Raw genomic sequence first — 72,089 nt, 5'->3', positions numbered from 1 at the left:
AATAGAGGGGGTTGGGGGGTGGGGGTAAGAAAGCGATGCTGCCACCTGCTGGCAGTTTTGTGTATCAGCTTTGTTATTGCTGCTGCTCCCATTATTGGCTGCCAACAGAGCCCACCTTTGGCTTTTCAACATAGACTAAAGACTAGCAGCTCTCCAGGAATCCCCCAGGCTTTCAGTGCTAGATCAAGATTGTGGGTACATTTAGCTTCATGGACTTAGTAGTCTCTCCCCAGCACTGCTCAACTACCTAGCCATTATCATGAAAACTAATCTAACACATTCCCTTTGCAATATATATTCATTCTCTCAGTTCTGCTCCTCTAGAGAATTCTAAGACATTGACCATCTCACAAAAATGGTATCATATTTTATACACATGTCTGCCCTACACACATAAAGAGAAAATATTAGCGAGGAGTGAATGTCATCTTGACAGTAATGGCGGCACAACGGCTAAAGAAAAGCTGCTCTTTCCACAATCCCTGTTTCAAAAGACATTCCATGATGTTGAGATTCCCAGAGGTTTCTAGATTTTACTCCAACATCTTGTTATAATAAATTTCTCTGGGATACTGAAAAAGACATCATGTATCCAACTTCTGTTTCAGTCTGGGAACATCTGGACATTGTCTTACTGTGAGACCTGCAGAAGATTCTCTTGGCTGGTAAGCAGGAAGAAGCCAATCCAGAGACTTGGAAACAGAAAATAGGATGAAGTAGATTGTGGAAAAAGTACACCAGTTGTGTCCTCCATGGTTTGATGGCTTCTGAATGAAGGGGATAGTAAGCCTCAGAACTGCTCACTAATCAACCTTATTACCCCTGGATCCAGGGACAGTAATGAATCATAGCCAATAATAAAATAATAGTTTCTGCTGTGTCCCTTGTGTGTCAATAGGTGGCAGAGAGGAGAGAATCTATGTCTACCCTCAGTTCTGAGCTTTGTACATCTGAATGATTAGTAGCCTAACATTATGAGCCTGAGATGACCACCAGTCCCTTGCCAGGCAGGCCTGGATGGGTTCTCAGGAAGAGACTAGAAGAATCCCACGTAGGACTGCAAGTCCTAGGAAGGAGTGAACCTGCAATAGAAGAACCTTGCAAGGGGCAACTAGGGTGGAGTGGGGTGGGGGTAGTGAGGAGTGTGCCCAAGAAGACCACAAGACTGGTGTCATGGAGCCTGGACATGGAGCTAGCCTGAAATGACCATCAGTCTGATGCCCTTCAGGGCTGGGAGAGGTAAACCATGACTGAGATGACGCCTGCCTGGTGCCGTAATGTATGAGTGAGGCATAACATTCCCCAGGCCATTCCTGAGATGCTCAGACACTCAGAGACCCTTGGCAGCACCAAAAGGAGCTAGTAAGTGGAGGAGAAACTGAAAAGAAAGAGGAACAGAAGGATGTGGGCACAATGAAGAGACTCAAGGGTAGTGAGGAACAGCCTAATATGAGTAGCTAGTGATGTCACCTGGGATCATGAAGGGGTCCTGGCCTGATCTGCTGCCATGGACCATATCTGGGTCCATGGTCCTACAGCAGCAGAAGTCTGTTACCAGCAAAGGCCAAGCAGATATCCCTGGTCTGGGCTGCTGCCTGGGGACATGTTGATGTCTGAGGGCTCATCTGGACATCATGGGACAGCTGGTTCTGGTGGGCTAAGAGCAGGAGAGCTGACCTTGCACCTAGCCAGCTCAAGTACGCAGGAGAGAGTAGGGCACACAAATGAGGAGTTGCAGGTGAGTGTTCCTCAAGGATAGGAGCATAGGAGAGCCGGCCTTACTACACCTGTCTCCCTTGAGTGGCATGAATAGGAAAAGATAACCCCTCCCACCTCTCCCCTCACCGCCTATGGCAGGTAGGAGACCTGGCCCTGGGATCATGAGAGCAGGAAAACTAGACTTACCCCTCACGAGCTATAGCACTTAGGAGGGTGGGACCTGCATCTTATCTGAGCAGCCTAGTAGAGCTGGCCCTGGATGTGGGGTTGCTAGTGAGTGAGCCCCAAGGGTGTAAACATGTCTTTGCAACAAGCCATCTCCCACCCTTTCCTTTGCCATCTATGGCAGGCGAGAGAGCTGGCCTAGGGTTATGAGAGTGGGAGAATTGGTACTGTCCCTCACTGGCAATTGTGGGTGAACTTCCCCTAGGGCCTGAGAGCTAAGAGCTTGTGGTCTGACAAGCTCAAAAACCTCTCAGGCCCAGATCCAGGACTTTGAATTGACCAGCTTCAACATTTACTTCATCAATGAAAAGCTGAAGTGTCTGAAGGGAGTGGTCATACAGATCCAAAGCTACAAGATCTCCATGACACAGGGCCACAAGATATCTGAGGGGAGTCCTGGTGAGGATCCAGTATTGATAGTGTAGCAGAAGTCAGAGGCCTTGAACCAGACCAAGAATCATTGCAATGAATATTTGCTAGTAAAGAAGTATAGACAGAAGGGTATACTGTGGGACACACTGTGACACACAGTAGCTTCCATAATGATATTTTTTTCTCTGTTAGGTGGAGGGGTACGTATGAAAGGAGGGGAAGTTAAGTGGGATTGTGGTGTTAAGAACCAATAAAAGGTTAAAAAAATAGCAGTGTCATAACTCATTGGGTATTCATACATATATTTTTTGTTCCCTTTTTTTCATTGGGGACATTTCCTGGTAACTCTCTAACTACCAAAGAAATACTTAGTCAGTTGTTTTCTACTAGTGATCTAGATTTTTGAGCTTCTCAGAAATCATCAAGTATTATGCAAGTTCATTGATCAAAGCGTTTGAAAATGTAGAATACTGTTTATTTACCTGTAGATCCTAGTTTTGAACCCCATGCATGATTCCTCTGGCATGGAGTAGTTACAGAGCTGAGAAAAGCTGCTCTTACTGACATTCTACTTAACTCCACAAGAGCAGTGGCTTCGGGGAGTATGATGTCTAGCTCCAGTCACCTTCCTTGTCCCATCTCTGCCACAAGCAGTGTTCACGACTCATGAGTTTGGGAAGAACAAAATTTTTGCTTAGTTCTGATCCTCATACCATTGTGGGCCCACGCGGGGTGTGCAGAACTCCATCGACTCGAAAGTCAGGATCTGGAGGCAATGCTGTCATCAGCAGGAGCAAACCAGCTTGGAAGAACACCTCTGCCAGTTTGAATAATAACTTGGTCCACTCTCTTCATTGGCACCTAATAGACATGTAAGTATATTGCACGCTGAAGATCAACATCAGAAATCAACTTTTCTGATATCCTCAGCAGGTTCAGCTCTGTCCCTAAATGTGTGTTCTAGATCTAGGACAATTAGAGACACAAAAAGCAATCCAGCGATAAAAATGTCAGTGCTGGGATGGTATTTTATGGGAGAGGAAAGCAACCTACAAGTCTCCCAGAACTCAGCCAATTAGTCATTTTCCTGGTTACTGGAAGTCTATGAAAGGGGAAGTAAAGGCTCATTCAGATGTCCACCGTTTGTAAGCACCACTTCCTGTGCAGTGAGCACGGAAGAGGAAGTGCTGGGGACACTCAGAAGTTGCAAGTAGGAACCAAAGTTCAGACTGAGAAAATCGAGGTTAAAGCTTCTGGGATTTCTGAGCGCTCAGCTGGAAGTGACTGAGTAATAAGGCGGACAGGCTCAGGTAGGCAACCCTGAAGAGGGATTTCTCTGTACAGCACTCTCTTTTGGGGATGCATTGTAAGAAACTGCTGACGCTCATTAAAGCCGTGGAGACACTGGGGCACTTTAGAACTAGACGGGCAAATGTAAGGGGTATTGGGTTTACATCTGTCCCAGGTGTTTCTGGTCCTATGATCTTGGTAGTCACTGTCCTAAGGTCAGGTGATTAACAAGAGCAGGGCTATTGGACCTGCAAAGGCTTTCACTAATTGGGCAGCCTACGGGCTGAGAGTGGAACAGAAAAGAGAGGCAAATTGAGCTCAGAAACCAATTCCATAGGCAACTTGGTCCTTCCAACTATCAAGGGCACAGTTCTGACTTTGAATCTCAGGTTATGACCTCAGGACTTCTCACACTGCATTCAGCTCCTTCTCCACACCGAAGAAGACTCGGACACAGGCTGCCGCCGGCAGGTGGGAAAATAGGGAGAGGAACCAGAGTCAGAGACAACCGGGGTCCAGCACCCAACAGTGTGTAGGCAACTGGCTAATAATGAGAACTTTAAATATCTATTTAGCATCAAGCCTATGTCATTATAAAACCATGTGTTAATTTTCACACATAAATCAAAATTGACCTCTGAAATTCATTTTTGATTATGACTTTACTAACAAATAGAATTAGTGTGAGGGTTCTAAAATATAATAAAACGTGTCGGGCAGATGCTGAAAATAATACTATGAGACAAACAATGAATAGTTCTCAGTCGTTTGAGTAGTATGTAACGTGAATTAAAAAAATTAAAGTTCTAATTTTAATTATATCTTGAGACTGGTAGAATAACTTGAGGATAAAACTCATCAAAATAAGGGCCAGCACACTCAAACATGATAGCAACTAGGAAATGAATGCTACATTTTGGAAGTCTTTTTATTACAGTTACTTGTGTGTATATGTGCATACACATGCATGTATATGTGTGTCAAGGCAAATACACAGGTCACAGACAGTGTGCACTGGATCTCTCCTTCTGTTCTGTGGGTCAGCAGATTGAACTTGGACCATCAGGTTTGAAGTCAAATGCCTTTATCCGTGAGCCATGTTGACGGTTCCATTCTGCAAGTTTTGTGTGAACATTTGGGTCTGCATGCTGGGACCACTGGGAGTTGTTCTTGTGTTCTGTATATGTTCATTGTCTGAAAACAACACTCTATATCAAACAGAAAAAAATCTTCCTGAATCCAAGGCTTGGGTTTTTAAAATTTCTTTATTTGTCTAGTTTTTTTTTTCCCCTGGAGGACAAGAATGCAGTAAGATACAAATACACACTTATAGATTTGATACTGGGAAGCTGGATGTGCAGTTCTTTGTAAGAGCTGAGTCCATTTTTCCCTTCCAGCTGTGGGAACTCCATCATGATCCCACAAGTAGTGATCAATGATACCGTCACAGTGACTTCACCAAATGGAATCAGCTTTCCTCAAACAGACAAACCCCAGCCTCCCCACCAAAGGCAAGACAGTCTGAAGAAACATCTGAAGGCAGAGATCAAAGTGATGGCGGTAAATCCCACTCAAAATACCCTGGGATGGGCAGAGGGCAGAGGATGAGGCTCTATATATTGGAACCAGAGATAAATTTAGGGGTGGGGGGAACTTCAGTAGAGACCTGTAGACTGGTGGAAGGCCCTTGGAAAGCTGCTTACATTTCTAAGACTTTCCACAAACTGGCAAGTATTTCCTATATTTCAATATATTTGGACTGTAATTCAATGACCTTATTCCATGAGTCATTGAGATTTTATTGTTTAGTTCTTTTTTTTTTGTAGTTTTGGAGAGTATTTGCTAAGTATTTTATTTATGAAAACATTTATAGCTACATTCTATGTTCTCTCTGAGGGCAGAGCATCCTTATTCTCTTTACTGAGAAGAGATGATACAAAAAGACCATTGGTTTGCTTCTCTGTGCTCATCTAGGACATACTAAAGGGACTTTTGGGTATCGGGTGATGAGAATAAACATATCTTTTGTGCTATGAGGAAAGATGGAGGCTCTTTGTCAGTGTTGTCTGTACACAACACTATCTGCATGGGTTTTTGTGTTACTTAATCCCAGAACTTAATGGAACTGATGGTCTTGTCTTGGGCATACATAATATCCTCTGGATTGCTTTGAAGCACATGTAGCAAAACATTTATAAATTTTGTTAATCAAAATTACAAGAGCTGTGAGTCTGTAAAGTAAAGAAGGGTGTCAGGAAGCAACATTTCCCTTTTAATATAGAGCAAGGGTTCCCCAGAATGAACAACAGGACTGAAAGTGCTATGGAGCTTGACAGACAGGCTGGCCCTATGAGGTATTCTGTGGGCTCTGGTTGATAGGGAGTGAGGTTTCCACATTCTAGTGTTCAGTGGGAGGGCTTTAGATGCCTCTTCTTCCCACAAGAGGGAGCAGGAGACTTGCTAACTATGCACTCAAGCTCAGCTCCAGTCAGAAGATGCCAGAAGGGATCATGAACATGGTGGAAATACTTGAAGGTGGTCTGAGGCTCTGGCTGATCCATGTCCCTCACAGAATGACCTTTCCCCTCTCACTGCAGACTTTGTGCACTGTGTGCTCACTGGGATGTTGTAGAAGGTGGCAAAGCATGGGCACCATGGGAAAAGTAGAGAGGTCCTTCTTGCCTTTGCTGGTTTAATCATCCTTCTTTCTTCTTCCTTCTTTCAACAGGCAATCCAGATCATGTGTTCTGTGATGGTGTTGGCTCTGGGAATCATTTTGGCATCTGTTCCCTCTGTTCCACATTTTACTTCAGTGTTTTCTGTCCTGTTAAAATCTGGATACCCATTTATGGGGGCATTGTTTGTAAGTAGACTTCTTTGGGGGAGTAAGATGGGGAGGACAGAGAAGGGAGTTGTCAACTAGCTACATTTCTGTCTACTGTGAAAAAAGGTCAGTGGTAGACCTTGCTCTCCTGTCGGTCATCAGAGAAGGCCTTAGTGTAAAAGGGCAGCAGTTATGTCATCCTGAAGATTTTCCCATCTAATCCAAATAAACATTTCTTATGAATCTCACCCTTTCATGACATCTCTTAAGCTTTGATGACTTTAACGGCGTTCTGGCTTTAGGAGAACGTACAGGAAGTAGGACCCAAATGATCCAGAGCTTTCTGTATCATGCAAGGACACCCAATAGATGACACTGCAGGAAGGAACACTTTTATGTTTAGAATATGGCTTTGTTGGAGGCACTCAGGGTAATAGACTGGATACTCCTCTGAGACTCCTTCATGTCTGCAATCAGGAGGTCACGAAGGTCCTTTTCCCAGAGGACAGCTTTCCTCTAGACCGATGTGGTCAAATCTCACTCACAAGTGAGGTTTCCTGTCACTGTGGCTTCCCATCTGCTTACTACAGCTCGGTAACAGTTTCCCCTTCCCTCTTCCTCCATTTCTTTCTTTGCTTCATCCGCAGCTCGACCTTTCCTTCTGTTGTGTCAATGATTTTTGCTTTACTCAGGCAATAACATTGACTTCATCCATTGTTCATGATTATTCTTTTGTCCCAGGGTCCATTCTAGGACCCTTAGTTGTTGTCCCTTCTTGGTCCTCTCCTGACTTCCTCATCTGGATCTCTTACATTTTCCTTATGGTGACTTTACTCGATGACTTTGATAGGAATGTTTGATGGAATGTTTGGAGATCTAACCAAGGCCAAGATGATGAATGAATAGGTGATGAGAGAGGGGAGGCACCATTCTGTCAGATCACATGAAAGATGCATATGTCAACACATTTCCCTGTTGAAGTAACCCTCCACATGAAGTTGTGCTGTTGCTTTTATTCTTCAAGTTCCTCCATTCTGTGGTCTTCTCATGTCAATCAGCATTGCTCACACGGGAAAAGGCATTATTTTTGGTTTAAATTTAAGAACATACACTTAGAGCTGGTGCAGTAGCTCAGCAATAGAACATTGAGTAGTATGTATAGGGTGCTGAGTTTAACCCTCAACATCACCAAGAAAAAGAATAGTTTATGTGTATAGGCACACTGATAAATTCTGGAGCCTGAAACATCAGATGGTCTTGCATTTTAAAATTCATCTTCAGAAATGTTCTATTACTTGACCTCTGTAAGTCTACTGAGGCTGAGAACATACTTTTTCTTTTCTTTTATTGGATATTTTCTTTATTTACATTTCAAATGTTATCCCTTTTCCTGATTTCCCCCTCTGAACCCCCGCTATCCCATCCTTATCCCCCTGCTTTATGAGGGTGCTCCCCCCCCACCCATTCCATCCCACATCCCTGCCCTGGCATTCCACTACACTAGGGTATCAAGCTTTCACAGTACCAAGGGCCTCTCCTCCTATTGAAGCCTGACAATGCCATCTTCTGCTACATATGCAGCTGGAGCCATGGGTCACTCCATGTGTACTCTTTGGTTGGTGGTTTAGTACTTGAGAGCTTTTGGGGTTATGGTTCGTTCTTCCTATTGGATTGCAAACCTCTTCAGCTCCTTCAGATCTTTCTCTATTGCTTCCATTGGCAACCTGGTACTCAGTTCAATGGTTTTCTGTGAGCATCTGCCTCTGAATTTGTCAGGATCTGGCAGAGCCTCTCAGGAGACAGCTATATCAGGCTCCTGTCAGCATGCACTTCTTGGTCTCCCCAATAGTGTCTGGGTTTGGTGATTGTATATTGGATGGATTCCCAGGTGGGGCAGTCTCTGGATAGCCTTCAGTCTTTGCTCTACACTTTGTCTATGTATTTCCTGTATTTTGTCCCACCCCCCCTTTTAAGAAGGACTGAGGCATCCACACTTTGGTCTTCCTACTTCTTGAGCTTCCTGTGGTCTGTAAATTGTTATGTTGGGTATTCCAAGCTTTAGGCTAATATCCACTTATCAGTGCGTGCATGTGTGTTCTTCTGTGATTGGGTTACCTCACTCAGGATGATGATGTCCTTCAACAGAAGAATGGATACAAAAAATGTATATTTACACAATGGAGTACTACTCAGCTATTAAAAACAATGGATTTGTGAAATTCTTAGACAAATGGATGGAACTGAGAACATATTTTGCTTGACTTTCTGAATAGTGTTTAAGAAAGAATTCATGCTCTCCTGCCTTTTGTTTTCATTCACCTGGTGTCTGGAGCTACCAGCTGGTTTTCAGCTCTTGCACTGCAGTTAACAAATTGGATTCTGTTTTTGTTTTTTTCTTCTTTTTTTGTAGGAACTAGTAAATCTTATTTTCAAACTCTTACAAAAATGTGAAGGATACACTTCAGAAGCCATTTTGGGAGGTAGTATTATTCTTACATTGAAGCCAAACAAAGATATTACAAGAAAAGGAAACCACTGGTGAAATTCCCAAGAACGTAATTTGAAAATTCTTCCTCAAAATAGTAGCACACTGAGTATAACAGTCCATAAAAAACATCGCTCAGCATGGTCAAGTGGGCTTTGCTCAGATATTTAAATGTGGTTTAATTTACCGAGTAAATGATATTCCTTTGTTAATGGAGATACAAATCCAAAACAGCAATTTCTTGGTATTTTTCATTCTAAACAATCATCTTGTATTTTTCTTCAAAGATTAGACTCCAAAATTTTCATTTCCAATAAATATACTCATTTGCTATCTTTTAAGGTGCTCATTAATTTTAATGCTATAGATTCAAGCTCATATCTGTCTTTTCTTAAAAGCTTTCTAATTATCACGTGGGCAAGGGGAGAATCTGTGCGTCTTCATTCTGTGTGTTTTAAATCACTGGCCATTTTTTACCAGGGCTTTTCCCATTGGAGCGTTTCATAGGCCCCAGATACTAACTCTGCAGCCATTCTACACTTGTATGCTGGCTTGACAATGTTTTTTTTTCTTCCCTGAGCAGTTTGCCATCTCTGGAATTCTGTCTGTTATCACAGAGAAAAAGATGACTAAGCCTTTGGTGAGTACTACAGCCGTAACCTACAACAAGTTAGTGAGAACACTGCCAAGCCAAGAACACTTCTAAGCCAGTTTCTCCATATTGAATGTTAGAAGCTAAGTTTAGAATAGCTATTTATTAGACTTAGGAGCTCACTCTGAATTCTTTGTAACCCTGTGCAGAGTGTGTTCTTCCTACCCTGGTGTCCCAAATAAAAGCTTATATGATATTGACAATCAGTGCCCAAGAATCTCTTGCAAAAATATCTGCTTCCTTATGATGCCGTCTATAAATAACCGGCTCTGGTATCATCAACTTCACTGCATTAGGCTACGTTGGAGATTAGTAATCATACCTTTGGGACCATTCATCCAATAGGCTGAAGATTCTAAAGGACTATAAAGGAAGCAAAGGGGGAAAAAACCATTTTCTCTTTATCTTTCATTGGCCATGACGTGATCTTTTATGTTTCGCCAACTCCTTTCTGTAAATGTCACCTTTATTTACTTGATGCGATTATCATCTTGGAAGCTTACTGCTGAATAAGCTCACCTTTTCTAATTCTTTCTGAACTCTGGCTGGCCAGTTCAACTCGGCTGTTTTGGCTCAAATTCCTCTGCAAGCTCACTGATTCAACCTGGCTTCTAATGCTTAACATCAAACTAACTTTGGCAATTTGTTCTAATCTGTAGCCTTCTTACTCTCTGGCTTCAACTGCCTCTGCTGACCTGCACTGAACTGCATGAATTCATGAATGAACTCAACTCCACCGCACTGCACTCACTGCACTGACTCCCAACTGACTGGTTCTCTCCCTCCCTGTATTGCTCTTAAGTAGATTCTTTTTCTTGTGCTGCTCTCATGAGAGTTGGGCGTATCCTTTATCTAACTCTGTCAAATCTTTCTGATTCATCACTTTGTCTACCTCTCAATTATCATCACTTTTCAAACATTAGTTTGCTTCCCTCTACAAACTAATTTTACCTTTAGAGGCGTATACTAAGGACATGTTTGCATTTCAGCAGGTTTATACAAAGCTAGGTCTTTGGATGTGATCGCTTGTCAAAACAACCATGTTGCTAGATTAAAATTCTTCTACACCTTTCCATGATCACGGCCTGATCAATGGCGTGAGCCAAAATATTTCATTAGTCTCTCAAGCTGATCACAGGAGGCATTTTGTCAAAATAACAAAAAGTCTTAAAACATTGAAATTTTATTTATCAGTGGTGGAACAAAAAGGTTTATAGAAAAGGTATATCTATTGTGAGTTTGCTATATAATTTCACCCACTAAATAAAGAAATTAAGAAAACAGATTAGATGCTGTTCACATGAAGAGTTTTCTTCCACATTTGATCTATAACACATGAATTATGACACTTTTGTCAGGACTCACTTTGAGCATCCCCATTGTGACTATTGATCAAGATGTTAAAGAGTATGACTTGTTAGTGGGCCAAAGCATCAGAACTAAGTGATTTATTTAATTCTGAAAAGAAAAGTGGCTTATCAGGTGAAATCATACTCTATTATATCACATATGGAATACTATTACCTTTATACATATATCTATAACCTATAGAAAGGTCTTGGCTCAATTCTTACATTTCATAAGTCAATGAAAAAAGGAAGCTGCTTCTGAGATCAGTTTATCTCCCTACATTGTGAATGCTGTAGACATGAGATCCAGGGTGAGAGCAGGAAGTCACTGAGGAACTGGGTACTTGAGAATACTAAGTGTAGGGATAGATATCTGGTCTTGTGTCTTCACATTCATCCAGTCTTGACTGATTTCCTTCTTACTCTCACTGTTTGTATTCATATTATATAATCGTTTGTCCTGTGTTGACATAAGATAGAGTCTTCTGTACCTGTTGACTCTTAGCATAGCCTGTCATATGCTTATACACATTACAGGGCCTGAATGCTACAAACCATATCCTCACATTTATCTTCAGGTGTGCAAGCTTCTGAGAGAGAGGTAGTGTGCCAGGTGGTGGTGGGATTAACTCCTTTACCCACCACTTCTGTGTGCTCCTGAGGGTTCCATGGAGGTTTCTAAGTGTATGAGTCAGATTTACTCTTCTGCAACAAACACGTGGGTTGAATCAATTTATAAAAAGGAATGCTTTATTTGGGCTCACATTTTAAGAAGTTCTCAAGCATGGCTGGGTGAATCTGTTCCTTGGGAACCAATAGAGAGACAGAGCGTGTTGGGAAACAGGGTATGACAAATCTTCAATCAGGCTACACTTGCTAACGGTTCTACCACTTCACACTAGCATCCACCTGGGAATTAGGTCTTCATCACATGTTTTTATTGGGGGGTTGAGGTGGGGAGGCATTCTAGATCTAAACTATATCACTGAAGGTATTGGCAGATAGGGAAAATTTGGTTTCCTCACTCCTATCTGGCTACACTTTATTGGAGATTTTTCAGGCTGGTCTCACAGGATGCTACTTGCAGTCAAGGGTGCAGCTTCTGTCTGGCATGGGATTCTACTTATCCGCTCAGCTCACAATTTACCTTCTGGATTTATATGTTTGTAGACACTAAAGGGCACAGAAAAATAAACTATTGTAGTCTTAGATCCTGAAAGAGATAAGTGGCTGGGCCGATTATAACGCAGTGAATGAGAGGAATATTTTACATGTGTTGTCATTCCAGGTTCAGTGCAGCCTAGCTCTGAGCATCCTGAGTATCCTCTCTGCTCTCATAGGCCTTGTTATACTCTCTGTCAGTCTGACTGCTTTAGAGCCTGCCTTGCAGCAGTGTAAGCTGATTGCCACACAACAACCAGTCACAACCCCACATTATTATCGTTTCTTTCACCATGAACTGGCTGACAAGAACTGCTTCACGGCCAAAGCTGCTCTGACTGTAAGTATTCAAAAGGAAATGTTCCAGGTTTTAAAGATTTTTTTGACAGCTGATTTCTTCTGTTCCCTGACTCAAAACTCTCTATTCATTCTTTTTTTAAATTTTTTGCTTTTAACTTATTAGTTTTTTAAAACTAACATATAAAGTAATTGGTTTCATTGTGACATTTTCATAGACATTTTTATTTTCATTTTAATTCTTTTTTGTGCATTTAAGATAAAGCCAGAGCCAGAGCTATGAAAGACAGAAGCAAGAATGAAGATATTGTTGAAATTCTACCCAGAGGGGTCATGTAGTAATAGCAAAATTTTTTGAGAGATTACCAAATTAAGTAGATGATAAAACTATAAAGACCACTTCCTATTTCTTAAGAATTAAGAAGATGCTGCAGTTTTAGAGGCATAAAGGATGAGGTTGTGAAATCAAGAGTCTTAGACTATGGGATGGTGAGTTAAGACAGGCAAGCGAACCAGAAAAACAAAATAAAACAAAAATTATCGCTTGTTTTAATTTTTTCAACAAAGCAAAACAAACAAAAAAAAACCCAGATGAGCAGGAAATGAATGAACCCTGTTGCATGTGTGTGATACAGGCATGAAGTGAGCTGAGCAAACCTCAGCCACTTGCTGAGGAGCAGTGTGGGAAATGGGGAAGTGGAGGGAAGTCAGGGCATCTACTCCCTTCAGTAAAACAGCAAGGAGAACCAAGCCTGTGTGGAGGTGAGTTCACTGCAGTTTTCATTGCAGCACAAAGAGATGAGCTTGTTAAACGAAGAGGAAAAGAAATACAGAGACATGGAGAAGAGTAACTGCAGTTATGTGAAGGACCTCTATTTTATTGGAAACACATTCATTGTCCTGTAACCTTAAAAGTCAGATGAGTAAGACACAGTTGGACTAGGGACAGATAGTCAGTTCTCCTCAACCACAGGTTTTCAAAGTTCCTTATAGTGCTGGGCCCAGGGAGTCTTCCTTAGTTAAGGAAACCACAGTAATAAAAAGAATATTTGCATTAGATGCATAACAATATGAGTAAATCAATATCTGGAATTACTAAGCCTGATTTTAGAAGCATGAAGCATTGGGGAAGAATGTGGGTAGACCACAAAGAATGATGGCATCATGGAATAGTACTAGCTGGTGTGTATTTGCTGGGACAGTGTCTAGGTATTGGAGGCATGTTCCATCTCTCTTCTATGTGTGTGTGTGTGTGTGTGTGTGTGTGTGTGTGTGTGTGCCAATAAATAAAGAGTTTACAGTGTGACCCTCATCTTCCTTCCTATCAAATGGTCTTCATGAAAGACATCCTAGGAGATCAGTCATGGCTGAGACCCTTTGAGTTGATTTGTGATGTCACAGACTTAGAAACTGGATTGCTTTTCTGCCTTTTCACCCCCCAAAAGATGCATCAAAAGGAAGAAGGTTCTATCAATGCTAACTTTTACAAAGAGCTTGCATTGTCAGAACCTCACTAACCCTCACAAGAATCTGCAGATGGAATACTACACAGGTGTGTGATAAGAGAGCAGACGGAAGCTAAAAAAGCAGAGGCTTGCCCAGCCACACACTAAGCAGCAGAAGAGAGCCAAGAGCAGGAGCTGCTGACTCTGACCTGGGGTCACGACTCCTCTCTGCTCCCTCATTCAATGAACAGTGTAGTCAGGATCTGTGCCTAAGAAGAGTGAGAAGTGGCAGAAAAATGGTTTCGTTTATTTAGTTTGTCCTCTTTATCTACTTCCTCCAAAGAATGAAGGAAGTAGGCATTAATTTTAGTCCATTTGTAGGTTTGGGAAGAGCCATTCCTTTCTTGATGGCGTCTCTGATGGTGGAGATGGTTTCATCTCTACAGTCACCTCCCACCCAGGTATGAGGGCTTCAGCTGACTCGGTCACACCAACCTCTCTTCTTTTGAATTTAGGGAGTCTTTTCATTGATGCTGATCAGCAGTGTGTTGGAGCTTGGCCTGGCTGTCCTCACTACCATACTGTGGTGGAAGCAGAGTTTTTCTGATTTCTCTGGAGTGAGTATGCTAGAGACCTCTTGAAACTTGCCTGGTTTTCTTGTGGGATATATTTGTCAATGCTGCTAAGAATATCAAGCAGAATAATCAGTCATCTTGAAATGTAGATCACATGGATTTTTCATAGTGAGACCTCAGTAGTTATTGGCGAGAGGAGACAGAAGTGTAGATGATGAGGGGTACCTGGGCAAGAAATAGTTGTACATCACATAGTTTGTTTTTTTCCAAATAAGCAATTTTAGTTTGAGGAAGTTAAATGTGTCTTCTGGCAGTACTCCAAGTTTTCCTGTAGTCAGGGATCCCTGTTGATACTGTTTACTCAAACTAGAACACAGCTGCCTCCCTTCTAATCAGCAAAACTTCTCTAAGAGTAACTATCCTCTAATAGTCTAAACTTGGCCATGGCTAGTTGAACACGTGTATGTTCTTAGCCCGCTTTGAGATTCTTAAAAATCTTCCTTACCTCAAAGATACTAAGGACATGTTGTTAAATCAAGTCACACAAAGCTTAGCTCAACTGAATACTTTTCACTACCCAAAGTCTTATTATATGTTGTGAATGACTACTACATGATGAACATAAAATTATATTTGAAGGAAATAATATTTAATAACTATACCCACTTATCCATAGGTAGAGGTAAATAGTCCCACATTTATTCAGTTAAATCTGAGTAAAGTTTGAAACTTGATATATTTTCTTTTTTCTAGAATGTGATTTTCCTGTCTCAGGACTCAAAGAATAAATCCAGTATATCTTCAGAGTCACTTTGTAACCCTGCATATGAAAAATAACTGACTTCATAAGAATTAAGTAGAAATTATATAACAGAAGACCAGTTTTTAACATGATTTAAAAAAGCCATTTATTGTGTGACAGCAATGTTTAATATGTGTGTGTGGTGGTTAATCAGCAACCATGAAAACCATGTTGGCTGGCTGGTATCTATTGCATGCTTCTGATTTTGCTTCAGTCAAAGCACAGACCCGTAAATTCCAATTTATGTAGTGGTCAAAGAGTCCAAGATATTTTCTCAAAAAACTAGAAGCATGTTTCATAGGGTTATAGTGGGGCAAATGGGTATCATTTCTTCTTATTCTTTGCACTTAGCTGCAGGAGGTACTAGTTAGTGCCTGAGATCTTAATCCGTGCATGTGGCATGGGACTTTATGCATCCATTTTATTCATAAGAACATGAAGACAAGTCACCTCTTATGAAGTCTCAAGGAGCATACAAAATATTGACCTCCAAATAAAGTCTTTATGTAACCCCATATTTCATTTGTATAGTTTTGTTTTTGCATTTAAGCCCATGGCATATCGCTTAGCACAGGCATGTCAAGATGAAGTACCTTTCTTCCCTCCTAAGTGCAACCAAAAGTTTCACCGAAAATCTAGCCAAGAATACTCAACATTTACTAAGAAAAAATCAGGACATCTCTTTCTTTTTCTTCCTGATTGAAAAATAAAAAAGAACGGTTGTATTTTTAACTTTTTCCTAGAGCTTTCTTTTTCTACTATAAATACTATATACAAAGCTGGAAGAAATAACATCAAGATTAAAGTGGATTAAACTGAATCTGAATGAGCATTCAATATTTAGCAATGTTGTGTGGGTACCAGTTGGGGTACTTGATTTTGGAATCAGCAGAGTTAACAGGATAGTGGTTCACAGGTTGACACTCACAAACCAGCTTTGGTCCTAGATACATAAGCAGACTGTGCTTCCTCAGTCGCTATGTGGAATTGGAACACAGACACTGAGGAGTTGGCAAAAATCTGCATATTGATTCCCTGATCTGTGTGTGATGGCATGTCGTGATTACAATGGTCAGTAGAAATTATTATATGTGCTTCTACTTGGGAAAATAATGAATCAAAATCAGTAATCATTCTCTTGGAAACGTTCTGGAGAGAGTGCCACCATCATGAACATGAAAGATTCAGGGTAATGGTTTCAATCAACTCTTTGTGTAACTTTTCTGTTTGGCCTACGCAGAGGACAAACAGACATTTGGACATGGCAGTTATAGGTCTAATTAGGTGACGGATCATATTGTTGCTGCCGTACCGTATGTGATTTTCTTTTTTTTTTCTTGTAAGCAAACTCATTTATCTCCTGATACCACATGCAGCAACTGGTCTGGCAAATGCTTTCCCCCCTCTATACCTCTTTGTAAGGCCCACCAAAACCAATTTACTTTCAGAAGTCAAAACCACCAGTATTCCTTCACTGTCCAGCCTCGAAAACATATTAATTCTCCCAGAGCCCATTTCTCTTTTTGTATTATGTTTTCTTAGACATGAATACTTCTGTATTGATACCAGATGTCTTTGTTCAGTGTTGCACTAATTTTGCTGCAATGTTTATCACCTGAAATAAAAGCTTAATATCTGAGGTGTTGGAGGCTTCTAGTGACTGTAACCCTCACACACACATACATTTTGTATGTACATGGTTGTCACGCTTGACCTGGTGAATTTTTCTTAGAGACCTTGTTACAATCCCAAATGGAGACCATGAATGACCATACATCCACACTCACACCGGAAGACACATTCACACAAACAGACACACCCACACCCAGAGAGAGAGAGAGAGAGAGAGAGAGAGAGAGAGGCAGGCATGTGTGCACATGCATACAGGTGTACACACACACACACACACACACACACACACATGTAGTCACACACTGTAGTTAATGAACTTCTGTGCTCCAAAAATAAAAAAAATTCAGAAAATTCCCCAGGGAAATAAAAAAAAAAGAGAGAAGCTATTGTTCTATTGTTTTTCCTTCTATGGAGGGATTTTAGGGGCATTTTTTTGAGATTTCTATTATTACATTCATTTGAGTACCTAGGTTGAAGTCATATTTCTGAGAAGTGACAGATATTGAGTATATAGTTCATAGCCACATAGATATCCAGATATTTTAATAACTGCTGCCCTTTTACACTAAGGCCTTCTCTGATGACAGATAGGAGAACAAGGTCTACCACCGACCTCTTTTTCACAGTAGACAGAAGTGCAGCTAGGTGACAACTCCCTTCTCTGTCCTCCCCGTCTTCATCCCCACAGAAGTCTACTTACAAACAAAGCTCCTACAAATGGGTATCCAGATTTTAACAGGACAGAAAACACTGAGGTAAAATGTGGGATGGAGGGAACAGATGCCAAAATGATTCCCAGAGCCAACACCATCACAGAACACATGATCTGGATTGCCTGTTGAAAGAAGGAAGAAGGAAGAAGGAAGAAGGACGATTAAACCAGCACGGGCAAGAAGGACCTCTCCACTTTTCCCATGGTGCTCATGCTTTGCCACCTTCTACAACATCCCAGTGAGCACACAGACCCTGGAAAAGCTTGGCAGAGACAGAAGAAAGGTCATTCTGGAGGGGATGTGGTTCTGCCAGTGCCTCAGGTCACCTTTAGGGATTTCTGTCCTTGAACCTTTTGCATGCTCATGACCCTTCCTAGCATCTCCTGGCTGGGCTGAGCTTGAGTGCATGGTTTACAAATCTCCTCTTGTGGGAAATAGAGCCATCTGAAAGCCCTCCCATTCTGAGCCTAGAATGTGAAAACCTCTCCTCACATCATCCAGAGCCCACAGAATACCACACAGGGCCAGCCTCTCTGTCAAGCTCCATAGCACCTTTAGTTCTGTTGTTCATTCAGGGGATCCCTTGCCTCCATATTAAAAGGGAATTTTTTCTTCCTGACACCACTTTCATCTCATAGACTCAGAGCTCTTACTTATAATGTTGATAAACAATTTTATCAACTTTTGCTACATGTATTTCAAAACAATACAGTGGATTGTATTCAAGGTAAGTCAATTAGTTCCATTAAGTTCTGAGACTGGGTAGCACAGAGACCCACACATAGTGTTAGTATAGACAAGACCGAGAAACAACTCACAGCAAAAATTACTTCTTTTCCATTTACCCCAGAAAGCTCCATTAGGTGAATCTAGAATTAAAACAGAGTAGAAAACCAGTGGTGGTTTTGTACCATATCTTTTCACTAAAGAGGACAAGGGCATTCTATACTCAAAGCTCCTAGACTCTAGCTTCAATTATTTTCATCAATAAAATACTTGGCAAGTACTCTTCAAAAATGAAAAAAATCCAAAAAATAATTAAACAACAAAATCTCAATGACTCCTGGAATAAAGTCATTGGGGTACAGTCCAAGTTCAGTGCAATAAAGGGAAATATTTGCCAATTTCAGAAGGTTTTAGTGATATGAGCCACTTGCCAAAAGAGCTTCCACCAGTCTACAGGCCTTGTGATCACTCTGTCAAAACTGAAGTTCCCCCTACCCTCAAATTTATCTCTTGTCCCAGTACATAACACCTCACTCTCAGCCTTCTTCCCACTCCAGAATGTTCTGAGTGGGTTTTACCACCATCACTTTGATCTCTGCCTTTAGATGTTCCTTCAGGCTGTCTGGTGGATAGGTTGGGGTTTGTCTGTTTGGGGAAAGTTGATTCTCTTTGGTGAAGTCATCATGATGGTCTCATTGGTGACTATTGTGAAATCATGATGGAGCTCCCTTGGTAGGAAGAGAAAATGGACTCAGCTCTTGTGAAGTACTGTGCCCATTGTAGTGGTTTGGTTTTATTTGGTTTTGTTTTTGTTTGCTTGGTTGATTTATTTTTCATTTTCCTCTTTTGTTACTTTTTTGCCTATTTGTTAGAGAGAGAGAGAGAGAGAGAGAGAGAGAGAGAGAGAGATGGAGAGAGAGACAGAGACAGAGACAGAAAGACAGGGAGAGATGGAGAGACAGAGAGAGATGGAGAGAGAGACAGAGACAGAGACAAAAGAGAAATTGGATGGTTGGAGAGGATCCAGGAGGAGATGGGGGAAGGGAAACCATGATCAGAATATATTGTATGATTTTCAGTAAGTCACTAAGTGCTTTGGTTTTTAACATAAAATAACAACAAAGAAACAAACTATCCTTCCTAGTTCTGCCCACACCCCCAGACTGTGCATCTTCATGCATTCTTGATGTGTCCTTTGGCAGAAGAAACTGGTGGTACAGGGAAACATAAAACCACAACATCTCAGATTCATGCGTTCTTCCCTCATAATGTTAACACACCCCAATGATTTTAGATTATAAACACCTCATATGAAGGGAAAGCCTGATTTCCTACATTGCTGCAGGAATGCCCAAATGTCCACACAAAATTTGTAAATGTAGCTCTGACTGATTCTCAGTGTCACCTAGAACAAGTGCATTGTCTTTATTCATTGACTTTTCCCATCCAGTTACTTTGCTAATAATGAGATACTAAAATTCAACCTTCAATGCTTTCCAATCCTTGCTACATTCCACTCAAAATATGTAACCCCATTTATCTGCTTTGTGCGTCTAAAAGGATTTTAGGATTACCACTTCACATTTTGTCATAATTTAGTAGACATAATTGTTTAGTGTTCTTATTCCCCAAACCAATCATTTATGTTAATTAATAAAATCGCAATTAGTAGGAAATTCAGAATCCAAAGTTTGATGTGCACGTGGAAGTAATTCATGCAGTGTACGGCAACATCAAATAAATGTTAAACAAATAGCCAAATTTCTCATTATTGCCCCATGATTATACACAGTTGGGTGTGGGACCCCAGCTGTCTCTGACTCTGGTTGTTCTCCATATTTTCCCACCTGCCAGCAGCAGCCTTTGTCTAAGTCTCTTCAGTGTGGAGAAGCAGCTGAATACAGCAGTGTGAGAAGTCCTGGATTCCTAAGCTGTGGTTCAAGTTTTGTCGGCATCCTAGCAATCATGTTTCTGAATGAGGAAGGACCATGTTCCCTGGGGAATGGGTTCCTTAGCTCCACTTGACTCCCTTCTGTTCTGTGTGCTTTTTTCAGCCCATAGGTTGCCCAATCAGTGAATGACCTGAGAGTTCTGCTCCTTACTTCAGTGATCACAAAGACCATTCAGCTAGAAACAGCCAGGACAGAAGTAAGCCAGATGCCCTGTCCCTTTGCCCATTTAATTCTGAAGTGCCCCAGTGTCTCCATTGCTTTCATGAGCATCAGCAAGTTCTTGTAACTCAGTCCCAGAAACAGAGTGAGATATACAAAGGGAAGCCTCTTCAGGGTTACCTACCTGAGCCTGTGTGCTTTGACACCCAGTCACTTCCAGCTGAGTTCTCAGGATCCCTAACAGCTTAACTCTGGCTTCTCCCAGTCTGACCTTTCATGCCTTCTTGTGAACTTCTAACTGTCCCCAGCCCTTCCTTCTGTTCTCACTGCACAAGAAGTGGTGCTTACAGTCTGTGGACATGTGAGTGTGCCTGAACTTTCTATATCAGAAACTCCCTCCCCCTTCAAAAAAAAAAAGAAACTCCCAGTAACTTCAGCAAAATCACTAATAGGACCAGTTTCAAGAGTCTGAGGATTGGGGTAATGAGTTGCAACACCCATCAGCTCCATGTAATGCCCAAGTTCATGTTCTTGAAATTTAGTTGTTTAGGAGTTGAGCAGAAAACAGTAACAAGCTGGGGGAATCCATTAAGATGAGAGAAAGGTTTTCTGAAAGACCTGTCTTCCTTCTAAGTATTTAATGAACTACCTTAATTACTAATGATATTACAAGTCATAGTAATATTGATGAATAAAACATTTCACAATGTACAGTAAAGGATGATAATAGTAATCATGACCTGTCATTTTTGATATATTACTTTATTATAGGCTTATACATTACTGAACACACTATTGTATTGTATAATTAATTGTAACAATTGGCCATTTTATAGTATTTTTGGTACCCTGTAATTCATACTTTTTTTTCAGTAACCCTTCAGCATTTGTGGGGAAAAGGCTGCACACAATATTTCAGCACTCATTAGTTAATTGTGTAGAGCCTTCCTCATCTTTTCTAACCTTATTCTAGATCACTAGACTTCTCTAACAGTGGATGGATGTGTCCAGAGAATTACTGGACACTTCTAGAAAAGTAATAGATGAGGAAAGGAACAAACAGAAAACTTTCAACACACCAGGAGTGACTTCGACCATCATGAACTCTAGATACAGTCATCAAGACAGGTGTCCCTGTGGCTTTCATGCCCTTGGGTGGACACTTTTTAGAAGGTGACTTTGACATAGAAGAGCCAGCTGCGGCAACCATACAGTCATATTCTGTAAACTTCTTTCCTTCTTTCCTTGGAGTCAACCAGAAGAAACCTAGGGAGACAGTGTGAGCCACTCTCACAACAGAGGGTTGTAATGTGGTGATTCCCTACAGGCTTCACAGCAGGGTGAAACAAATTAAACAACAACAATAACAACAACAGCAGCAGCAGCGGCAGCAGCAGCAACAACAACATCAACAACAACAACAACAACAATAACAAAACGATTCAGGAAGGGACAAGACTGAAACTCAGCTCAGCCCCATTTTGTTGTTTATGGTGCTAGACCAAGTTTTCTAGATTCTGGCCCTGATTGTATCCCTTTAGCCATATATAAGCACAGCACAGTTTCGGAGAAAAAGTATTCAAATAGCAAAGAACTCAGTCCCAAGTGCACAACAATTTAGTGTTACATTGAGATCCTTCATAAAGTACACCTGACTTTTTCACAAGAATGTGTACTGTTGACTCAGAGACACTACACTGCCCAATATTTAGGCTCTAGGGAGCTTGTTTTAGGAAAACACAATGCCTGGGGGTGTCAGCATTGGCCTGGCCCTAAGATAGCATAGATATCCCTTAGGTTGTGTTAAAGGACAAGTAACATCACTCATGAAGGTGGATTTTATGGTCTAAAAGCAGTGCTCAGGATTTTCGGTAAAACTCTGAGATAAGAAAAAAGAATTCTAGGAGACGTGAGCAGAGCCTGTCTCATCAAAGAGCAAAGGATCCCCAGGTTGTAAACCTACATCATTTCTGGCACTCCCTGAAGTACAGCTACTCATCTGATTACAGCGGAAATGTAAGCCTCCTGTTTAACTATCCTGGCTTCTCCAGTGCTCATCAGCGTGCACAAGGCCTTTGTTCCTTTACAGCTGTGAATTCTACAATTCCTCAATGAACTCTTCTGCTGAAGACACAGCTAAGATGTGGTATTTCATTGTCTGGAAGTTTCCTTTGTTCTCAAGGCAGAACAGCACAGAGAGAAAGGCCTGCTTGAGGTCTGAAGAAGACTGGCTTTTCTTAGAAGACCATCCTGAACTTCTGAAGCAGGAGCTATGGGAACAACTGCTGCCTTTAAGTGGGGTATATTCTACTAGCTGGGTTGCCTTGTGTGGCCTCAGTGGGTGAGGTAGCCTCACAGAGACTTAAAGTGCCAGGACGGGAGGGCATCCAAAGGGTCCCCACACACTCAGTGAAGAAGGGGAAGGAAGATAGAAGAAGAGTTGTGGGAAGGGGTGTCAATGAGCGTGCTGAGGGTACCTGGAAGAGAATGCGGGACAAGAGACACGAAGAAGGATACCAAGACAAGAGTCTGATCAAGGCGACAATTTTATTTTTCCCAAGGCTGAATTTATACAATAAATTCAGTAGCAGAGGGAGGGGGGAAGTGCGCAATTTTACACAGACCAAGGACACAGTATTCTTGTGGTCAGCTGATGTCAACTGGATGTTGGTTTTTCAGAAAGGTTACAGGTCATCACATTGGGCATCTTGACATCAGATGTATTTCTCAGCAAGGTCAGAACTTTATCATATCATTATTCATCCTGACCACCAGATTTGTATTAGTCTTCTGCAGCTGCCTGGGAGTTTTCCATGAACCCAGTCATACTTAGCTCTAATCATAATAACATCAATAATGGAGGGTTTCAAGGGTATCGCCCCAACAAAAGGGGGTGACCAGGAGAAGGGCAGTGAGCAGGATGTAAAGTGAATAAGTAAAAAAAAATCAGGTGTGTCTTCTTTTCTAGGATGCCTATTGTCACTGTTCCTTTCATATCATGCACTGTTCCCTGATCACTGTCCCGGAACCTGATGAATTAGTGCGGTGCAGCTGCTCTCCTGAGCTTTGACCATGGTGAAGTATAGCCTCTTCAGGGCAAGCACACCCACTTTCATCTGCAGGAAAATTTACTAATAGATTAGTTAAACCTGTCTACTAGACATCCCCTCACTGGTCTATTCTTCATTTCCATGCTCTGACGATTAGAAGTGAATATAAAGACATTTAGTACAGGGGACAATGCTTATTAGAGTATTGTGACAAAGTCCTACACACTAGACATAGGAGTGGTGTTTTTGCCGAGTTATCCCATACCTTCTCCACCCATCCATTCTCAGGCTCAATCTCTCCTCTTCTGTCAAACATAGGATATTTGAGCTTTATTTGGAAAGGTGAGTTCTGCAATTTGAGCAAAAAGCTACTCTCCCCAATCTGAATTTAGTTCTATCCTACCATTACATTCTTGGTGGTCTCCAGAGTCTGAGCCCTGCTCTTTAACCTTAAGATGAAAAACTATCACTAACCCACTGTGATCAGTCATCCAGGACCTTTGTTTTTTAAATATCACAACACCTTTGCAAATGCTCTGGTCCTCTGCCCACATCCTCTGGGAAATGCCTCTTCAGAGTTTGCATTCATTTAGATGCCATTTTCTCTTCTCTTCCCCAAGCCAACATGAGCGATTTCTATTGGTTAACTACTTTCTTTTTGTTTAATTTTTTTCCACTATAGGCATCTGCTGCTCTTTCTGACTAATTGTTAGGCTTTCTAATTTTGATCCTTACTTTCCCCTCCTAAGTATAGGCATGAAGAGTTACCTGCCTTAATTCTATCTCAAAATAATTCTCCTGGTGTCTTGACCTTCTTCATTTAATGATGATCGCTCTTATACCATGTCAGAACAGAAGTCAAAAACTAAGTTTTAACTTGTCTCTATTACTCTGAAACTAAGTTTCAGTATTTCATCTGTTTCTGCTACTCTTCTACCATCCAGACTTGCATATTACTGCTTCCCTCACCCACAAGGCTATTCATTTAGTTTTATTAAAGCCTCAACTTCTCAATTTATCAGTCAAACTACTGTTTATCTATCCCTTAAGGTATTGACAGTTTGAACCAAAAATTTCTTTGGTCTTTTGATGTACAATCTTGTGTAGCCCAGGCTGGCCTCTAACTCACTATGTAACAGCACTGGCCTTGTGCTGAGATTTTAGGCATACATGGCGATCTCTACCAATTTTTGGTAGTTATTTATCTACATGTAAATATGATGTATACATGATCATTCTTGTCATTCCCATCAACTACCTTCCAGCTCAAGTCTTCATCAGTTTATTCTTCATTCTTCACACGTGTCTTACCAAAGGATGTACACACACTCACAGTGTCCCTGATTTTACCTATCCATCTCACTACACTGAATGATTTAATAATGTTCTCTATTACCTATCACCCACCAATTGGCAAACACAACTGAGCAACAACTGTGCTAGTGAATGTACTCATGAATCAGATGATAGACGTCTTTTCATAAAGATTTATGTCTTTGAATAACCCATTATTGTTGAGGGTACAAAATATTTCTACATAGAAAATTTGTCATATATATGTGAGAAATACAGACAGACAAACACAAACACATGCAGAGAGAGAGAGAGAGAGAGAGAGAGAGAGAGAGAGAGAGAGAGAGAGAGAGAAGGAGGGAGGGAGGGAGGGAGAGAAAGAGAGAGAGAAAGAGAGAGAGAGAGAGAGAGAGAGAGAGAGAGAGAGAGAGGGAGAGAGAGGGAGAGAGGGAGAGAGAGAGACACACACACGATGGCTATATATCAGGTACAACTATAGCTATGGAGAATTCTAAAAGGAATCCAAACCACACCGTTTTTGTTTTATGTATTACTTTTTGTGTTTTTTACTAGTATTTTTGGCATTTTATATGGTTTTTGTATGATGTGTATGTGTACACAACTTGCTGTCCTCTGCCTGTGTCTGTGAGAAGAGGGCATTGGATCCCCTGGAACTTGAGTTAGGACTGCTGTGAGTTACAATGTGGTGCTGGGAACTGAAACGAAGGCCAGTCCAAGAGCAACAAGTACTCTGAACTTCTGAGTCAGCTCTCCAGCCCCATTTGTTATGTTTTTAATGTTTCTTTTTTTTCTTGGCAACACATAATTCACTCAGCTGGAATTTATTATTCATATTATTTATGTGGAATATTGCTAAGTGTCTTATGATTTATTATCAACAACTTAGAAAAAATGCAGACAAGCCTGGAAGAGAAATAGCGGTGCCACTCAGATCGTTGTTTACACTTTAACTATTATTCAATATTAAGCTCTCACCTGTTCATTCTTTTTTTTCCCCATCTTTATTAAATGGGTATTTCTTATTTATACTTCAAATGTTATTCCCTTTCCTGGTTTCCTGTCCATCAGCCCCCTAACCCCTCTCCCCATCCCCTTCTATATGGGTGTTCTCCTCCCCATCCTCCCCCCCCATTACCACTCCCCACAACAATCTCCTGCACTGTAGGTCTAACCTTGGCACGACCAAAGGCTTCCCCTTCCACTGGTGCTCTTACTAGGCTGTTCATTGCTACCTATGAGGTTGGAGTCCAGGGTCAGTCCATGTATAGTCTTTGGGTAGTGGCTTAGTCCCTGGAAGCTCTGGTTGGTTGGCATTGTTGTTCATATGGGGTCTCGATCCACTTCAGCTCTTTCAGTGCTTTCTCTGATTCCTTCAACGGGGGTCCCATTCTCAGTTCAGTGGTTTGCTGCTGGGATTCTTGATATAGCTATATTAAAGCTAACTTAAGGTAATAACTTAAATCTACAGAAATAGCTGGAGGCTTATGGTTTTGGTAGGTTGTTGGCTTCTGAACAAGTCAATACCTGCAGATGTACACTGGATGCTTGGGATTATGCAAATAATTTAAACCATGCTATGGCAAATTGACACAGGTTCTAGTCTTATTCTATAATGAATAATCTATATTGACACATACTTAGAATCAATTTATCTAAGAATTTACTGATGATTATTTCTCTTTGGGAAAATTACCCTGATGGCAGAGTCTTTGCATTTTGCTTTTTTTTTTCTCCCCCCCCTAATCTTTATTCAATTGGGTATTTCTTATTTACATTTCAAATGTTATTCCCTTTCCCGGTTTCCAGGCCAACATCTCCCTAACCCCTCCATCACCCCTTATTTATAAGTGTTCCCCTCCCCATCCTTCCCCCTTTACCGCCCTCCCCCAACAATCCTGTTCACTGGGGGTACAGCCTTGACAGGGCCAAGGGCTTCCCCTTCCACTGGTGCTCTTACTAGGCTATTCATGGCTATTTATGAGGTTGGAGCCCAGGGTCAGTCTATGTATATAGTCTTTGGGTAGTGGCTTAGTCCCTGGAAGCTCTGGTTGATTGGGATTGTTGTTCATATGGGGTCTCAAGCCCATTCAAGCTTTCAGTACTTTCTCTGATTCCTTCAACGGGGGTCCAGTTCTCAGTTCAGTGGTTTAATGATAGCATTTGTCTATGTATTTGCAGTATTCTGGCTGTGTCTCTCAAGAGAGATCTACATCCGGTTCCTGTCGGCCTGCACTTCTTTGTTTCATCCATCTTATCTAGTTTGGTGGCTGTATATGTATGGGCCACATGTGGGGCAGGCTCTCAATGGGTGTTTCTTCGGCCTCTGTTCTAAACTTTGCCTCCCTATTCCCTCCCAACGGTATTCTTGTTCCCCTTTTAAAGAAGGAGTGAAGCATTTGCATTTTGGTCATCCTTCTTGAGTTTCATGTGTTCTGTGCATCTAGGATAATTCAAGCATTTGGGCTAATAGCCACTTATCAATGAGTGCATACCATGTGTATTTTTCTGTGATTGGGTTAGCTCACTCAGGATGATATTTTCCAGTTCCATCCATTTGCCTATGAATTTCATAAAGTCATTGTTTTTGATAGCTGAGTAATATTCCATTGTGTAGATGTACCACATTTTCTGTATCCATTCCTCTGTTGAAGGGCATCTGGGTTCTTTCCAGCTTCTGGCTATTATAAATAAGACTGCTATGAACATAGTGGAGCATGTGTCTTTGTTATATGTTGGAGCATCTTTTGGGTATGTGCCCAAGAGAGGTATAGCTGGATCCTCAGGCAGTTCAATGTCCAATTTTCTGAGGAACCTCCAGACTGATTTCCAGAATGGTTGTACCAGTCTGCAATCCTACCAACAATGGAGGAGTGTTCCTCTTTCTCCACATCCTCGCCAGCATCTGCTGTCCCCTGAGTTTTTGATCTTAGCCATTCTCACTGGTGTGAGGTGAAATTTCAGGGTTGTTTTGATTTCCATTTCCCTTATGACTAAAGATGTTGGACATTTCTTTAGGTGTTTCTCAGCCATTCGGCATTCCTCGGCTGTGAATTCTTTGTTTAGCTCTGAACCCCATTTTTAATAGGGTTATTTGTCTCCCTGCAGTCTTTGTATATTTTGGATATAAGCCCTCTATCTGTTCTAGGATTGGTAAAGATCTTTCCCCAATCTGTTGGTTGCTGTTTTGCCCTAACTAAAATGTCCTTTGCCTTACAGAGGCTTTGCAGTTTTGTGAGTTCCCATTTGTTGATTCTTGATCTTAGAGCATAAGCCATTGGTGTTTTGTTCAGGAAATTTTCTCCAGTGCCCATGTGTTCGATTGCCTCCCCACTTTTTCTTCTATTAGTTTAAGTGTATCTGGTTTGATGTGGAGGTCCTTGATCCACTTGGACTTAAGCTTTGTACAGGGTGATAAGCATGGATCAATCTGCATTCTTCTACATGCTGACCTCCAGTTGAACCAGCACCATTGGCTGAAAATTCGGTCTTTTTTCCATTCATTGGATGTTTTTGGCTCCTTTGTCAAAATCAAGTTACCATAGGTGTGCGGGTTCATTTCTGGGTCTTCAATTCTATTCCACTGGTCTATCTGTCTGTCTCTGTACCAATACCATGCAGTTATATTACTATTGCTCTGTAATACTGCTTGAGTTCAGGGATAGTGATTCCCCCGGAAGTCCGTTCATTGTCGAGGATAGTTTTAGCTGTCCCAGGTTTTTTGTTATTCCAGATGAATTTGCAAATTGTTCTGTATAACTCTCTAAAGAATTATATTAGTATCCAAAATATACAAAGAACTCAAGAAGTTAGACCGCAGGGAAACAAATAACCCTATTAAAAAATGGGGTTCAGAGCTAAACAAAGAATTCACAGCTGAGGAATGCCGAATGGCTGAGAAACACCTAAAGAAATGTCCAACATCTTTAGTCATAAGGGAAATGGAAATCAAAACAACCCTGAGATTTCACCTCACACCAGTGAGAATGGCTAAGATCAAAAACTCAGGTGACAGCAGATGCTGGCGAGGATGTGGAGAAAGAGGAACACTCCTCCATTGTTGGTGGGATTGCAGACTGGTACAACCATTCTGGAAATCAGTCTGGAGGTTCCTTCAGAAAATTGGACATTGAACTGCCTGAGGATCCAGCTATACCTCTCTTGGGCATATACCCAAAAGATGCCCCAACATATAAAAAAGACACGTGCTCCACTATGTTCATTGCAGCCTTATTTATAATAGCCAGAAGCTGGAAAGAACCCAGATGCCCTTCAACAGAGGAATGGATACAGAAAATGTGGTACATCTACACAATGGAATATTACTCAGCTATCAAAAACGACTTTATGAAATTCGTAGGCAAATGGTTGGAACTGGAAAATATCATCCTGAGTGAGCTAACCCAATCACAGAAAGACATACATGGTATGTACTCATTGATAAGTGGCTATTAGCCCAAATGCTTGAATTACCCTAGATGCCTAGAACAAATGAAACTCAAGACGGATGATCAAAATGTGAATGCTTCACTCCTTCTTTAAAAGGGGAACAAGAATACCCTTGGCAGGGAACAGAGAGGCAAAGATTAAAACAGAGACTGAAGGAACACCCATTCAGAGCCTGCCCCACATGTGGCCCATACATATACAGCCACCCAATTAGACAAGATGGATGAAGCAAAGAAGTGCAGACTGACAGGAGCCGGATGTAGATCGCTCCTGAGAGACACAGCCAGAATACAGCAAATACAGAGGCGAATGCCAGCAGCAAACCACTGAACTGAGAATAGGACCCCCGTTGAAGGAATCAGAGAAAGAACTGGAAGAGCTTGAAGGGGCTCGAGACCCCATATGTACAACAATGCCAAGCAACCAGAGCTTCCAGGGACTAAGCCACTACCTAAAGACTATACATGGACTGACCCTGGACTCTGACCTCATAGGTAGCAATGAATATCCTAGTAAGAGCACCAGTGGAAGGGGAAGCCCTGGGTCCTGCTAAGACTGAACCCACAGTGAACTAGTCTATGGGGGGAGGGCGGCAATGGGGGGAGGGTTGGGAGGGGAACACCCATAAGGAAGGGGAGGGGGGAGGGGGATGTTTGCCCGGAAACCGGGAAAGGGAATAACACTCAAAATGTATATAAGAAATACTCAAGTTAATAAAAAAAAAAAAAGAAATACTCAAGTTAATAAAAAAAAGAATTGTATTAGTATTTTGATGGGGATTGCATTGAATCTGTAGATCGCTTTTGGTAAAATGGCCATTTTTACTATATTAATCCTGCCAATCCATGAGCATGGGAGATGTTTCCATCTTCTAAAATCTTCTTCAATTTCTTTCTTCAGAGGCTTGAAGTTCTTACCATACATATCTTTCACTTGCTTGGTTAAAGTCACATTCAGGTATTTTGTATTAATTGGGACTAATATGCAGGGTATTATTTCCCTAAATTCTTTGTTGGCTGGTTTCTCTTTTGAGTAGAGGAAGGCTACTGATTTATTTGAGTTAATTTTATACCAGGCCACTTTGCTGAATGCGTTTATCAGGTTTATTAGTTCTCTGGTGGAATTTTGAGGTCACTTAAATATACAATCATATCATCTGCAAATAGTGATATTTTGACTTCTTCCTTTCCAATCTGTATCCCTTCTATCTCCTTTCGATGTCTGATTGCTCTGGTTAGGATTTCAAGAACTATACTGAGTAAGTAGGGAGAGAGTGCACAGCCCTGTCTAGTCCCTGATGTTAGTGGGATTGCTTCAAGTTTCTCTCCATTTAGTTTAATGTTAGCTACTGGTTTGCTGTATACGGCTTTTTACTATCCTTATGTATGGGCCTTGAATTCCTGTTCTTTCCAGGACTTTTAATGCTTTTCACCAGAAAGGCAATGTAAACATTCAACTGGAACGCAATGTAAACTTCAAAGCCAACCTTTAGTTTTTTATTTTCACAAGTTAGGCCTCATATCTAAAACATTCAGAAATCTCTTGAAAGAATGGCACTACTCGGAACCAAGAGTTTAATCATGTGAGCCTATAAATGAGATTACAGCTTCAATACACAGTAATAAGTGATTTTTAGGTCATATGTAATACATACACATATGTGTATGTGTAATCTCTAAAATCTCCATATCAACACTATACATATCCTATGTATATAGAGATGCATTAAATTCATATAAATATACATATGAATATAGATGTATGAATTTGTGTGTGTACATTGAATAATCATGTATTCTGATTCAATCATTTCTCTTATAATTTTTCACTATATCAATTAAAATATACCATATGTTATTATATGATGAGCATGTACAGAGTGATTAAAATTGGTTGCTACCATTAGTACTTTAACACACCTGTTGTCTTACATACTTTATGTGTCTGTCATGAGCAAGCTAAACCTACTTATTTAACAAAAGGCTCAAATAAGATGTGAACCTCACTCTTCACTCTTTGGAGACCTCACTTCACTAACACAGGTTTTCTTTTCAATTTGCCTTCAAAACTTCTTTGCTAATGCATTGCCCCTTGTACATCCAATGAATGGAAGATGTTAAAGTATTGATCTAGTAATTGCTTGACTTATATATTTTCGGTATGTCTGATATCTGCAGCAGAATCCAGTGCAATGCAGTATTAACTTCCAGGGAAGTGATTGCATACACACACACACACCAACACACACACACACACACACACACACACACACACACACACACACACATCAAAATTAGACTATTTCTCCTAGGTATACATTTTCTGGAACATTTTTTCCTTGGTGTTCTAGTAGTAGTAGTTGTTGAAGTGGCATGGAGGGTGCCATCCCTGTCACAGCAGGATTTGATTTGATGGTAGCACTACAAGAACCTGTGAAATGAATCAAAATGTTATTGAGTCACCCGGTATAGTCAGCACTTCCATTTCCTTACCCTATAGTGTCACTGTTACTAATGTCTACACTGTCTATTAAGTTAAATCAAACATCACACGGAGTGGTGTCTGGGCCACTTTTTGGATCATGAGGTGTTGCAAACCTGGGACACTCTTTCTGTGGCAACTGAGCTGCATCTTGGAGCATTAGTATTTTGTATGGAAGGGTTTCTTGAACCAGAGTGTCACAGAGAATGACAGTGGCATTCTTCCAAATTAGTCTGCTCCTGCTGACGCAGCACATACAACTTAACATGGTGACCTTGAATGAAGTTCTGCACAAATGTCAGGGTCCCAGAATGGCAGAAGCATCATGACACATGGAAATATATTCTGTCTTTCTCAATCAAGGGACATAAGGCAGCAGTAGAATGAAGAAGATGTACATACTTAAGATGTGCATATGCCTAACCCACTGCTTTTGTGGGTTAACACACAAGAGGGCAGCAGGGATAGAATTCCTTAGCTCTACGGAGCAGTGGCTGGGTTACACTAGCTTCTTATACGAACTCTGAAGCAGCTTATCCAACATACTGTGCTCAAGGTCTACTTCCTGGCCATTTATCTCCTTCTACTTATTGTTCTCCTCCTACATATTTGAATTTCTTCTTCTTTTGTGACCTTCTTCCTTGTCCTTGTTCAAGAGCATTTGCAGCCTTGGGTTAAGACAATGGCCATGTGTGCACATACTGAAAGTTTCTGAGAAACAACATCCCAACCAACTCTATGAACAGAGTTTAAACAGGAGAATAGGGGCTAGAAAGGGAGAATTAGAGTGGAGGGAATGGGGCTGGATTTGATTAAAGTACATTATACACAGGTAGGGCATTCTCAAATAACAGCAACAAAAGATTACCATGTGAAAGAAACCAGTACACAGAAAAGGACTCTAAGCTCTTCTTCACTTGGGTTTCATCTAAGGAAGACAGCATGCTTGGTAAGTTTGTGGGGTAGTGAGTCCACCAGACACACACACACAAAAGGCCGGGTATGCAACTCAAGAAGAAGGAAGGCCAAAATGTAGATGCTTCATTCCTTATTAGAATGGGGAACAAAATACTCACAGGAGGTAAAGGGTGGGAGGGACACGGGAGGAAGATAGAAAGGGGATGGGAAAAAAAGGGGGGGGAGGATCAGGTATGAGAGGAGACAGGGATGATATAAAGGTCTTGAATTTGAACAGTGTTGTGTTGCAATGGGGGATGGGGAACACAGAGTAGCCACCAGCAAGTCCCAGATGCCAGGAAAGCAAGAGGCTCCCAGGGCCCTACTGGGATGAAATAACTGAAATGCCCCAAAAAAGGGGAGGGAGAACCTATAGATATTAGACAAGGCCCCTGGTTGGAAGATGTGGCCACCCATTATCCTCAAAATTTTAATCCAGAATTGCTCCTTTCTAAAGGAAACACAGGGACAAAGAATAGAGCAGAGACTGAAGGAAAGGCCATCCAGAGACTGCTCCACCTGGCGATCCATCCCATATGCAGCCATCAAATCCAGTCACTATTGCTGATACCAAGAAGTGCTTGCTGATAGTAGCCTGATATGAATGTCTCCTGAGAAGCTTGGCCAGAGCCCTACTGATACAGATGAGGATGCTTGCAGCTAACCATCTGACTGAGCATGGGGACCCCAATGGAGAAGTTAGAGAAAGAACTAAAGGAGCTGAAGGGGTTTGCAACCCCATAGGAAGAACAAACATATCAACCATCCAGATGCCCCAGAGCTACCAGGGAGTAAACCATCAACAAACGAGTACACATGGAGAAACCCATGGCTCCAGCATCATAGGTAGCAGAGGATGGCATTGTCTGCCATTAATAGGAGGAGAAGCCCTTGGCCCTGTGAAGGCTAGGTTCCCCAGTGTAGGGGAATGCTAAGGCTGTGATGTGGAAGTGGGTGACTGGGATGGAGAGTGTCCTCATAGAAGCAGGGAGAGGGGAATGGGATAGGAAGTAACCAGGAGAAAGGATAAAATTTGAAATCTATATACAGAAAATATCCAATAAAAAACCCTGCTTCATTCTGCCGCTGGATGCCCTTCAGGCCCTATCTGCAGCTCACTAGTCCACTTCTGCACTTAGGAATGCTTTTGTTTTTTGATAAACTGTCTTTATTTCTAACATGTGTACCTGGTACAGTGTATGGAAGGGGTGACCTCTGAACTTGGAGAGGTGGCTTTGCACTCCTAAATATGTTTTCCCAAACTTTCTAGGCTTTTGCAGTCTTTCTGTCCATCTTCCCTCTGACTGGAGAATAAAGGTCTTTTCAGTTTGTCCCATTTTGTTTGGTGTGGTTTGGTTTCCCTCCCTCAAACCGTCCTAAAAGTGTCCTTGACCTTTCTTACTAGTCTGGCTTTAAACCCTGTTATTAATGAAATAAGGGAACCCAGAGAGAACCTCAGTTTTCCTGCTCATCCAGCCTCTTAAGATGTAGCAAGAGGACAAGGCTAAGCAGTTGATGGTCTTTATTGAATAGGGTAAGATACAACGGTGTGTCCTTGTAAGCTGGTAAATTTGTATGACTGATTACAGAACAATTGAGACCTGCTAAGGTCCTAATAAGAACTGCTACTCACCTCACTGGAGTTGCAACAGGAAGCCTTACATCCAAATGCAGAGACGGACACAGCAATGCAGAATTCTAGCAAATTGAGAACTAACATCAAAGCATCCAAAGCCTAAAAACAGATTCATTCCAAGGAATGTAAAGAATGAAGATTACAAGTTTGAAATATGCCCTCCTACCCATGACTACCATGCCAAAGAGGGAAAGCCCTGGCCAGGGGTTTGGAAATGAAGCTTTTGATACAGCCCAAAACTAAACAAGTTCTTGGTCTCCTGATTGTCATGAAGTTTCTCACTCATTTTTAACTATTAAAAATTACCAGAGACCCCTAACTCCAAGACCCCTAACTCTGTGCTAGACAATCCACATGAAGAAAATAATAATATTTTATATTTGAATAAAATAGTCTTTCAGGATATCCCCCCCCCCCAAGGATAGGGTTAACCTGGTTACAGTGAGAACAGAGGTTGTTTATTAGATAATATAGGAAGAATATCCTGGCCTGTGCAGGCTGGCCAAGTTATTATGACATCTTTACTCATAGAAGTAAGATCTGAAGAATCCTAGTCTAGGGGACTGAGGATGCTTCAGTGTCTGCCTAGAAAATAGAAGGCAGAATGAGGAGTCAAAGAATATGGACAGAAGGCGGAAACACAAAAGCCAAGGATGTTGATTTTCCCTACTCACAGAAAGACAACAGCCCTGCCAACAGTTGATTTTATACAGTGAGACTCATTCTGAACTTCCGTCATCATGTAATAAGATATATTTGGATTATGCACTATTTTGGTAGTGATTGTCACAACTGTGGTAAATCACTGGAGAGTTGTGCACCATACTCCTTATGTACAAAGCATTTGGCTTTGTCTGGATCTTCCCCAAGCCTCAGGATCAAAATGGAAGACCAATGGTGGCACATTTGTTGTGAATTCTGCCTTGACCTGGTATCTAAAGTTGGCAGGTTTGAATATTTTCAGTGATCAGAGATGGTCCCCCTCCTGTGCATTACTCCATTGATCAGGAGCTTGGCACATGACAGATACTGATTCAGTGGCCATGAGAATATTTGCATTGGTTGTTTCCATCCTTGCTCGTGTGTCACCAGATCACTTAGTCTCTGTGTGCAGACCTTGTGACAGGCATGAGTAGAGAACAGCAAGATAGCAATCTTACATAACATATAGTTTAATTTGCATAAACAAGTACAGGGTAGGCCTAGTAGCTCACAACTATATTCCCAACTTTAAGAAGAGAGGGTGGTTTTAACCCAAGGGTAGCCTGGGCTACATAGTAACACTCCAATCTTCCTAAATATCAGTCACACATACTGAAAACAGCATCAAAGACAAAACAAAGCAAGGGTAGATTTTCAATGTAAGTGGCAGGTGTATATGTGTTTATAATACACTACTTTAAACTGTAGGAACTGTTATTTTTCTTGATCATTTTGACTGATCATTGGCAATTCCTTGTGACTTGTTCTGGTCATTTGGGGTAGCATTCTCTCAATCTGTTCTTTTTTTTCTTTTCTTTTTTTTTTCGGAGCTGGGGACCGAACCCAGGGCCTTGCACTTGCTAAGCAAACGCTCTACCACTGAGCTAAATCCCCTACCCCAATCTGCTCTTTCTTACAACAAGCTTACTCCTTTAAACCTGTCTTGCAAATTTTATAAGCTATACAATCAATCTTTTTCTCACAAGAGGATTGACACCTCCCACCATTAGGAACTTGATTTTATTTTGGATCCTTCTGGGGCAGCAACTGAAGGTTGGACATGACATATGGGTCCCTATGGCGGAGAAGTAGCCACATTAGTGATTTTCTTTGTACTTATTTACAGACAGAAGAGAAATAATGACATGTCACCTGATCCTCAAAATATTGTCCTACATCCCTACTATTTCAATATCCCAAATTGATTTATTTTCACGTTCTTTTTTCTTTTTTCCCAAAAATTTATTTTTACTTTACATCCCAATCACAGCCCCCTCCTGCCTCTCTTCCCAGTCCATCCCTACAAATCTTTCTCTCCATTGCCATCCCTCTTCTCCTTAAAGATGGGGAGCACCGTGTTTCGATACCATCCCTAAAATTGATTTTATGATCAGAGTGTTTACTGTTGCTTTTGCAAGAGTCAGTGAGCCCTTGCCTCTACCATGACATCCTACCAGCAGAGTGAATGCTTACCCTGGCTATTGGATGATTATTAATGAAGGGACCATGTGTACTCAAAACCACACTGATGATACCCATTATACTTGCAGCTGCAGCCACCACAGAGCTGATAGTGTTGAGACTTAGACTGCTGATGACCTAGAAAGGAATGGGGCTCAATTATCAATTTTTTTTGGTTCTTTTTTTTCCGGAGCTGGGGACCGAACCCAGGGCCTTGCGCTTCCTAGGTAAGCGCTCTACCACTGAGCTAAATCCCCAGCCCCGGGGCTCAATTATCAATGGCATTCTTTGTATAGCTCCATCAACATTTGAAATATATCATGACATTATTAATGCATTTCATCCTCTTCTTGCCAAAACTAGTCTCTGTGTCTTTCCTTATAGTAGCTTTACTTCTAATCCCTTGCCAAAATATAAAAGATAATAACTGTTCTTCCTAAGACTAAATGATGATTCTCAAGGACACAAGATGCTCTTCAAATTTGCTAGTAAAATTTTCAAAGTCTTTGACACGTTGTCTGGAGAGCCTGTCTGTCAGTTTCCACCACACTGTGCTGCAAATGCCTAACTGTCCTTGTGTAGATGCTGATGGCCATGTCCCTCTTGCATATTTCCTCCTATGCTGCAGATGTAGCCCCACAATCCCCTATGCATGGTTCATTTAAATAAACTTTATTTTGAGAAGTAAAACGACTCAGCAAACTGGAACTGAGCTACGTGTTAGTGGTCAGAGTTGGTGAAAGATGCTAAGGAGACAGACAGGGTTTAGCCTGGGTTTCAAAGGTCACCTTGATCATGCTACACAAGTTGATGTCTACGTGTTGCAGGAAGTGAAATTCAAATGCAGTTTTTATAGAATGAAACAATGGTTGAACTCTTGGTTTTTGCCCTTATCAGCTTTATGATGGACATATTGTAAATGTCTCTTCAGGCCATTTATTATTTCATGATTACAAATGATTTCTCTGCCTATACATGCAGTATGCACATGCCTGATACCCACATAAGCCAGAAGGGTGCTTCAGATCCCATGGCATTGTTATGCATGTCTGTGATTCACCATGTGGGTGCTTGGAAAGAAATCAGTGTCCCCTGTAAGAATAACAAGTGCTCTTAACCTCTCACTATCTCTCTGGCCCTATAGTTTTTCTTAAATCTATTATTTTGGATACATCTGAAGAAGGCATTTTAACATGTCAATCAATGCTTCACTTATTAATGCCACCGCAAATATTTGGGTATCAGTATTATGTGCTGTATCTGAAGCTTCATGGCACATCTGTGTAAACCCCACCTGACATTTCTTCCCTGAATTCACTGTACTAGCACCAGGTTTCTCCCAGCAACTGCCCAACTGCCCTGATATGATATCTATCAAACATGATGCTACTTATTATGAACCAGTAGCTCAGCTACACTTTTGAAAGTCAGGTCCTTCTAAACTCATAGCCATGGCTTTAGGAAGATAGAGTCAACCCCTTTACATCTTAGCAGAATGCACAGTTGATGAAATTGCTCCCCTTTGATAGCCAAATAAACCAAAATACATACCAGGCTCTTTGTCGTTTTCACTCCTGCTGCAATTGACAGGGATCCGGAGATAATGAACTGGTCAGGAGGGGAAATATCCAGGTTAAAAATCTTTAAACATTTGTTATAAATTATAGCATTCTAACCCTTTCTTCTGAAGCAACTGGGTCTACTAAAGTGACCGACTGTCCAAAAAGTAGCAGCTTTCTATGTCACCCACTTTCCTCATACCCACAAGAGCAGAGAGGAAAAGTAAAATGAGATAATAGGAGAAACATCAAGGTTTTTTTTATTAGATTACTTCATTTGTTTATTTTGCATGTTTGAGGTAAGGTCTTGTTATGTAGTTCTGGTTGACTTAGAGCTTGCTACATAAACCAGGCCAGGCTTGTGCTTGGAGTGGCTATCCTGTTTATGCCTCCTGAGTGATGGGATCATACACAGAAGCCATCAAACGTGTCTCAAAATTATAGTAATATTTTCTCTATGCTTTGAGTAGGGAGGAATAAGCCATGGTCCCTCTTTGCTGTACTTGCCCCCGTAAAGATCTGTGACTGGAATGATCATTTCTCTAATTACACTGACAAAGCTGTCTGCAGTTTCTTACTCTGGAGATGGTTGTTTAATATTTAGGACATTTTGAGATTATATTTCACAGTCTTGAAAAGAAACTGAAGACTTCTAAAAATTTAAATTATTAGGTCCTTTCACATACTTCTTATTAAGGTTTTTAAAAACTTATTCAACTCTCATCAATACTTTCAAGAGAAACGAAGGTTAAAACACTCCAGTCTATATAACAAGATTTTACCAGCATGGCACCAAACTAAAGAAGTTAGCCCAACTAAAACAGAAAAGAAACTATCCTTGTTGAAATACATATTGGAAGCTCAAAATAAAATATGGTAAGAAATTAAATTATATATTAGATGATGAGTAGAGTAATGTAGCTCATTTGAGTCTGTCTATTTGGCCATTATTTTCAATTTAATCAAAATGACAGCTCTCAATTTGATTGAATTTACCTCTTTAGACTATTCAGCTAAATATGTGGATGTCTGGATTTGCTTTCCAAAGGTTAATTTAGGAGATTTAAGGATTGTCATTAGGACCACATTATTGCAACAAAAATCAAGGTATAAATGAGCTCTTTGTTCTTCTCTGCTCTCTTCCCCTCCGTCCCTGTCTCTTCTCTCCCCACACCCCCTTCTACCCACGTGCCCATGGCCGGCCTCCTTTACTTCTCCTCTTTTCTACTCTTCTTCTCTCATTAAACCTCTCCATGTGGAACCAAAAAAAAAGTTATAAATGAGAACTTAGGGGTTGGATGTTAGTCTATTGCTTCCCTTGCAGACCCGAAACCTTGAATTGGATCTTCCATCATGAGCTATGGGAGTTGGTTTCCAAGATGTTATTGAGTAGGCAATAAAATTGAATCAGAAAGCCACAGTGAGGAGATAAATGAGATTTTGAGTTCTTGTTCATGGACTGAATACATCTTGAGAAAATTAACCTTCCTTCTTCTCATTTTATTTTTCATTTATATAGTGAAATAAAGGCAAATTCTCAGAAGTTGTAGTGATTGGTAGAGGTGGAACATTACATACAAAAACATTTAGTTATGTGCCCAGATTATAGTGCAATGTAAGCTATTAGTGGTATTATTGGTGGTATTATCATCATCATCATTATCACCATTGGTATTGTTATTGATATATAAAGTATCATTAAACTTTGAAATATATGGCAGTCTGAGGCATTCTTCAAATCTTAAACACCTGTTGCAAAATAAGAAGGGAAAATTAAGGTACCAGGTCTACCAAATAACCAAATTTTCTCATTCTCCAGTTCATCAATAAATGGAAACCTTGTAACACTTGAATAAGACTCTAAAGTGTAAAATAACCAATAATCAAGGTTATGCATTTTGTTTTCTACTTGTCAGTTCATAACATATAGGTAAGCAAATACACAATTTTTATACTTAATTGACACTCTGAACTTTAAAAACCAAATTCTCTCAAGTTTTATTATAGAGGAGAGTTTTTTAACTTTCAAAATTCTTCAAATTTTTTATTAGTTATTTTATTAAAAATTGAAACTGAATGTATCTACAGTTATCCAATTTATTTATTTGAGATTTGATTTGCCAGATGCTTTTAATCACCTGCTCAGCTTTGTCCCCTCTTCTTTACCAACAACACCCTGGTTTCATTCATTCTTTCATGGGCTTCAGAATTTCGTGGTCCCTTGCTAGCTCGAGAAGCAAATTTCAATTTCCCCAGGTTAATGACAGAAAGCCAGTCATTCTTGGTTTAAGGATATAGTTGTAAAAATGTTATGAGCAGTAAAACAGGTAGGTTGGAAGTCATACTGCTCTTTCTAACAAACCCTAGGATTGATTAGCCATGATCTTCTGAGGAAATCAATTGTGTCAAAGTTTAAGTAACTCCTGAAGGAGTATTTGAGTACATGCTGTCCCAATATATCTTAAGTGACATATTAAATAAACGGTCTACCTATCTTTATGAATGAAATGGGAGATTGCAACAAGAACAAGGAAATACTGAATCAGGCTTAAATATGCTGTTCTCAAACTTGTAGACTACTTAAAAAATTGAGAGATCTCACCCAAAGTTAGTATAATCACAACAGGGTATTATTACTTCCAGATACATAAGACTATATTTTACTTACCATTATTGGTCCCCAAACTGGGCTCAGTAAGGCCACTGAAATGAGTGGTTCAGAAACTGTATTTGTCATCATTATTATTCCTAAGCTGAGGTTTATGAGAGCAATCATAATTTGTACCACCTAGAAACAGAAAATAAAAACATCATCACCACAAAAATGATGCCCATGCTGAGTACTATCAGCCACTAAGTTACCTCCACCAACTCCTTTCATAATTCACGGATAAATTTGAATCATTATTCTTTTGTCCATTGTCTTCATATATGGATGAGATGTACTAACTTATAAATCATCCCTTGGAATCGCTCTCTGTCTCACTCTGTCTCTGTCTCTCTGTCTCTTTCTCCCTCTCACACACACATGCACACACAGATTTCAGTAATTTCAATCTTAGTGAGAATTTGTCAAGTTCTTTCCAGAGATGTTTTGATGATTCCCATGATGCACCTCTACCTCTGTTGTTGTCCTTTGTCACATGCTCACATAGGAATTATGAATTAGGAAAAAATTATACCAGCAATAAACAATTTTGGAAAATGAATTTAGATGCACAATGAAGGAAATATGAAGAGCACACGTGATCATTTTTGGGAGTTTGGAATATGAGGAAGGAATGTGTACACGGTGATCCAAAATAAGGGAATTTGAGTATATCTGCCCCATAATAAAGACTCAGTGAAAATGAAAACAGCATGTGAAGATGTGTGAGAGGAAAGAAGAGCAGTCTGTGGTGGGAATGAATGGGACTATACGGAAAGATTGCAAAAGAAACACATAGTTAGCATTGTACATTTGTGTCTATGTAACAATAATACTTAAAGAAAAGGAAGGCACAAATTTGAAGGGGAGGAGACAGCTTGAGAGGGTTGGTGGAAGGAAATGAAAGAGGGAAAGTATGTAACAATGTTTTAATTATTTTTTAAGATGGAAAAGGACAGAGCTAATACAAGTTAGTCTTCTACACGTTTCACCCAGCAAGGTCAGAATTCAATCCAAAGGAAAAAATAAAACTAGATTAAAATTCATTAGAATTCAAAACAGGGAATGAATGGAAAAAAGCTTTCAAAACCTAAGGCTTGTTTTTTTAAACCAATTAAATCAATTACTTGTTAGCCAAGCTAACAGAAGACAAATGGTTAACACTTCCAGGAACCATTCAGGAGATAGGATACGTGTGAAACCCCAGGGAAGAGGCCATGATAACATAGAGAACGCAGAGAGTTCCTTAAGAATACCATGCACCAAACCTCAGAAAAGAAATAGCCACTTATGTCATGAGATAGAATAATTTGAGCTGTGCAGTGGTGGTGAAAGCCTTTAATCCCAGCACCCGGAAGGCAGAGGCAGGCAGAGTCTGTGAATACAAGGCAGCCTGGTCTACAGCCTGTGTTCCAGGACAACAAGAGTCACACAGAGAAGCAGTGTCCCAAAAGACTGAAACTGAAAGAAAACCAAACAAAGCCAACAAAAAAACCCAGTTAACAAACAAACATAAAAATCAAATGAACCTAAAAAGAGAAAAACTTGAAAAGATTTACTACTACTTGATATATGATGGTGTATTTTAAATTAATACTTAAAGACATTAATAAAATAGTAGAAGATAAAGCACTAAGCGCAGAGTTCTCATCACTGGGAGTGTATACACCTCTACATCCTCTTAACTTCACTGTAACTGTAAACCTGCTCTCAATTTAAAAATTCTCATTGATATTTTTAAATATGCACATCTATTTTAACATAAGACATATCTCATGAAGAATGACCATTTTATAAGAGAACAGTGAGATAGAAAAGATAAAGGTTTTTTGTCTAACAACAACTGCCCAGTGATTAGAAGTTTGGCCCAGTGAGTCCCTTCTTCATTTGGTGGCATTTTCTCTATTATCTTTAGGGACATCCAGGGAATGGAGGATTTCTTGTCATGTGAGCATCAGGCATTGCAATTGTACAGAGCACATGGGTTTGTCAGCCACAGGACCAGACCACACCTGTAGCTACATAGCTTTTTCTCTACACTGGATTAGATATGATCATGTTAAAAGATCCACAGCCTGGATCATACCTGCAGTTTCTGGGTTTTAAACATAATTGAACTGGAAGTCTGATGTGATCAAATAACATGTCAATTTTCAAATGATAAATTTGAAAATCAAATGCTATTAGCCCTGGGATGTGTCAACATTCCATGAAGCTACTGAGAGAGAGCATGGGGTGTCTGCTTTTTAAAAGTCATTTATATATTTACAGAATCATTCTCCCCTGCAATCCAAAGATGTCTTACCCCAAGAACTTTGGGTTCCCCCTTCAAGAATGTCTTTTTGTTCTCATCCCACATATGTGACTGTATAGCAGATTGCTCCAAGGGTTGAGCTCCTCCAGGAACCACTGCCATGGTGCTCTGAGCCAGTCCTTGCATGGTTTTCAGGCAGCAGACACAGTACTGAAATAAGAATGAAAATAAGGATGAACTTCTGGAAATGATTTAATGTCAGCTTTCCATTCAAGGGTAAATTCCAAACAAAGTCCTATGTAATAATAATAATAATAATAAAAATAATAGTAATAATAATAATGATAATGATAATGATAATAATAATAATGATAATAATAATAATAAATAGCTCAGAAAAGATATAAAACTCTTATTTTCTTCAGGTAAGAGAAGCTCTTCCAATTCTATTTCCAATTTCATTTTGAATGCTCATGCTTCTTTTTTTTCCATCTTCTTTTACTCCATCTTTATTAAATTGGGCATTTCTTATTTACATTTCAAATGTTATTCCCTATCCTGGTTTCCAGGCCAACATCTCCCTAACCCCTCCCCCTCCCCTTCTATACGGATGTTCCCCTCCACATCCTCCTCCCCATTACCGCCCTCCCCCCAACAATCACGTTCACTGGGGGTTCAGTCTTGGCAGGACCAAGGGCTTCCCCTTCCACTGGTGCTCTTACTAGGCTATTCATTGCTACCTATGAGGTTGGAGCCCAGGGTCAGTCCATGTATAGTCTTTGGGTAGTGGCTTAGTCCCTGGAAGCTCTGGTTGGTTGGCATTGTTGTTCATATGGGGTCTCAAGCCCCTTCAAGCTCTTTCAGGCCTTTCTCTGATTCCTTCAACGGCGGTCCTGTTCTCAGTTCCGAGGTTTGCTGCTGGCATTCGCCTCTGTATTTGCTGTATTCTGGCTGTGTCTCTCAGCAGAGATCTACATCTGGTTCCTGTCGGCCTGCACTTCTTTGCTTCATCCATCTTATCTAGTTTGGTGGCTGTATATGTATGGGCCACATGTGGGGCAGGCACTGAATGGGTGTTCCTTCAGCCTCTGTTCTAAATTATGCCCCCCTATTCCCTCTCCTATGAGTATTCTTGTTCCCCTTTTAAAGAAGGAGTGAAGCATTTGCAGTTTGGTCATCCTTCTAGAGTTTCATGTGTTCTGTGCATCTTGGTTAATTCGAGCATTTGGGCTAATATCCACTTATCAATGAGTGCATACCATGTGTGTTTTTCTGTGATTGGGTTACCTCACTCAGGATGATGTTTTCCAGTTCCATCCATTTGCCTATGAATTTCATAAAGTCATTGTTTTTGATAGCTGAGTAATATTCCATTATGTAGATGTACGATATTTTCTGTATCCATTCCTCTGTTGAAGGGCATCTGGGTTCTTTCCAGCTTCTGGCTATTATAAATAAGACTGCTATGAACATAGTGGAGCATGTGTCTTTGTTGTATGTTGGAGCATCTTTTGGGTATATGCACAAAAAAGGTATAGATGGGTTCTCAGGTAGTGCAGTGTCCAATTTTCTGAGGAACCTCCAGACTGATTTCCAGAATGGTTGTGCCAGTCTACAATCCCACCAACAATGGCGGAGTGTTCTTTCTCCACATCCTCGCCAGCATCTGCTGTCACTGGAGTTTTTGATCTTAGCCATTCTGACTGGTATGAGGTGTTTTGATTTGCATTTCCCTTATGACTAAAGATGTTGATCATTTTTTAAAGTGCTTCTCTGCCATTCGATATTCCTCAGCTGTGAATTCTTTGTTTAGCTCCTAACTCCATTTTAATAGTTTTTTTTTAATCTCCTTTCAGTCTAACTTTGTGAGTTCTTTGTACATTTTGGATATAAGCCCTCTATCTGTTGTAGGATTGGTAAAGATCTTTTCCCAATCTGTTGGTGGCTGTTTTGTCCTAACAACAGTGTCCTTTGCCTTACAGAAGCTTTGTAGCTTTATGAGATCCCATTTGTCGATTCTTGATCTTAGAGCATAAGCCATTGGTGTTTTGTTCAGGAAATTTTCTCCAGTGCCCATGTGTTGGAGATTCTTCCCTACTTTTTCTTCTATTAGTTTGAGTGTATCTGGTTTGATGCAAAGGTCCTTGATCCACTTGGACTTAAGCTTTGTATAGGGTGATAAACATGGATCGATCTGCATTCTTCTACATGTTGACCTCCAGTTGAACTGAAAATACTACATGTTGACCACCATTTGCTGAAAATACTATCTTTTTTCCATTGGATGGTTTTGGCTCCTTTGTCAGAAATCAAGTGTCCATAGGTGTGTGGGTTCATTTCTGGGTCTTCAATTCTATTCCACTGGTCTATCTGCTGGTCTCTGTACCAATGTCATACAGTTTGTTTTTTTTTTTTATCACTATTGCCTGTAATACTGCTTGAGTTCACGAATAGTGATTACCCTGGACGTCTTTTTATTGTTGAGGATAGTTTTAGCTATCCTGGGTTTTTTGTTATTCCAGATGAATTTGCAAATTTTTCTGTCTAACTCTTTGAAGAATTGGATTGGTATTTTGATGGGGATTGCATTGAATCTGTAGATTGCTTTTGGTAAAATGGCCGTTTTTACTATATTAATCCTGCCAATCCATGAGCATGGGAGATCTTTCCATCTTCTGAGGTCTCTCTTTCTTCAGAGACTTGAAGTTCTTATTGTACAGATCTTTCACTTGCTTGGTTAAAGTCACACTGAGATACTTTATATTATTTAAGACTATTATGAAGGGTGTTGTTTCCTTAATTTCTTTCTCGGCTTGTTTCTCTTTTGTGTAGAGGAAGGCTACTGATTTATTTGAATTAATTTATACCCACCACTTTGCTGACGGTGTTTATCAGGTTTAGTAGTTCTCTGGTGGAACTTTTAGAGTCACTTAAATATACTATCATATCATCTGCAAATAGTGATATTTTGACTTCTTCCTTTCCAATCTGTATCCCCTTGATCTCCTTTTGTTATTTGATTGCTCTGGCTAGGACTTTGAGAACTATATTGAACAAGTAGGGAGAGAGTGGGCAGCCTTGTCTAGTCCCTGATTTTAGTTTCCTTCAAGTTTCTCTCCATTTACTTTAATGTTAGCTACTGGTTTGCTGTATATGGCTTTTACTATGTTTAGGTATGGGCCTTGAATTCCTATTCTTTCCAGGACTTTTACCATGAAGGGTTGTTGAATTTTGTCAAATGCTTTCTCAGCATCTAATGAAATGATCACGTGGTTTTTATCTTTTAGTTTGTTTATATAGTGGATTATGTTAATGTTTTTCCGTATATTAAACCATCCCTTGCATACCTGTGATGAAGCCTAATTGATCATGATGGATGATTGTTTTGATGTGTTCTTGGATTCAGTTTGCAAGAATTTTATTGAATATTTTTGCATCAATATTCAAAAGGGAAATTGGTCTGAAGTTCTCTTTCTTTGTTGGGTCTTTGTGTGGTTTAGGCATAAGAATAATTGTGGCTTCATAGAAGGAATTCGGTAATGCTCCATCTGTTTCAATTTCATGGAATAGTTTGGATAGTATTGGTATGAGGTCTTCTATGAAGGTCTGATAGAATTCTGCACTGAACCCATCTGGACCTGGGTTTCTTTTAGTTTGGAAACTTTTAAGGTCTGCTTCTATTTCTTTAGGAGTTATGGGGTTGTTTAAATGGTTTATCTGTTCCTGATTTAACTTTGGTACCTAGTATCTGTCTAGGAAATTGTCCATTTCCTCCAGATTTTCAAGTTTTGTGGAATATAGGCTTTTGTAGTAGGATCTGATGATTATTTGAATTTCCTCTGATTCTGTTGTTATGTCTCCCCTTTCATTTCTGATTTTGTTAATTTGGACACACTCTTTATGTCCTCTGGTTAGTCTGACTAAGGCTTTATCTATCTTGTTGATTTTCTCAAAGAACCAGCGTTTGGTTCTGTTGATTCTTTGTTTAGTCCTTTTTGTTTCTACTTGGTTTATTTCAGGAATTGTGTTTGATCAATTCCTGCCTTCTACTTCTCCTGGGTGTATTTGTTTCTTTTTGTTCTACAGCTTTTAGGTGTGCTGTCAAGCTGCTGATATATGCTCTCTCCTGTTTCTTTCTGCACGAACTCAGAGCTATGAGTTTTCTTCTTAGCACAGCTGTCATTGTGTCCCATAAGTTTGGGTATGTTGTACCTTCATTTTCATTAAATTCTAAGAAGTCTTTCATTTCTTTCTTTATTTCTTCCTTGACGAGGTTATCTTTGAGTAGTGCATTGGTCAACTTCCATGTATATGTGTGCGTTCTTTCCTTATTGTTATTGAAGACCAGCTTTAGCCCGTGGTGTTCTGATAGGACACATGGGATTATTTCTATCTTTCTTTACCTGTTGAGGCCTGTTTTGTGACCGACTACATGGTCAATTTTGTTGAACGTACCATGAGGTGGTGAGAAGAAGGTACATCGTTTTGTTTTAGAATGGAATGTTCTATAAATATCTGTTTAGTCCATTCAGTTCATAACTTCTCTTAGTCTGTCTATGTCTCTGTTTAATTTCTGTTTCCATGATCTGTCCATTGATGAGAGTGGGGTGTTGAAATCTCCTACTATTATTGTGTGAGGTGCAATGTGTGCTTTGAGCTTTAGTAAGGTTTCTTTTATGTATGTAGGTGTCCTTGTATTTGGAGCATAGATATTTAGGATTGAGAATTCATCTTTGTGGATTTTTCCTTTGATGAATGTGAAGTGTCATCCTTATCTTTTTTGATGACTTTTGGTTGAAAATCAATATTATTCAATATTAATGGCTACTCCAGCTTGCTTCTTCAGACCATTTGCTTGGGAAGTTGTTTTCCATCTTTTTACTCTGAGGTAGTCTCTATCTTTGTCTCTGAGGTGTGTTTCCTGTAGGCAGCAAAATGCTGGGTCCTCATTACATATCCAGTTTGTTAATCTGTGTCTCTTTATTGGGGAATTGAGTCCACTGATGTTGAGAGATATTAAGGAACAGTGATTTTTGCTTCCTGTTATCTTCATATTTGGAGGTGAGATTATGTTTGTGTGCTTCTCTTCTCTTTGTTTGTTGCCAAGACGATTAGTTTCTTGCTTTTTCTAGGGTGTCGCTTGCCTCCTTGTGTTGGGTTTTATCATTTATTATTCTTCCTAGGGCTGGATTTGTAGAAAGATACTGTGTAAATTTGGTTTTGTCATGGAATATCTTGGTTTCTTCATCTATGTTAATTGAGAGTTTTGCTGCATACAGTAACCTGTGCTGGCATTTGTGTTCTCTTAGGGTCTGTATGACATCTGTCCAGGACCTTCTGGCTTTCATAGCCTCTGGTGAGAAGTCTGGTGTAATTCTGATAGGTCTGCCTTTATATGTTACTTGACCTTTTTCCCTTACTGCTTTTAATATTCTTTCCTTGTTTTGTGCATTTGGTGTTTTGACTATGATATGTCGGGAGGAGTTTCTTTTCTGGTCCAATTGGGGTTCTATAGGCTTCTTGTATGTTTATGGGCATCTCTTTCTTTCGTTGAAGATATTTACTGGTTCTTCGAGTTGTGAGACTTCATTCTCTTCTATACCTATTATCCTTAGGTTTCATCTTCTTATTGTATGAGATTTCCTATATGTTTTGGGCTAGTAGCTTTTTTCATTTTACATTATCTTTGACAGTTGTGTTGATGATTTCTACAGAAGCTTCTGCTCCTGAGATTCTCTCTTCTATCTCTTGTATTCTGTTGGTGATGCTCTCATCTCTGACTCCTGATCTCTTCCCTAGGTTTCTGTCTCCAGGGTTGTCTCCCTTTGTGCTTTCTTTATTGTTTCTATTTCCATTTTTAACTTCTGGATGATTTTGTTCATTTCCTTCTCCAGTTTTGTTGTTTTTTCCAGTAGTTCTTTAACGGATTTTTTGTTTCCTCTTTAAGGGCTTGTAGTTGTTTATTTGTGTTTTCCTGTATTTCCTTAAGGGAGTTATTTATGACCTTTGTAAAGTCCTCCACCATCATGATAAAATGTGATTTTAAATCTAGATCTTGCTTTTCTGGTGTGTTTGAATATTCATTGTTTGCTTTGGTGGGAGAATTGGGCTCTGATGATGGCATGTAGTCTTGGTTTCTGTTGCTTAGGTTCCTGTGCTTACCTCGCATCATCAGGTTGTCTCTGGTGTTACCTTGTTTTGCTATTTCTGACAGTGGTTTTACTGTCCTATAGGCCTGTATGTCAGGTGTGCTGTAGACCTCTTTTCCTATTTTCTTTCATCCAATTATGGGAACAGAGTGTTCTGCTCTCAGGCGTTTAATCGTTCCTGTCCACTGGTTTTCAGCTGTCCCTGTGGGCAGGAACCAGGAGGGCCTGACCTTACTTCTCCTAGGTCCCTGAGCACAGGAGACCCATATGGAGCTAGACGTTTTCCTCTAGAGTCAGAAATGTGGGCAGAGAGTAGTCTCCTCTGCTTTCCTAGGCATGTCTGCCCCTCTGAAGGTCTAGCTCTTCCTCCCATGGGATTTGTTTGCAAGGAGCTCTTTGACCAGGTCCGTTCAGATCTGGGCAGTCTGGACAGCAGGGCTCTTGCAGCTTGACTGCTCCTATCTTCCTTGGCCCAGAGGCACTATACAGTTTCCTCTTGGGCCAGGGATGTGGGCAAAAGTGGGCAGATGTGGCGGTCTCTCCTGCCCTGCAGTCTCAGGACTGCCCACACTTCTGGGTGATCAGCTTTCTCTCCCACGGGGTTTGAGAGCAGGGAGTTGTGGGCCAGGATCAGTGAGGTTCAGGCAGCAGCAGCTCGTGCTTTTTCTTTATTTACTCACAAATACTTTGGACTTCACTTTTCAAATTCTTAGTTGGAGCATTTGTGCATGTTGACTTCATCTTCAGGAGGTGCACTCCACTTCACCATCTGGTCCCATAACAAAGAAACCCATCACACCTGTGCATTCTCCTCACCAGAGTCTCTGGGTTCCAGAAGATACAACTCCCCTCTGTCTGTGAACTACTCAACCAACCTGCAGAGCAAGGGAGAACTTAAGCAATTCTTGGTGAGAATTATGGTTTCTTTAATAACCCAGGTAGTGATGTTATCTGAATTGGTTTTTGCTTTAATCCCAGGTGTGAGATATGGCCCTGCTCAGATTGGCCACAGCTGCTAACTAGGAAGGTCTAGTGCTGTAGGAGGGGCGTGATTTTTGGCAACTGCAAATGTTTGGAATTCTGGGGACTCATGAGAGAGTATAAATGTGAGAATCCGGAACCGTGAGCAAGCTGGTGGTGGCTTCTCTTCCCACCACCACCACACCCCACCACGTCCCTGCTACTGCCAGCTCCTGCTGTTGCCTTTGCTGTTTTTTTGTTATTGCTGGATTGCTGGGTTGGTGATTAGAGGTATTCTGGTGAAGGATATTGGATTTGCTCTAAGGAAATTCATGTCTCTAATCAGCAAGAGATAGTCTAAAGAGATGTAGAATCCCTTTCCCAGTCTTTCTTTCCTCTCTATCTTGTGAGGTTGCAATGCATTGGGGAGGAATTGGGGCAGAGAAGGATGGTAGACTTAAGAACCCAATAAAGTAGAAAAAAATGCCTACACTTCCATTTCATGTTGCAGAAGGCAAAGGTGTTCTTAAGGGAACCCAGGGTGAAGGTCTAGTCCACTCAAATGCACAGCTTTCCTTTTGTGAAAAAGAACCTCTGCCACGACTCTCAGAAATACCTTCAGAGCTCTGGGCTGTGCTGACATCCTCACTTGCCTATTCATTCCCCTCTTGGGTCACACTTACTAAAGAGGAAACATAAATATGGGAATTTAAAGGGTGTGACTCTTTCTGATCAAACTGAAATAAGAAACAAACAAACAAAAAACCAAACAAGCTTAAATCTCAGCATTTTGTGGTAATTGATAGTGATAAGAAAAAAAAATGACACTTGAACAGAGAAAAGCCTGGGCCTAAGATCCAATAATCTGAGGGATGGGGAGAGGGCTCAGTGTTTCAGAGTACTTGATGCTCTTCCAGAGGACCCAGGTTCAATTCCTCCCTCCTACATGGCAGCTCGTACCCATCTATAACTATAATTCTAGGGTATAAACACTTTCTCTGGTCTCTTTGAGCACCAGACATGCATGTGGCATACAGATATACATGCAGACAAAACACCTATGCACATAAAAGGTCGAATAATCTGGAGTTTCCTCCTAGCTTTCATTAAGATGGGAATTCCTGGTTATTAACATTCGTTGGAGCACTTTGACTTCATCTGTGAAGGGTGCACTGGGCACAGTTGCTACCAATCTTCTTTCTGATCTGCACACTGCTAAGCATCTTCTCGGTGTCTTCCAATGATGAACATCTGTATCAGAGGCTTCCGCTCAAGCGCAGACTAATATTAGGCTGGGTGCTGAGCCTTCATCGTCTGTATTTCCACCAAACTCTGCATGGAGCAGATGTTGGCTTAACTCATGGATTATCAAAATAATAGGTATGTGACAGATAAATATCATGGAAGGTTATTAAGAGTATGTGAAATGACCACTCAATAATTTAAATATTACCTTCTGGTTTTTGATACCCTGAGTATAGAAAAATTAAAACAACTTTATAGAGTGCTCAATTGAGGCCTTTTGATGCCATTATCTTTTCTTTTACTTAATGTAAAGAAAATATAATTATTTATTTCACTTTTGAGAATATTATACTAGGATACTGTATTTACATCACTTCCATCCCACCCTTTCTTTTCTCCAACTTTTCCCATGATCTCCTACTTTCTTTCATATTCATGACCACTTTCCCTTTAATTGTTAAATGATTAAATATGCATATTGCTAAATATGCATATTATTTTATACACACACATAATTTTGGGTCCATTTAATGTTGCTTGTATGTAAATGTGTCTAGGAGTGAGTACATAGGACTAGATAACCCATCAGGGGGCTCCTTGCTGGAGAAGCTAGGAATTGTCTATAGTTTTCATCAAAGTGTAAACACACAAGATATTCTCAAGGGTACAACAGTAGCACTTATTATCTTGAGGGTAGCCAAGAGATGTCTAAATCGCCTTAAAGACACAATAAGTGATAATCCATGCCTGGTACTGTAAACTTAGCCACTTACCTGTGACTGCTGAGGTCATAGACCCTGGAGGAGAAACTGTTGCTGCCACTTTAACAAGCCTTTATCTTTTTCCCTGTCCTTATTCTGTGCACCAAAAACTGCCTCCCAAGGTACAGTTAAATGTGCACTCAACCCCAGGTCAAAAAACTAGCTGATCTCATTTTTCTCATTTTCACCTAGATGTCCTATATTTGTCCAGTAAAGTAAAAGCCATCATGCTGAAGCCTAAGAAGTCAAATAACTTACCTACTTCCACAATGCCTGTCTTTTGTGTCTGAAGAGGCTCAAGCTCTGGGAAGGCCCCCAGACTCTTTGTTCAGAGCTCTGTGATATGAATCTCTGAAAACACATAACCACTTCCTACTTTTTCTATAAAAAACATTAACTGACTTTTGATTTCTCCACCAAGGCATGTTTATTTATTATAAAACATATTCAAAAGAATATTAACAGAGTTTCAGAGATTTGTAAAACTCCATCCAAGGAATATAACAAAATACTATGATATTTTAAAATGTTGTATGACCAATTTTGTTTATTAAGTATTTATAAAAAGCAAAACTTAAAGCCAGAGTAGACATACAAAAATTTAAAAATGTACAAGATTAAAGATTTAACATATTCAGACTATATGTCATTTAGATGGCCTTTCCCAACCTGTTAACAAAAATCACACACTGTAGTTACATGTGTGTCTCCAGAGACGTGTTTTTCTAGAGAACTGTGTGTAGAGATTTTGAATGTATTGTGTGCACAGGAAACTCTACTGTCAGAGGCTTGTCCTGAACTCAGCACTGCTACACAGCAACAATGAATACAGCGCTTTTCTGGGTCTAAGAAGCATCCAGTTTCATAGAAAAAGCTTGTTCTCTAAGACAAAGTTAACCATGTCATTTCTTGTATAATCACATTAGTCTAATGAACCTAAGATTCCTCATATAAAATCAAAACCATCTTCACATTACTTTGATAAAATATTTGGTGTTGGGTGATTATAAAGAAGGCGAATTTATTTAACCCATTATCCTGTAGCACAACAAAAACATGACCACAGAAATTAACAGCTCTAGGTATGATTTTCTAGCTAAGTCATGTGTCATGTTATACTGGGAATAAGAGAGGTTACTGTTGCAGGAGGAAATAGAAGGGTGATCAAGGCCCAAGGTTTTCATGATGTCACAATTTATCCTCATATGAAGTAACCAGGGTCACGTAACACTGTATGAATCCCTTCTAAGAGCAAGGCTTCCACTGACCTAACCACCTGCCTAGAGTCATGGTTCTTAACCTTCCTAACGCAGCAAAACTTTAATAGGGTTTCTCATGTTGTGGTGACACCATAACTATAGCATTACTTTTTGTGCTACTTTATTAATATAATTTTGCTATTGTTATAAATCATAATGAAAATAAATTTGTATTCACATAGTCTTAGGTGACTCCTGTGAGGCCATTCAACCCCTAAAGGGAAACAAAATAATCACAGGAGATAGAGGGAGGGAAAGACCAAGGAGGGAGAGAGTAGGAGGAATAAAAGAAGGGGCAGAATCAAGTATTGGAAGGAACAGGACAGAAGTACAGAGGGTCAGGAAATCAAGTAAAAATATATAGTTGTTGGGATGAGGAACTTGAGGCAGCCACTAGAAGGTCTCAGGAGTCAGGGAATTGAGAGACTCACAGGACTTTAGAAGATGGCTTTGGCTGAAATAAGCAACAAAGAGGCGCTAGACCTGTAGAGACCACCTTGAGTAGATAGGCACGGCCCACGGTTGAGGGATTGGGTCACTCACCCACCTCAACATTTTTGACCCAGAAATGTTCCTGTTCAAAGGAAAGACTGGGATAAAAATTGGAACAGAGACTGAAAAAAATGTCATCCAGAGACTGCCCCACCTAGGAGTCCATCCCATCTGTAGACACCAAACCCAGACACTAGTGCTGATGCCAAGAAGCACTTGCTGACAGGAGCCTGGTACGGCTCTTCCCTGAGAGGTTCTATCAGCACCTGACCAATACAGATGCAGTTATAGCCAACCATCAGACTGAACCTGGGGACCCCAATAGAAGAGCTAGGCAAAGGACTGAAGGAGCTGAAGGGGATTGCAACCCCATAGGAAGAACAATATCAGCTAACTGGACCAGCCAGAACTCCCAGAGACTAAACCACCAACCAAAGAGTATACATGGAAGGATTCATCGCTCCAGATACATATGTAGCAGAGGATGGCCTTATCTGACATCAATGGAAGGGGAGTCCCTTGGTCCTGTGGAGGTTTGATGCCCTAGCATAGGGGGATGCTAGAGTGGGGAGACGGAAGTGGGTGAGTGGGTGGAGGAACACCCTCATACAGGCAAAAGGGAGGGGGGAGAGGGAGGATGGAATGAAGGGGTTGTGGAGGGGTAACCAGGAAAAGGGATATCATTTGAAATGTAAATGAATAAAATGATTAATAAAAAATGAATAAATGGCAAAGCAGATTGTTTTTGAAACTGACAGTACACACAAAAACAGTTTTGAGTAGCATTCTGAATGAATTGTAGTCAATAAACTTCTTGTCTGTTTAAAAAATAAAAGAAACTTCACTGGATTCTTGGCCTGCTGGCAAATGCTTTGCTTCCAGATCCACTGCTCAACAGCCAGTACCATCCTGGGGCCAGATAAAGTCACTCAGCACCCGTGCTGAGGATTTAGGTAAGGCTCAGCCACTGCCACATTCACCAGAGAATGTGTCTCTTGCTATGGTATCTTTGATCACAGTTGAGGTACTGTTAGGTTTTATTCCTGGTTGTGATGCAGCACCTTATCGTGAGTGTTTGCCTGACCCTCCTATGTTTCATCTTGCTACTTGGGGTTTTGCTCCTGCTAAAGTTACAACTGATGCTGTGGAGCTGTTGGGGGAGGGGAGAAAGTAACGAATACGTCTTATATAAGGAACATGGCAATATTGCTTGCATTTGAAGGTACTTCTGGTTCATTGCTTATTTGTTTTTTACTGATTCTGCGTCCCCAGTTACTGGCTGTTTTTCACTTACCCAGCATACTTTGGTTGTTGATTCTCCTGGTGAATTAAGTTATCATCCTAATAAGGACTGTTTATTTCTTAGAAGCCTTTGGGATCTAAAACTTATGCTTGCTGCTTTTAAGAATAACAAATATGAGATTACACCTTTACCTTTGCCCCCTATGCTTTCCAATTGTCCTGATCCTTCAACAATGGATAATGGTGGGCCACATCTTTCCCCTGAAAGGAATTTTCCTAAATGATGTTCTTATGGCTTTGCCAACCATTCTATAAGTTACCATCCCTTAAATGCTTCTTTTACTATTTCTGGTTGGTCATTTAATGAGCCCAATTTTGATTGTAAGGAATATATTAAAGTGAGCAAAGTTTTCTTTATGACCGTCAGACTCTGTCTTCTGAAACTTTTAATGCTCGGTATACTTCTGATAGATCCACTCCAATTTGTGTTCCTGTATCATTCCATAAACATCATTTACACATGGACTTATTTCACCTTTTTGCTGCTACTCGTAATGTTTCATTATATTGTCCTGTGTTTCATTTTGTTTATTTTTTTTAAATTAAATCTGTTTTTGCTCGTGTAGGAACCCTTTTGCTATTCTTTGTAGAGGCCCTCGAGAATGGCTTTTTACTGTTCATGATAGACACGGTTCCTTTAGAGTTTCTTGTTTTGGGTGTGTAATTACTAATTGCATTACTACTACTTCTGCACATGATGTTTATGCTGTAGTTAGACAACCACCTTATGTCCTTTTACCTGCTAATATTACTACTTCATGGTACAATGATCCTGGACTACAAGCACAGGATCAGATTTCCTCTGCTCTCTCATGCCCTAAGCATTTTGTTGGTGCCCTAATTTTAGGAATTACACGTCTTATTATAGCCAGTTTTACATTATCTTTTTGGTTCAAAATAGTCATACTGCACTCATGTTGATCAGCTGTCTAAAAATGTCTCTATGGCACTTATACCACAGGAACAGGTTGATGGGGCCTTCAGGATCGTATCAATGCTTTGGAAGAAGTTCTTCTTTTTATAGGAAATCAGTTGAATAACATTAAGGTTAGATTTAGTGTACAATGCCACTCTGTCTTTAGATGGATTTGTGTGAGCCCTCTCCCATATTATGATGCAGATCAAGTTCAGGCGCATCTACAAGGTATTTGGAGAAATTCTGCTTTATCTATGGATATGGCTTTCATTTACTGGAAGATTTCTGATATAGGTCATACTCCTGTTCTTTCCTCCTTGGAAAAGGTCACAAAGTTTATTTTTTTTACCATTTTTAATTGTATATTTTATTTATTTATATTTCAAAGGTTATCCCCTTTCCCAGATTCCCCTTCACAAACCCCTATTCTATCCACCTTCCCCCTGCTTCCTGTGAGGGTGCTCCCACACTCACCCTCCCACTCACTAACTCTTTTCTGCTGACTGTTCGTTCCTATATGGGACGTACCAATTCTTGGTCATTTTTTAAATAAATCTGGGTATTAATATTTTTATAATTTTGCCTTTTGTTTTCTTATTCCCAGTCATCATTGAACATCTAGTCAGAGGTTTGCAGACCTTGAGAGTCGAATTCCATGCTTCACAACTTAAAAGAAAAGAGGGAGATGGCAATGCCAAGCTTCCTAAGGACACTGTTTGACAAAGTTCCAGTGCTTGGACAATCTGGACTGACCCTCCACCACCCTTGATGGGTATTCGCTGCACACCTTTTGCTACACTTATGCTTCTTACTGTGAAGGCCTCTCTCCAAAAGCTAGAGCTGGGATAACAAAAGGCTAGTGTAAACAACAATGAAATTAATGAAAGTCCCCCTGGGAAAAAGTTATGCAGAAAATTGAGTCTTTCCTAAGAACTTATGACTTAAATAAATATTCAGATCACTAATGAGTGTGGTTAGTAAGCATGAGCAAGAGGATTTGAGGAGAGTTATTAAAGAAGAAAAACTTAGCAAAATTAAATAAACTGATAAGCTGTAATTGAATTGGTAGATTTTAGAAACAGGGAACTTGTATGTATAGAAAGAGATTTTGATCATGCAAGTTTATGACAAGCACTGGCACCTTCCTGAAGGGAAGGCAAAAGTAAGGATTTTTAGGAACACTGATGTTCTTTTGTTCTTTACAGAATTGTAATAAAGTTAGGAATTGTACTGAAACAAGGGTTCAAGACACAGACACAGAGGAAAGCATCCAGGCTCAGTGAACTGCCTGCCTTCTGAACAGACTTGTCAGAGCAGAACTTTACTGACAGACTTCCCTTGCTTAAACAAAGGGGCCAAATAGTATTTTAAGAATCAAAGAAAAAGGACTGTGGCCTTTCTTTCTTATATAAAAGAAATATAGAGGACAGAAAGGAAGAATCAAATAAGGGTTAAAATATTGAACTTCTATAGAAAGTCAGGTTTGATATAATAGGTAGTGGGAAATAACTCTTGATTTATTAATCTTATGCCAAACTGAAACAAAATTAAATTCTAATAGAATCATCCTGTCTAGCAACTCTTTAATGGCAAGGCTTTATGACACTAATCTTAAAGAAGATATTGAATTTAAAGAAAATTGATTTTATCATAATGTTAATTATTAGTTCCTAAAAATTGCTGTTTTCTCACCTTGTTTCTTTTTCAATATTCTTTTATAATCAAGGAAGACTTTAGAAGAAAATGTTTACTTTGAAAAACTGTGTAATCAGTGTGCAAAACTCTGGGGAAATAATTTTATGTATAAATGAAGCTCGAATGAGACAAAAGTTATCAGAGTAGGAAAAGGCATAAAAAGATGTCCTTCCTCTCTGTGCTGTCTTTCCTGAAGGGAATGCTATCCCCTCTCTGATCCTTCCTTCTCTCACCACTCTTGCACCCACCTTTCTCCAGACCCTTCACTTAGCCTAGGTCGGTCCCTGGCATCAACCTCTAAAAATATATCTACTAACCAGACAATGGAAAGTATCTCTTGTCAGATGATTTTTCCCTGGAGAAGCTTTGCTTGTGTGTTTTCACAGGACACTGATCCTCCTTTGTAGATGCCAGACAAGTTGATTGTGCCAGGACTTCCCCACCCCTGGCTTGGAAGCAGAAACTTTGCTTCTGACATTTTCTCCCCACCCACCTTGGCCATCATAAGTGATTGGATTGTACTGTGAGGATTCAAAGTAGAAATGACTGGTTTTTTTTTTATACAAAAGTTTAGACTTGTGATACTTTAAGGAATTTTATGATTACTTTTTAAGATAAATAATACAATAGGTGATTCTTTCTTTGAAGTTGCACATTGTAACCTGCCAGTAAGAGAAACTGGCTGAGAAAATTACCTTGTCTACTTATACTCAGTTAACTTATAACAAGTTACTTAGATACAAATGTATGTGGGTTCTCCACCTGATTTGTTTTTCACCTGTAATATGTAGAACATTTGATCAAGTGAGGGTATTGGGAAACATTGTCTTTTGTTGTTGTTGTTGATTTTTTGTACATATATTCACTGTAATATTTTACTTAAAGAAAAACAGAATGTAACCATATTGTAACTTATGTAGGTCTTGAAAGGTTTTGCTGGAATATATAAGCTTTGGTAGAAAAATGGACCTTTGCTCCACACAGCCAATGTGTGTAAGTATAAGTATACATATATGTATAAATATGAAGCTTGTTGTAGCTTTGATCCATCCACCAAATGTATGCATGTATGTAGGTAATGGATGAAGCTGTTGGGTCTTATTGAAGCTTGTATCAACTATTGTGTTGTGTGTGTGTGTGTGTGTGTGTGTGTGTGTGTGTGTGTGTATGAGATTCTTACTTACATTTTACTTGCTGTTCCCAGAAAGTTTCTCTGGACTCAGAGTCTTTCTCACAGGCCCCAGGGAGTCTTCCACCAGCCCCAGAAAATCAAGCTTTTTTCACTCAGAAATAAGTCTACTAAATGACCAGGTAAACACACACACACACACACACACACACACACACACGTACACGCACACACACACACACACACACACACGCACAAAGGAAAACGGCAGGTCATTTTCCTGATCAAATAGACCCCAAAATGCTCAATAGAATACTTACAAAAAGAAAATAAACATTTACACGGACATGGAATGTCTCAGTTTTCAAAAGGAATTCATACAATGAATCATGCAAATGAACTTAGATCAATAAATTATATGATGATATCAAGGCCTTTGAGAACGTCCAATAGCCCTTCATGATAAAATGCCTAGAGAATGTAGGCCTCGAGGGAACACAAGACACTCATAACCAACATCATTGTAAGTGAAGAAAAGCTTGACCAATCCCACTGAAGTCAGGAAAGAGGCAGGATTCTATTATTTATACTCACTTTCCACACTGCATTCTCAATACTAGTTGGATCAATAAGGGAAGAGATGGGAATTGATATGAATACAAATAGGTAAAGAAGACAACAAACTATTCCCACAGTGAGATGACAGGATACTATAGAGATCCCAAAAATTGTACTAGAAGACTTCTCAAAATGAAAATCAAATTCAGGAACATGGCAAGATATGGAATCAACTTGCACAAATCACAGAACTTTTCTCTGCAGCAAACACATATAGAAGTAGATCATTGACACACTCCCATTCACAATATCCTCAAAAAATAAAATAAAATATTTAGGAATAAACCTAACCAAGGAAGAGAAAGATCTCTGTGATGAAAATGTTAATGTTCTGAAGAAAGATTAATGTATTCCTGGACTGGAAGAATTAATGTTGTGAAAATGATCAATTAACCCAAATCCATTTACAGACTCAAAGCAATCAGAATCGAAATCTCCACACCATTCTTCACAGAAATGGACAAACAATCCTAAACCTATATGGAACTATGAAAGACCACAGATAGGCAAGAGAATCCTGAACAAAAGAACAATGCTGAAAGATTACCATTTTACATCTTAAGATATATTACAGAGGCATGAAAATAAAAACTGAATGGCACTGGAACAAAAACAGTTGTGTACACCAAAGGAATAAAAGCAAAGACTCAAATATGAGCACGCAACTTCAGTCAATTAATACTTGACAAAGATGACAAAAACAAACTGGAGAAAAGAAGGCATCTTTAATAAATGGTGCTGGGAAAACTGTCTACATGCAGAAGAATGAAAATAGAATCCTACGACTTTACACAAAAAATCAACTCCAGTTGGATCAGAGATCTAAACTTGAAATGGAAAAACAAACAAACAAACATAGTCATTAACCTAGATGTTATAGACATAAGAAAGGACCTTCTGAATAGCTCTCCGTATTTTCAAGATTTAAGACCAACAACTGAGAAACAGAGCTTCATAAAGCTAGAGGGATTCTGCGTAGCTAAGGAAACAGTCAAGCAGGTGACTAGGAAGCCCATAGAATGGGCAAGAACATTGCCACCTATACACTTGAGTGGGGATTTAGCTTTTTGGCCTGCAGGGGACCAGAGGTTGGGCTTGAGCTGTTAGGCAGCAGAAGCAGAGATCTTAGGCAGGCACTGCTGTCTGAAAGGCAGCTCTGTTAACTGTGTAGTAGCCCTCCCTGTGGTGTTGGGGGAGGGGCAGAGAGTAGAGTCTAGTCCCCTCTGAGTTAAGTCCAAAATGTGGTTTGTAGAGTGTATCTAAGAGTCAAAGCAGGGAGGCTGAACCTGGCCAAGGACATGTGGAGAGAGGAAAGGAGAGAGAAGAAAGGAGGGAGGAGAGGGAGAGGGAGAGGGAGAGGGAGAGGGAGAGGGACAGGGACAGGGACAGGGACAGGGAGAAAGGGAGAGGGAGAAGAGGGAGAGAGGGAAAGAGGGAGAAGAGGGAGAGAGGGAGAAGAGGGAGAGAGGGAGAGAGGGAGAGAGGGAGAGAGGGAGAGAGGGAGAGAGGGAGAGAGGGAGAGAGGGAGAGAGGGAGAGAGGGAGGAGAGGGAGAGGGAGATCCCTTTTGAACTACTCAGGGTTTACTTACTCCTTGAGTAATGTGGGTCTCTGTGTGTGGGTCACCAGCTGGAGTTACCCTTCAGCTGGGGTTGCCCACTATGGCAGCACTAGTTGTAAGGTTCTCGGGTCCCACTTCTGCTCCACCACAGGGCAGGGCCACTCAGGGAGGCAGGATGCAGGAGTTGATTGCCTTAACTTACCACGCTGTCCACTGTGCAGTCTGGTGTTGGGCCTTAGGGAAGTCCCAGGACACTGCTCCCGGAGTGGGAAAGCTGTCAGAGGCACTCAACAGCCTGAATAGGCTAGGACTTCCTTGGTCCTGTGATGAGGCTGGGACTTTGGGGTTCCCAGGCTTTTGGTCACCCAGGCACAGCTGAAAGTTGCACAAGAGCTGAGAAAAGAATGTGAGCCCCAGGACTAGATCTGGCCTGGGCGGGGTGTGGGCTGGGGAGGAAACAGGGGTTGAGCTCAGGCTGATCCTTGGCTTGACTGCTGGTTGGGCTTGGTGGAAGTCCTGGCTGAGTGTGCAGAGAGGCCTTCTAAGGGAAACTAGACAACAGCTCTATAGGTGAAGACCTTCTCCACAGTTCTCCAAGGCGGTCCTGATGAAAAGAAGCAGTCCATGGTTTTAAGGCATTTATTGTCATGGCAGAAAGTGGATGTGTAAAACCATACTTCACTGCTCAGGGTTGGCCTGAGAAGTTTCTCACTATGTATAAGTCTCCCACTGTCTAAGAACTAATAAACAACTGAGCTTGAGACATATTTATAAAGTTCTCAGAAAAGAAAAACATGGCTAAGCAATAACTCAAAAATGTTCCTAGCAATTGTTCCTAGGACTAACAATTGTTCATTGTTCCCAGCAATTAGGGAAATGCAAATCAAAACTACGTTTTCAGTTTACATAGCTCATTTGTTTTGGCTTTCTTCTTTCTTGTTTGTTTTTGTTTTTTAGTTCTTTTTCATATGAAGTTGAGAATTGCTCTTTCAAGGTCAATGAAAATCTGTGTTGACATTTTGATGGGGATTGCATTAAATGTGTAGATTGCTTTTGGTAAGTTGGTCATTTTCACTATGTTCATCCTCCTATCCATGAGCATGGGAGATCTTTCCATCTTCTGATATCTTCTTCAATTTCTTCTTTCAGGGACTTGAAGTTCTTGTCATGTAGACCTTTCACTTCCTTGGTTAGAGTTACACCAAAATATGTTATATTATTCATGGCTATTGAATCTGATGATTTTTTGAATTTCCTTAGATTCTGTTGTTATGTCTCAGTTTTCAGTTCTGATTTTGTTGTTCTGGATACTGTCTCTCAGCCCTCTGGTTAGTCTGGCTAAGGCTTTATCTGTCTTCTTGATTTTCTCAATGAACCAGCTCCTGGTTTTGTTGAGTTTTTGTATAGTTCTTTTGGTTTCTACTTGGCTGATTTCAGCTATGAGTTTTATTATTTCCTACCATCTACTCCTCTTAGGCGAATTTGCTTCTTTTCATTTTAGAGCTTTCAGGTATGTTGTCATGCTATTTGTGTATGCTCTCTTCAATTTCTTTTTGGGGCCACACAGAGCTATGAGTTTTCCTCTTGGCACTGCTTTCATTGTGTCCTATAAGTTTGGGTATGTTGGGCCTTCAATTTCATTAAATTCTAAAATGTCTTAATTTCTTTTATTATTTCTTCCTTGACCAAGTTATCATTGAGTAGAGAGTTGTCCAACTTCCATGTATATGTGGACTTTCTGTCATTATTGTTGTCAATGAAGACCAGCCTTAGTCAGTGGTGTTCTGACAGGAAGCATGGGATTATTTCTATCATCTTGTATATGTTAAACTCTGTTTTGTGACTGATTTTAGGGTCAGTTTTGGAGAATGTACCATGAGATGCTGATAAGAAAGTATATTCTTTTGTTTTAGGCTGAAATGTTCTATAGATGTATGTTAAATCAATGTGGTTCATAACTTCAGTTAGTTTCTTTGTGTCTCCATTGAGTTTCTGTTTCCTTGATCTGTCCATTGATGAGAGTGTTGTGTTGAAGCCTCCCACTATTATTGTGTATGGTGCAATGTATGCTTTGAGCTTTAGCAAAGTTTCGTTTAGGAATGTGGATATCCTTGCATTTGGAGCATAGATGTTCATAATCGAGAGTTTATCTTGGTAGATTTTTTTCCTTTGATGAGTATGAAGTGTTCTTTATCTTTTTTGATAACTTTTCGTTGAAAGTCGGTTTTATTTGATGTTAGATCAGTAGTGGGAAACTTCACAATTGGGAGCACTTGCAAAAATCATCTATCACAACTCTCATGTTGGAGGATCCCGGGTTGCAGGACAGTCACTTTTCCAAAGACACGAAACCTCTTCACCAAATTTATGCTGGCTGTCAGTGGATATAAATAAGAGATATGGTTTTGGGGGTTCATAGGTATATGAGGACTAAGAGACAAGTGTTGTAATACAATATGATAAATATAATAACAGTGAATTCCTAGTTCCAAAGTAGAGAATAAAGCAAGTGGCCAAGGGGAGCCGGGAGGAACTGATGTCACATCCCCTCATCTACTTAATAAATACACATTGGATACACGAGCTTGTGCCTAAGCACCATTCTAGACCAGCAACCAAAGCAGAGCTACTGCTTTTAGGGGGCTCCTATTTAAGTGTTCTCTGGAGGAATATGAAAAGCAAGCATGCATGTAACAAAGGACATGGAGCTGAGCAATAAGGGAGAAGATGATGAATAGAATAGAAAGACAGAACATGACTGGGGTGGGTTTGTGTGCTACTTCAAATAGGATACAGTGATAATAAAATAACAAGGCACAGGGGCTGGAAACATAACTCATATACCTATGAGCCCCCCAAGACTAGATCTCTTATTTATGTCCACTGACACCCAGCACAAGTTTGGTGAAGAGATTACATGTCTTTTGAAAAGTGACTGTCTTGCAATCCCGGTTCCTCCAACATGAGAGTTGTGATGATTTTTGCAAGTAAATGTTGGAACCTCCTGGACTCCCTCAGTGTTTGCCCCCTGCTGAGTCTTGCTGACACCTGTGGAAACTTTAATTTTTAAGAAAAGAACATCTTGACCTTTGCTGTTTGGCCAATGGGTGGTAACACCCTTGAGTCAGTTCCTGTTTTTGGTTTTTTTTTTTTTTAAATATCGTATTATCCCTTTATTTTTTTCATCTTTATTAACTTGGGTATTTCTTATTTACATTTCGATTGTTATTCCCTTTCCCGGTTTCCGGGCCAACATCCCCCTAATCCCTCCCCCTCCCCTTCTATATGGGTGTTCCCCTCCCCATCCTCCCCCCATTACCGACCTCCCCCCAACAATCACTTTCACTGGGGGTTCAGTCTTAGCAGGACCCAGGGCTTCCCCTTCCACTGGTGCTCTTACTAGGATATTCATTGCTACCTATGGGGTCAGAGTCCAGGGTCAGTCCATGTATAGTCTTTAGGTAGTGGCTTAGTCCCTGGAAGCTCTGGTTGCTTGGCATTGTTGTACATATGGGGTCTCGAGCCCCTTCAAGCTCTTTCAGTCCTTTCTCTGATTCCTTCAACGGGGCTCCAGTTCTCAGTTCAGTGGTTTGCTGCTGGCATTCGCCTCTGTATTTGCTGTATTCTGGCTGTGTCTCTCGGGAGAGATCTACATCCGGCTCCTGTCGGCCTGATTTATCCTGAGAATGTAAACTTATTTTTCCATTGTGCTTCTGGGGTTTTTCCACCTGGTGGACTTGGTGAATATGTACTGTGAACCTCAGTAAAGCTTTGGCATTCTCACAGCAAAGAAAAAAAAAAGAATGGCTACTCTAGCTTGTTTTTTTGGGACGATTTGCTTGGAAAAATTTTTTTCCAGTCTTTTACTCTGAGGTAGTGTCTATCTGTGTCATTGAGGTATGTTTCCTGTATGCAGCAAAATGTTGGGTCCTGTTTACGTATCGAGTTTTTAGTCTATGTCTTTTTATTGTGGAATTGAGCCCATTGATGTTATGAGATATTAAGGAATAGGGATTGTTTCTTGTTATTTTTGTTGTTAGAGAAGGAATTATGTTTGTGTGTCTCTCTTCTTTAGGGTTTGTTGCAAGATTACTTTCTTGCTTTTTCTAGGGTGTAGTTTCCTTCCTTGTGCTGGGGTTTTCCATCTGTTATCCCTTGAAGGAGTGGAATTTTGGAAAGATATTATGTAAATTTGGTTTTGTCATGTAATATCTTGGTTTCTCTGTCTATGGTAATTGTGAGTTTTGCTGAATGTAGTAGTCTGGGCTGGCATTTATAGTTCTCTTAGGGTCTGTATGACATTTGTCTAGTCTCTTCTGGCTTTCATAGTCTCTGGTGAGAAGTCTGGTGTAATTCTGAAAGGTCTGCCTTTATGTGTTACTTGACCTTTTTCCCTTACTGCTTTTAATATTCTTTTGTGTTTTTTTGCATTTGGTGTTTTGACTATTATGTGGTGGGAGGAATTTCTTTTCTGGTCCAATCTGTTTGTAGTTCTGTAGGCTTCTTGTGTGTTCATGGGCATCTCTTTCCTTAGGTTATGGAAGTTTTCTTTTGTAATTTTGTTCAAGATACCTAATTATGTTGGGAATCTTTGTTCTCTTCTATACTTATTATTCTTATGTTTGGTCTTCTTACTGTGTCCTGGATTTTCTAAATATTTTGGGTTAGGAGTTTTTTGCTTTTTTGTATTTCCTTTGACTGTTGTGTCAATGCTTTCAATGGAATCTTCTGCCCCTGAGATTCTCTCTTCAATCTCTTGTATTCTGTTGGTAATGCTTGTGTCTAGTCTATGGCTCCTGATCTCTTTCCTTGGTTTTCTGTCTGCAGGGTTGTCTCCCTTTGTTATTTCTTTGTTGTTTCTATTTTTAGATCCTGGATGTTTTTGTTCAATTCCTTCAGCTATTTGGTTGTGTTTTCCTTTAATTTTTTAGGGGGTTTTTGGTTTTCCTATTTAAGGGCTTCTACTTGTTTACCTGTGTTGTCTGATATTTCTTTAAGGGAGTTATTTATGTCCTTCTTAATGTCCTCTATCATCATTATGAGATGTGATTTTAAATTTAAATCTTGGTTTTTCCAGTGTGCTGGAATATTCAGTATTTGCTGTGGCGAGAGAACTGGGTTCTGGTGATGCCAAGTAGTCTTGGTATCTGTTGATCAGGTTCCTGTGCTTGCCTCTTGATATCTGGTTATCTCTGATATTAGTTGGTCTTGCTGTCTCTTACTGGAGCTTGTCTCCCCTGTGGGCCTGTGAGCCTGTGAACTTGTGATCTTTGGAGTGAGAGTGCTTCTGCCAGTCCAGTTCACTGTTGGCAGGTTTTGGGTTTGAGAGCTGTGGGACAGCCCCAGCTCTGGGTGCTCATGGAGATCTGAAAGACCCCATCCTAGGCTGCTCTGCAGCTCCAAAGCTTTGTGTACTCCCAGTAGTTCTTCCCTCCTACTGTCAATGGGGAGATAGTAGGGTGTCACCTGTTGGCTGAGGGTTTAGGAGGGAAAGTGCTCTTGGTAGACCAGCTCTCTCCAGGCAGGTCTTATGTTTGAGGGCTGGGGAACAGTTCTGGCTCTGGGCACAGATGGAGACCAGAAGGAAGAAATAGTTCTTTCAAGGGAATCCCGTCTGTGTTGTCAGGATATCAGCAGTTCAGTTCACATGAATCTGCAGGGGTAGCCCCATCCACTCACAAAGCCCAGTCATGAATTAGCAACAGCTGTTCAATCAGGAAGAGACTATGAGGCTTTGCCAATTGTCCCAAGGAAGCAGCAAGAAGTCCCCAGAACAAAATCAGAAGTTCTTTGGTGGCATTTCTCTCTATGAAGTCACAACGAATGTTTACTAGCAACAGGTACCAATAGTACAAAGTGTTATCCACTGTCGGTGTGGTTCTATTTACACCTTTTCCAAACATCATGTGTTCTCTCAGATGTCTCCTCTCGCAAAATATCACACGCCCCTTTTTCCAGTCTGCTTTCAGAAAAACACCATGTATGTGTCTGTTCTCAGCAAAACATCCTCTCATTGGTCTGCCCGAGCAAAAACATCAGATCACAATACAGTTTCTAGAAAAATATCACATGATACAACTGAATCCTCAAGGAAACCAGAAACTTCTACTTTAGGGAGCAAATGTGGTGAAACACAGAATTAAATATTTGTGGTCCAGTCATTAAACAGTACCTCTCTGTCATAATACTTTTGAAATTGCAGACAGAGATATGTTTATTGTACTAAGCAACTTTTCCTGATATGCACCTATCGATTCCTGATACCAACTTTCCAAGAACCATTTTTAAGCCTCTATTGATCAGAGATAGCTTCCTCATTTTTCTAAGTTTCTATTGACTTGTCTGGTCAACTTCCCTATTTTCTGTTGCTCTATAGAGGCAAAAAAAGGAGAGGAGGATTTTGCCCCTCAAAATAGTATTAAAAAACATAGAATAATCCACATGCTTTTCAGCCTGCATGATCCTGAATAGCACATGCAAGGAATACACAGACAAAATACTACTGAGTATAAACTTCCAAAGGAGTGAGGAGGACTTCTAACCAGGCCAACTGGGTGATTGACTTTTGCCATCCCAGCAGCAAAAGAAGCTACTGATCATTGTGAAGGTGTTTCCCCAGCTCTTGGGATAAATAGACATGAGGTTGTAGCATCAGACTGTAAGAAGGGCAATTCTTGGCTCATCCACGATGCCAGGGGAATTGAGTTTTCTACATCCTGTCCTGACCTAAATACCCTTATTATGTGACTGGCTGTGTCTTAATGAGAAGGATTTCTGCAATCAAAATGAAGGCACTGGTTGGCAAAGAGTTGCATCTATAAATTGGTGTAGAAATATGTGGGAGGATGAATGACTTAAGACACTGAACTCTCAGATTATGATTGACCTATTCTCCCTGAGGAATTGCTTTTTCATTCTTTGTGGCAGATACATTTCCAGCCTGACTGGACTCACCACTGTGCTCTCTACCTCTGTGTTAAAGAATCAACAATCGTTGTGTGCAGAAATAGCAGTAAGCTTTCCTGAAGGAGACCCAAGCAAGACAGTCAATGTTGATTGTCCACAGGTTCACACTCATAACACAACTTTGTTTCTAGATATATAAGCAGGCTGTGTTTCCTCAGTCGCTATGTAGAATTGGAACACAGACACTGAGGAGCTGGCAAAAATCTGCATATTGATTCCCTAATCTGTGGTGTGAGACATGTCGTGATTAGAACAGTCAGTAGAAACCATTCCATGTGCCTCTACTTGGGAAAATAACGAATCAAAATCAGTAATCATTCTCTTGGAATAGTTCTGGAGGGAGTGCCACCATCAAGAATATGAAAGATTCAGGGTAATGGTTTCTAACAACCCTCTGTAACTTTTATGTTTGGCCTACGCAGAAGACAGACAGATGTTAGGACATGGCAATTATAAGTCTAATTAGGTGGTGGTCACCTAATTGTTGCTGCTGTACCATATGTGATTTCCTTCTTTTCCTTAATTTGTAAACAAATTAAGTTGTCTCCTGTTACTGCATCCAACAACTGCTTTTTCCCTCTATATCTGTCCTCTATATCTGTTCATAAGAACCGCCAATACCAATTTACTTTCAGATGGCAAAACCAGTGGTTTTGCCAGTCGCAGAAGGATATGAATTATCCCAGAGCCCATTTCTCTTTGTGTCTCCTATTTTCTGAGGCATGGGCATTTCTGATGTATCGATACTAGATGCAAGTCTATGTTCAGCTTTGCATTAATTCTGCTGCAATATTTGTCATCTCCAATAAAATTTTAATAACTGAGGTGTAGGAGACTTCTTGTGACTGTGACCCTCACATATACATACATTTTGTATGTACATATTTGTCACTCTTGACCTGGTGAATCTTTCTTAGAGACCTTGATACAATCTCAAATGGAGGCCATGAACCCACACACATCCACATTCACACTGACAGACACAGACACACACACACACATACACACAAACACACACATACACACACATTCACACACATGCACATGCACACAGGCATGCATACACATGCACATAAAATGTAGTCACCCACTTTAGTTAATGACATTCTCTCCTTGGACAATAAAAAATATTCAGAAAATTTCCCAGAGAAATTTAAAGAAGAGAAGCTATTGTTTTATTGTTTTCCTCCTAAGGAGGGATTTCAGAGGCCTTTTTGGGAGATTTTTATTATTTTATTCATTTGAGTACCTAAGTTAAAGTCACAGAGTTCTGAAAGAAAGCCACAGATATTCAGTTTGTAGTTCATAGCCACATAGATATCCAGATATTTAATAATGTGTAAACTGTACAAATACATAAATCAGAACACAAGCATGAGCAATATCATATAGAATGATATTTAATTTTCCAGAAAAAGCATAGAACAAGACTTGAAGAAAAATGCTTAACTTTTTGTTTACATAAAAATTAAGAACTTGACTTAAACATGAGAGTATTTATAAATAAGAATAGTTAGTGAAACCTAACACTAACTTAAGAAATTACTGAAAGCGCTATAAAAATTACTAATTAAAAAAACTATAGACTGTGATTCTCAAAGCCTACTGATGGCACAGAAGTACTGTCATAGCCAGAGTGAAGTTGGCTAAGAGGAGGCAAAAGCGAGGTACCATGTGGTCTGTCTTTGCCCAGGTTCTGGCTGACACCCTCAAAAGAGATGCACCCACGTAATAGATACATGTAAAATGCACTAGCAGTCAGGTTTTCTATCACTTTAACTTTATCTTATCTAGTATTTCTGTGTCAGAACACCAAACTCTACAATAAGATTGGAATGTCCTATCATTCTCTCTTTTTAACATTCATTTGCAAATGATTGGTATAGTTCTTTTTTTTTTTTAATATTGAAATGAGTTGACTGGTGAAGCCCTACCAGCTTGAGTTTCACTTGCTGGTGAGGTTTGTGACTAATGCTCCCATTCCTTCACTTGTTAAATAACATTCATATTTTAAATTCTTTTACGGTAATAATTTTTGTGTGGCTTTTCACAATTTATATTTTTCTACTATTTTTTCTCATTTCTTTTAATTGTATAAAATGTTTGGTTCACTATATGACTTTAAGTGCTTGTAGTTTCTGTAGAGTTGGTAATGAGGTCTCTTTGTTTCATAAGAGGTTTGGGAATTTTGATGCCAACAGTCATAACTTATCTAAAGTGAGCATGTAGTGAGGAAAGCATCAACTGTGAGTTCTTGATGTTCTTTCCTTCCCCAGAAGGAGAGTGACATGATTGATAGTAGGTAAGTGTTGGGGACATGACTCAAAGAAAGACTCTCCTCTTCTACAAATGGATTTAGGCATAAGAAGGAGGAATAGACCTTAATGCTTTATAGAATATAATCCTAATTATATTGTCATTTCCTACTTTCCATATTTTATTATTAATTATTTTAAAATATGTTTCATGGGTATTTTGCCTGGATATATGTCTGTGTGTATTCTATATGTGTGTCTACTGCCTACCAAGGTCAGAAAAAGGATTCAGAATAACTTGGAACTGAAGTTACTCAGGTTTGTGAGCTGCCATGTGGATGCTGGTAATAAAGCTCATGTCCTCACAGGCCGAATCAGTGATCTTATCCTCTGAGACATCTCTCTAGCCTCCTATAAGAAGTGAAGAAATGACTCTTATTTGCTCTGGTAATCCTAGAAATAAATATGTTATCTGATACCTCCAAACACATTGCTAAGCTTTGAATGTTTATTCAGATTTAGTTTAATACACACATGCGCGCGCGCAAACACACACACACACACACACACACACACACACACATATACACATATACACAGGGACTCAGATACATTCCAACTTGTTTTTACTGTACTTTTTTTAGTTGATTGAGAACAAAAGAATATCAAACAAATGTATTTGTGTATCACAGGCAACTTGACCTGTGCATAAAAGCAAGACAACAACCCGACCTTTACAAAGAGAACAAAACATCACAAAAAGACTTTATTTTTCAGCAACATTTCCACTTCTTGAGACTTCATTGCAGGTCACTTGTTTATATGAACTTTGATATGATCAAAGACTCATTCTGTCACAAGGATTCTGAATTCAAGGACTGTCAATGGTTAACTGTTGCTGTTAATTGCAGGGGACAAGAAAATATCTCATGTTTGTTCCACCACTGTCTCGTGGAACACTCTGTTAGTTTTCTGAGAAATATCTGGGACTCTGGCCACTGTTGGCAGTTCTGAACTTTGGCTGAATCCAAGATCATGAAATCAAATAGGGTGACACTGACACACCCCTTCAACTCACACTGGTATTCACTGTATAAACAGCCTACATTTTAAATAATAAGCATGCTACCTTGTGATGGTTGGATTTTCTTGAAGACATGCCCTCTGATGTATAGTTCCCACTTGTTTTGGGGAGTTTTGTTTTGTTTTGTCTTTTTTAACAAACCAATTGCTCCTCATATTCAGGGTTACAAAGTGTCTTTGATTCTCTGTTGGATTCATTATTTGGGTTATAAGACAGGAAAATCACATTCTAGAATAAAGAAAACATGTGGTTTCAGGCTACAAATGAATTATATTTATCTATTTAGCATACATATATGTGTGCATATATGAACATAAATAGATACACAGACATATGCATGGACACGATAGAATTTCATCCACTGTTTTAGATGCTACACAGTGAGAATGGCAGACCTCAGTGATGCACATGTTTGATGTATATCATCTCCTTTGCATTCCACACTCTAATTAAGGTCAGGGCAAAACTTTTTGGTTCAGTTACTGAAGCCAGACAACCTGAGGACTGGCTGAGAATGCTTGCATGCAGTTACCAATCATTCTTTCCTTAGTATCTTTAGTGCAAGAAAAACATGTAAGAGCAGACGAAAGGAAAAGAGATCCCAAGATGCTGCCTGAATACACTCCAGTGTGCAATTGGTCTTTATCAGGTCAAGACTGGTGAAGAGACTAGTCAGTATAGGAAAAAGTATTCCTAGTTAGAGGGGAGGCAACCAGGCTCCAGCATCCCGAACACAGGCAAATTCATCGCAGAGCCAGGAAAGACATTTAACTTCAGCTCCTTTGTTTAAAACAGGGAAGAGAAGAGCCAGGT

At 40.2% G+C, this 72,089-nt stretch overlaps 2 protein-coding genes and 2 pseudogenes across 5 annotated transcripts; 2 read left to right on the top strand and 2 right to left on the bottom strand.

Annotated features, from left to right (window-relative positions):
• The first annotated feature begins 876 nt into the window (after nt 1–876).
• LOC120100458 (small nucleolar RNA SNORA17) lies at nt 877–974 on the top strand (annotated as a pseudogene).
• Nucleotides 975–3,489: 2,515 nt separating this feature from the next.
• On the top strand, nt 3,490–16,835 carry Ms4a6a (membrane spanning 4-domains A6A). 3 transcript variants are annotated; one of them, XM_039101355.2, is made up of 8 exons: nt 3,516–3,626; nt 3,996–4,077; nt 5,004–5,166; nt 6,335–6,469; nt 9,499–9,555; nt 12,205–12,417; nt 14,335–14,436; nt 15,148–16,835. In XM_039101355.2, exons 3-8 carry the CDS (start codon nt 5,020–5,022, stop codon nt 15,229–15,231), a joined length of 738 nt encoding a protein of 245 aa, XP_038957283.1. In that variant the 5' UTR covers nt 3,516–3,626; nt 3,996–4,077; nt 5,004–5,019; the 3' UTR covers nt 15,232–16,835. The 3 variants fall into 3 exon arrangements, with proteins under 3 accessions (XP_038957284.1, XP_038957283.1, NP_001395687.1); NM_001408758.1 differs by lacking the exon at nt 3,996–4,077 and having other exon boundaries at nt 3,523–3,626; XM_039101356.2 differs by lacking the exons at nt 3,996–4,077; nt 5,004–5,166 and having other exon boundaries at nt 3,490–3,626.
• Nucleotides 14,106–19,063, bottom strand: Ms4a6bl2 (membrane-spanning 4-domains, subfamily A, member 6B-like 2). 2 transcript variants are annotated; one of them, XR_590599.4, is made up of 4 exons: nt 18,763–19,054; nt 18,360–18,410; nt 17,529–17,663; nt 14,106–14,619 (listed from the first exon to the last, which is right to left on the bottom strand). XR_590599.4 is itself a non-coding variant. In XM_063281024.1 (4 exons), exons 1-4 carry the CDS (start codon nt 18,849–18,851, stop codon nt 14,578–14,580), a joined length of 234 nt encoding a protein of 77 aa, XP_063137094.1. In that variant the 5' UTR covers nt 18,852–19,063; the 3' UTR covers nt 14,106–14,577. The 2 variants fall into 2 exon arrangements, 1 of the variants encoding a protein (XP_063137094.1); XM_063281024.1 differs by having other exon boundaries at nt 18,846–19,063.
• Nucleotides 19,064–30,657: 11,594 nt separating this feature from the next.
• On the bottom strand, nt 30,658–49,913 carry Ms4a4c-ps1 (membrane-spanning 4-domains, subfamily A, member 4C, pseudogene 1; annotated as a pseudogene).
• Between the last annotated feature and the right edge of the window lie 22,176 nt (nt 49,914–72,089).

Source organism: Rattus norvegicus, chromosome 1 (genome assembly GCF_036323735.1).
Source record: "Rattus norvegicus strain BN/NHsdMcwi chromosome 1, GRCr8, whole genome shotgun sequence".
In the NCBI taxonomy this organism is placed as follows: domain Eukaryota; kingdom Metazoa; phylum Chordata; class Mammalia; order Rodentia; family Muridae; genus Rattus; species Rattus norvegicus.
Note: the sequence above shows the minus strand (reverse complement) of the source record. Positions and strands in the feature narration are given on the sequence as shown.

What these genes read in the sequence shown, in the direction of transcription:
- Ms4a6a (XM_039101355.2), top strand. Translation starts at nt 5,020, where the DNA reads ATGATCCCACAAGTAGTGATCAATGATACCGTCACAGTGACTTCACCA. An exon ending in CAGAGATCAAAGTGATGGCG is followed by an intron (nt 5,167 to 6,334) that starts GTAAATCCCACT and finishes TTCTTTCAACAG; the next exon opens with GCAATCCAGATCATGTGTTC. An exon ending in AAAAGATGACTAAGCCTTTG is followed by an intron (nt 9,556 to 12,204) that starts GTGAGTACTACA and finishes TTGTCATTCCAG; the next exon opens with GTTCAGTGCAGCCTAGCTCT.
- Ms4a6bl2 (XM_063281024.1), bottom strand. An exon ending in GAAAAGAAGTAATTTTTGCT is followed by an intron (nt 17,664 to 18,359) that starts GTGAGTTGTTTC and finishes TTCTTTCAACAG; the next exon opens with GCAATCCAGATCATGTGTTC. An exon ending in CATTTGTAGGAGCTTTGTTT is followed by an intron (nt 14,620 to 17,528) that starts GTAAGTAGACTT and finishes TTTCTTGCCCAG; the next exon opens with GTACCCCTCATCATCTACAC.